General features: G+C 49.9%; 3 protein-coding genes and 2 pseudogenes across 5 annotated transcripts; 3 read left to right on the top strand and 2 right to left on the bottom strand.

Annotated features, from left to right (window-relative positions):
* The first annotated feature begins 4145 nt into the window (after window positions 1-4145).
* Window positions 4146-13155, top strand: LOC136454925 (uncharacterized; annotated as a pseudogene).
* Window positions 13156-14825: 1670 nt separating this feature from the next.
* LOC136452604 (zinc finger CCCH domain-containing protein 9-like) lies at window positions 14826-16723 on the bottom strand. 3 transcript variants are annotated; one of them, XM_066453211.1, is made up of 3 exons: window positions 16649-16723; window positions 15572-16360; window positions 14826-15474 (listed from the first exon to the last, which is right to left on the bottom strand). In XM_066453211.1, the coding sequence occupies exons 2-3, from the start codon at window positions 16316-16318 to the stop codon at window positions 15118-15120; spliced, it is 1104 nt and encodes a 367-aa protein (XP_066309308.1). In that variant the 5' UTR covers window positions 16319-16360; window positions 16649-16723; the 3' UTR covers window positions 14826-15117. The 3 variants fall into 3 exon arrangements, with proteins under 3 accessions (XP_066309308.1, XP_066309306.1, XP_066309307.1); XM_066453209.1 differs by lacking the exon at window positions 16649-16723 and having other exon boundaries at window positions 15572-16634; XM_066453210.1 differs by lacking the exon at window positions 16649-16723 and having other exon boundaries at window positions 14828-15471; window positions 15572-16634.
* A 15242-nt stretch (window positions 16724-31965) lies between these two features.
* Window positions 31966-33000, bottom strand: LOC136454924 (uncharacterized). The gene is made up of 2 exons (XM_066455164.1): window positions 32855-33000; window positions 31966-32377 (listed from the first exon to the last, which is right to left on the bottom strand). The coding sequence occupies exons 1-2, from the start codon at window positions 32998-33000 to the stop codon at window positions 31966-31968; spliced, it is 558 nt and encodes a 185-aa protein (XP_066311261.1).
* Window positions 33001-35445: 2445 nt separating this feature from the next.
* Window positions 35446-37195, top strand: LOC136454923 (protein LONG AFTER FAR-RED 3-like; annotated as a pseudogene).
* Window positions 37196-43972: 6777 nt separating this feature from the next.
* LOC136452603 (probable sodium/metabolite cotransporter BASS2, chloroplastic) lies at window positions 43973-69983 on the top strand. The gene is made up of 9 exons (XM_066453208.1): window positions 43973-44038; window positions 44148-44210; window positions 66805-66932; window positions 67825-67906; window positions 67986-68037; window positions 68134-68231; window positions 68938-69099; window positions 69631-69720; window positions 69852-69983. Exons 1-9 carry the CDS (start codon window positions 43973-43975, stop codon window positions 69927-69929), a joined length of 819 nt encoding a protein of 272 aa, XP_066309305.1. The 3' UTR covers window positions 69930-69983.
* Window positions 69984-70906: the final 923 nt, after the last annotated feature.

The raw sequence follows: 70906 nt of genomic DNA, 5'->3' as shown, positions 1-70906 counted from the left end.
GGCTAGGAGCTCTGCCTCCGGTGGACTTGCGAGCAGTCTGCTTGGTGCGTGCCATCTGCACCATTAACATGTACCCCTTGGTGAGACAATGCTATAATGGATAAGAGTTACATAACCGAGTAAGAATTTTATAAGGGGAGGATCAATGTAGTTATGTGAATGGTAATTTAACATGATGCATGCTCGTGCCGTACGTCCTTACAAACTTAGGAAAAATTTGTTTCTACGGTAGACACGGTGGCATACATACGTTCTCTCATAAATAGCGTAACTAGTCGAGCTACACATTTCGTTGTTAGTGTACCTGCATAAAATTTCATTTCAGCCCTAAACCCATAATGAAATATGCAGAATGTAATTGTAAATACTTTCATATATGTATACCCATACATATACTTCCGTATCAATCTACCCGACAAGAATTTAAACCCACAATTAAATACGCACCATATACACATGCAAGCATGTATACATAGCCGTACCAAAGCTAACTCTTCCCGACCGCACGCTCACATCTTGCGGTCATACACTCATCTTACCTTGGCGTAGAGGCATTTGATCCATACATTACCACTCAAGTGAATGGCATCCATACTATAGCACGCCGTATGGACGACGAAGTAAAAACCCCCATGTTAGTACTTAAATAGCCACCTAATAGTCCTTAATTTGGGCATAAGGAAAGTGATCATTGGCACACTTTAGATTTCAAATACCTATTAAATAACTATTAGTTGCTAGAGAAGGGTTTTTGGAAAATGAAACTTTTGTTTTAAATACACTTGTGACAATTAATGTTGAATCTTGCTCTAATGCCAGCTGTCGCAGAACCGACCAATTTATAAGAATACAAGTACAATGGCAATCCGCAAGCGGTCGCACTGTCATACTTGAACCCATATAAACCCGGTAGTCCGTCGAGTACCGCGACGGGTCTCGATAAACGATTTACCACAACCAAGATCGTACAGGATTCAACATACATGCCACATATTACATAAAGTTCACAGATACTTTTCATCATCAGAGTACGAATAAAAAGTTATTACAAACCGAGTTTGATAATTAAAGCGGAAGCAAATAAGTTCGAAGATAAAGTTCCAACGTAGTTTGATACAGTGCCAAACCAGATCTCGGTCCACAAAAACAAAGATAGGAATTACTAAGGAAGCCTGCCCAAGGCTTACTCCTCATCCACAGCGGGATAGAAGCAACTCTTGCAATAACCATGATACACAGTGTCATCTGCAACAATGGGAAAATAAACCCTGAGTACGAGAAGGTACTCAGCTAGACTTACCCGTCATGAACCAGAAATAAAATGACTCCAAGGATCATGCAAGGCTGTATAAGTGGACGTAACTTGACAACATTTTGCGTAAAAGGCAATTACCCGTTGTACAATTATGATTCCTTTATCAAGTTAATTATAACTATCCATTTCTAGATTAGCAACTATCCTATGCCAAACATGTGGTATATCATTTAGAAGCATACAATAGTAACCATAGCAGGTATTGTAATTCCATATTCATCTGAACCACCATGTTTCATAATATAGCTGCTACGATGTTGGGACTAGTCAAGTTTCTCACTATCCGGGAGAGACGGCGATTCGAATCGATTTCAACCAGCTGGGAATTTATTTCTAACACAAACCCAGGTCTACCAGCCACGATAGCCTTAGGTCACCTTTGATACAACTCAGGTACACATTTCGCGGGTCCGTACCGCGCCGCACAATCTGGAACACCAGATGCCAGGATGCTCAGGCCAAACCTGCCCTTGGGCTCAGTCTGATCGTTCCCCGGAAGGAGCGCACAACAGAATGGTTTCCGGCGTGAGTTGAATTACTCGGCTTCGCGGTCGGAACGAGTTATCCGGCCAGCTAAGTGAGAGGCATGCGTTCAATCTTGTCAGAAGCGCCAACAACGGTACGGTCCTTAATCGACACAGACGGGGATAAGTCCACACCCAAGACCTCCATGCCTTGTTGCTTCCCTATCGACTTCCCGTCCGGTCTCAATTTACTTTTACCTCATAGTTCTGTTCCACGATAGCAGATATAGCCAACCGTGCTCCGGTATCCACCTATATCTCACAGGTGACAGGACATCACCTGACTTCTACCGGTCTAAGCATGGCTAAGCATATATATTTGATCCTGGACCTATACCGGTTAAAGGGATAATATCTGGACAAGGAATGTACATGCATCAAGTGGTTTCATTCAACTCTTATAACCTAATGCATCAATCATAAATACGTAAGTAAACATTTGTAAATTACTGGGAGACTTATAATGCTCTAGGGCTTGCCTCGCAGAAAGGAAGTAGGGCGATGATCAGGGCACTCCGGAAGCTCTTCAGGGTTCTGCTCCACGCCTTCGGGAGCTGCGGCTTGCGGATCCTCCTGCGGGTTCCTTTCCTCTGCTTCTTCGAATTCCAGCAACGTGATCTCTTCCTCCGATCCTAGATGCATGAGTACGGTATAAGTATTACGAATGCATATATGTTAACAAGTGCATCACGTTGTTTGAGTAGGTGCATATCTCTTCTCGATTATTACTTAACTACTTCCACAATGCATCGACTATGCCGCAAACAGTAGCTACTTGTTTCACTCATAACTGGAGTTCTACAATTCCAAAAGCAGTGATCCTGGACTTTCTGGAAATCTTATCAAATTCTCTACGACTTTGTTATTAACCATTTTTACAGTACACATCAGTTTCAACATGCAACTCATCACACTCTAGAATCAGTCCGGAAATGATTTAACATGCAATATAAAGTAAGAATACTTCTACTTCAGGTAATCATTCAAAATTTGACAACCTAGAACCTACCAACAGTTTAATCATACCAAATACAGTTAAGATGATATAATGGTGAAGCCCAAACTATTTATTAAATTGCCTTTATTATTTTATTTAGATATCTAGGTTAAATAATAATTATATATCAGATGTGCTTAATAAATTCTCAAAAATTTACAGAGTCTTACTAATGCTATCAAAGGACTACTATAAAAATTTCATGTCATTTTACTAAGTAGAACATCCTATACAAAAATGATAAGGAAGCAAGGCTTGAAATAGCATAAATGGAAAATCCTATTGAAAAGTGTCAAGCAACAGATTTATTATTTTTCTTAACATCCATATGGTACTAGTATTACCTCCAATAAATTTCATGAATTTTGGACTCATAATTAATTTATAAAAATTCATGCAAGGATTAACTATTTATAAAAGAAAAATCTATAACTATAGATCTACACATGCACTGGTCCTCAAATGTTTACCAGAGTTCACATATGCTAAGACTAGCTTACCACAAAAATTTCATAATTTTTGGAGCACAGGAACTCTAGATATAAAATAAACAAATTTGAATGCATTCAAAAGCACATTTGAAATCCCTATTTAAATCTCCAGAAATTTCTACTATTGAAGCCAAGAACATATTTTTTTTAAATACTACACTTCCTAAGGAACACAACCATATTTATTTCACAATTTTAGGAGCTACCAAATTAAAGATACAAAAATATCAAAACACATGAAATTAGGGTTTAAATCTGAAAAGAATGAACTAGCTTTCTAATACCAGTCACTGGCAACCGGGGCCCACCGGTCAGCCGGGCCCGCTTGTCAGCGACTGAAAACAGGGGAGGCGGTTCCGTTCGACGCGGCACGGCCCTAGCTCATCGCCGGTGAACTAGCCGGCGGTAGCGACTACACCTATAGGGTCTACTCATTCACCCGCACCCGGTGGTGGCCTTCATAAGGATGGAAGGAGCACCGAAGCACTTCACCGCCGACCATGGCGGACGGCTGTGATGGCACGGCGGGGCGGGCCAACAGCAAAACACCGGTGACGACCTTGGTGCCTCGATCTAAGGCTCGGACGAGTACCAGGGTACTACGGCGGACCTAGCGCACCAGCTATCATGCGGAAAGGTAGACTACAACGGCGTGGCCATGATGACGGACCACGGCGGCGAGCTCCGGCAAAAGCGTGTGCGCTGCTGTGGCTTATCGAGCTTGAACAGCGGACACGGGAGGAGGTAGTAGGTTGCTGGGGAGCTAGTGGTGCTACTGTGGTGAAGAATGGATGGCTCGTCGCGAGCTATGCGCGGCTATGGCGACGGCGGAGCTACGGGCTCTCGGCGGCTGCTGCAGCGAGGAAGAAAGGAGGCCAGAAGCGAAATGGGAGCGTGGAAGGGGTCGGGCAGACGCTGGCGGGGTTAAGGCCGCGCCCAGGCGCGTCGTGTCCTGCGCGTACAGACCGGCGGCGACGCGCGGCCGTTTCCCGCGCCACGCGGCGGCCATGGCCTGACGGCGGTCGGCCACTGAATCAGCTGATTCAGTTCGTCAGTCGCAAACGGTGATGCCTGACAGTGCATTTTCAAGTCGACATATCTGCTAATCCGTAGCTCCTAAGCGAAAACGATCTACATGATTTTTGTAGCCCGAAGTACCAGCTACAACTTTGGTTCAAGCACCTCGTTCTAATTCGCAACAGAGATGGAGTAATATCGTGCTCAACATCGGCTGTCAGTCGGTTAGTCGATCAACCACTTAGAAAATTTGTTAAGTGTTCAAAGCTGGATTTTGCTAGTTTTTGTGGGACCCATTCAAGCATGTTAGAAGCTGAATCAGTCTATGACCCAAAAATAAAAGTTGTTCCTTATGTCAAACACACCAACTTTGCTTTAGTGAACTCCTCCATGCAAGGTCCCTAACGCCTAGTTCAACTTTAGTCAAACATGTCACTTTGAAATCATGATACATATTCAAACCATTACCAAATGACCAAACTAGCCCTAGCCCTAAATACCAAAGTTGTTCATAATGATACTCTAAGCATGTTTAAACAATTTGCAAGGTCATTTAAGCATTTCATGTAGTAGTCACTCATATAGCTATCCAGGTCAACACATGTGATATTACTTAAGTGCTTGATCATGAAAGGTGACCTTCATGAACAAGGTTCCTTTTGTTAACCTAAGTGTAGCTAAGGTGTTTTAGTGACCAACATCACCCACTTGCATCCATTTGCACATGATCATATGCATATGTTCCAAGAAACACGAGATAACAAGCAATGTTTCATATGTTTCGATCAAATGTTTCAATGGTAAATGATGATTTATGAATGCTTGATGCTCATGCTCATGTTATGCAAGTCAAGTTATGCAAGGCTAACACCCGAGGTGTTACATAACCGAGACAAGCCCCAGCGGCCCTGGCTGACCCCGCTCAAAAGCGAACAGGAACGTCTCGACCTTCTCTCGTTCGATTCTAACCCCAAGCCAAACCCACAGAATCTCCAACGAGGAGAGGCCATCGGGCCCCCTGAGCTTATCGAACGACTCAGGCATCTGCCGGGAGGCGGGTTAAGAACTTGTGGAGTGCCACCAGAGGGCTCTGCCGACCCCATTAGCAAATGATGGACCCAGATTCCACACGAATGTACCCGTTAGTGAGCTCGTTGAGCGCGACACTCGAGCCGTCGAGGCAAGTGTCGTTCACTCAGCCCCTCCGATTGCGAAAACCGAGGATGGGGTAACACGCAAACAACGGCCGACCCCTATTAGACCCTAACAAGGCTCGGGGGCTCGAGCCAAACAATACAGGGATGCAGGTTCAAAGGCCCCACCTTGCCTAGCCCATAGAGTCCCCAGTTGGGGATTTTTGTTGGAAGACAGGGCGGGGAATATGGCGATGACCTCCATGGACTTCGTCAACCTATCACCAAAACCACAGTGCCGATCTCCAGTAACCCCCGACCCCAGCACATGCAGGGGGTCGGACCTTACTTGGGGGTTGGTTAAGGTACGGCTACCTCCTTTCCTTCCTTAGATCTCCTCGCATTATAATCAGCGGCATAATTCAGGGGAACATATCGGTAAGATCGTAAAAAATCAAATCGCAAAAAATCAAACAAAACGAAATTAAGACGCAAAAGCTCGAAAGGCGTCTAGACTTGAAAAGTATCAACACTTGTCCGCATATTACATATAAGTTGTTCTCAAAATTGTTCGATTAATTACTCCCGCGGAGGGAGAACCATCTCTTTCAGACTGTCTGCTAGGTTCTTCGCAAGGGGAGCGACCATCTTCTCCATTTCCTCTAGCTCTTCATCCTCGTAGGTGGACGGAAAGCCTTCGCTCATCACCTTCAGGTTTATTTCCTTCTCGTAATGGGCGTGGGCGATGGTGAAGGCCTGGGTTATCCCGGCGTGAAAGGCACTCTCCTCAAGTTGGCCCACCCGAGCCGTGATACCTCCGACACGAGCCGCGAGCGGGCTGGTCTCCACCGGCTCCGTCACATTTAGGGCGTTAAGGACCACCTCGACCGCAGCTTGTAGAAGATCATGCTCATCGCTCTCAACCTGAAGGGCCCTTCGCGTATAGGCAGCCTCTTTCTCCAGCTTGGCGGAGACGTTCTCAGCACTCAACCTTCCTTTCACCGCGTCACCAAGCTCCACCCGGAGAGAGCGGACCACCTCGACATCCTCATCCACCTTCTGCTGGAGGGCCGCGGCCCTACTCTCGGCCTTCCGCCGGAGGTCCCGCTCCATCTCTAGCTCCTTCAGGACTTCGCCGGCCTTCTCATTGGCCGTGGCATTCCTCTGCAGCAGCTCGTCTCGCTCTTTTTAGAGTCTGGCAATCTCCTCTCCATCCAGCTTAGACCTCACCGACAGGTCCTCGAACATCCCGTGTGCCTCCTCCGCATCCTGACGCGCCTGGGCCTCCCGCTCCTGGATGGTAGCAAGCTGGGCGGCCATGTCTGCTCGCAGCCGGGCCTCCTCGGAGAGGCGATCCCACTCTGCCTTCTGCTCACGGAGGAATTGGGATTTATTCCGGCTACGAGCAACAAGAACCTGAGGAGGAAGAAGACTGACATCAGAAATGCGAAAACACAAAAACATACGTAGAAAGAAGAAAGCCCAGAAAATACCTGAGTGGTAGGGATAACGATCTCACGGAGGGCTCCTCTGGTCTGGTCCAGGGCGTTTAGCATGGTCGAGATCCCGATGTCAAGACCCTCCCGCTCCATGCTCTCGGAATGATCATCGAGCGAGAAAAGAGCCGACGTCGGGTCCTGAGCGGCCATCCACTGGAGCGGCGGCTCCCCCCGTGTAGGGGAGCGGCTTCCTCCCGACAAAGGGGCCGGTGGCGGCTCCCTCCTGACCCTGTGCGGCACCACCACCGCACTCGAGGACCCTCCGGCTGGACCCTCCTCCGTCTGGACCGCTTCGGGCGCCACGGGTGGATCCACATGGGCGCCTGGTGGCGCGGATTGCACCACGCCCTCGGGTGCCACCACGACCGCGCCCAGCTGATCCTGGCTTGGCGCAGTCACGATCCCCTTCACCGGCGGTATGCGGTCCTCGGCCGGCTGTTCTGCGCCCGCCATGGAAGAGACCGCTCGCTCAGTAACCTCCGCGGGCGTGGGAGCCACCATGGACGCCGTCGGTTCGGCCAACGCGGCCCCGACATCGGCACCACTCCTGCCCGAAACAGGGGTGACTCCAGGCGACGCCGTCTGTCCCGCTTGAAGGGCGAGACTCTTCTTGGGTGCCAGCCCCAGGGGGTGACCCATCCGCAAGAACCTACACCAAGGTAATAACCGTTAAGTCAAAATAAAAATGGAAAAAGGATGAAAACAGAGGAATCAACAGCTTACGTTGACGTCCTCGGCCGGCGGAAGCATTTCGGGGACGGATCCCTAGATCCCTGCCCTGACTTGTCCGGGCGGGACCGTTTCATGCCTGCCCCCTGCTCCAGGGCAGGGGGGTTCATCTCGTCGGGCGCGGCGCCGGAGTCGCTCCCCTCCATCGTCTTGTCGGGCGCGGCACCAAAGCCGTCCCCCTCCATCGTCTCACGGGGCGCAGCACCAGAACTGCTCCCCTCCATCGTCGCCTCGGGGACGGCGGCAGTAGGCCTGCCCTCCCCTATCCACCAGTCCTCGGCCGGCACACCGTGCGAAGCGGCGGACTCGCCGACCTCCACTAACCTCATCGATCTACTTCCCTCCGCGTGGAAAGGGAAGGGCCCCTGCACTGATGGGTGGCCACTCGTCAGCGTGTCCTCGTCCTCCAGGACGCCCCAATCCACACCGACGGCTACCTCGTCGTCGTCATCATCATCATCGTCATCGTCGTCATCCTCACTGCTCACATCCTCTCCCCGATCCCGTGCCTCCTGCTTCAGTCATTTCGCCTTTTTCATCTCTTCCCTTGCTTTCTTGTCCCGCTCGGCCGCAAGTCGATTCGCCGCCGCCACGACCTTGTCCTTCGGCAGTGGAACCGGGCTGTCCTTAAAGACCAGCACCCTCGGCTGGTCCCAATGTCATAAAGCAAGTGTTAAGAGAAAAAAGAAAAAAGAAAAAAGAAAAGAGCATGGGAGAGGAGGGCTTACGAATTCAAAGAACCCAGGCTCCGGCCGCATTGGGGGGTGTCCGGGCACCGGATACACAATGTCAAGGACTCTGCCCGCAGAATCCTTCATCGGCTCCGTCGCCTCCTTGATGCGCTGCGCCACTTCCAAGTAAGGGAGCGCCTCATCAACAAGCACCGTCCCCTCGTACGATATCCCGGGCATCATCCGATGCAGGGGAAGCACACGCGCCATCAGGGGTGCCACCCTCCTAGCATGGTAGGCACCGATGATCCCTGTCCCCTTTACACCCCGGCCCTTCAGGGCTTGGAGGGCGGAAAGAAGGTCGGTAATGTGTTTCTTGTCCTTGGACTGGACGCCCCAGCCCCACGACTCCGGAACTTCCACAATAAGACGCCCAGTATACTTCGGTAGGGTGGCACTCGCATCATCCCTAACATAAAACCACTACGAGTGCCATCCCTTGTTGGATGTCGCCAGACGCATGTATGGGTAACCCTTCGACCGGGTATGGCGTAGATGAATACTGGCACATCCCATCGGCGCGTTCACTTCTTTCCCCCCAATCTTCCTCTTCGACAGACTAATGCTAAAGAAATACCGCCACAGATCAAAATGGGGATCGATCCCCAGGAAACCCTCGCACAGGGCAACAAACGCTGCCATGTGCTGAATCCCATTGGGAGTTAGATGCTGCAGCTCTACCTCATAGTAATCTAATAGCCCCCGAAGGAATCTATGCGCGGGTACCCCGAATCCCCGCTCATGAAAGATGGCAAAAGAGACGACATACCCTTCAGGCGGCACCGGCTCACCCTCGTCGCCAGGAAGCAACCACTCCTGGACGGCGGACGGTGGGCGGAGAAGGCCACGGCGGATGAGGCCCTCCAGACGCCACGAGGTGATGCTTGATCTGCCCCACAACTCCATCAAAGCAGTAGGGGGGAAGGGCAGGCGCGAGCTTGACGGCGGCTGGAACACGAACGCAGGCCGGTCGACGGTGGCGATGCGGGCGCGAGAGGCTGGGAAGATTGGCGGCGGATGTTTCAGAACGCAAAGAAAGGGGAGCGAAATACGGAACCCTGGGGGCGAACCCCGTGGTTTTATAAGGGGCGACGGACGCGAGAAGGGCAACCGTCCGCCTCGATCTCCGGGCCTGCTACGCGCACCACCGCGTCACGTCGCGGGACACGCGCCCGCAGTCCCTATCCTCTCGCCCCAAAAATCTCGGCGGACGGTTCGCCTTCCCCAAGCGAACTCGGACTCTCTACCCACTGGGGAAACGCAAGCCACAAAGGCCTGTTCTTTTTTCTTTGGCCCACCTGGGGCCCAGAAACTCGCCGGCCGGCCCAACTAAGAAGGGAGCCACGAACGATCCGCAATCAAGGGCAGAAGCACCAGTTAGGACAGCCCCGAATCAGTTCCCAGCAAACGGGACGCCACGACCCACTTGGAAAAACATCCAGTTGATAAAAAACTAAGTCCTTCAGTCTTACCTACGAAGGGGCCGATATAAACCCCCGGGCGACTCTACTCGAATCACCCGGGGGCTCGGGGGCTACACCCATCGGGTGCGCTCGCGCGCACCCTCCGGCAAAGTAACTTCTACGAAGTCAAAAGCACCCTCCAGGCGATTCTACTCGAATCACCTAGAGGCTCAGGGGCTACTGTCAGGGACCTAATACCGGGGTACCCAGAAGGTGGAACCAATAACCACCGAACGCAAAAAACTTCTGGACGCATAAGGGCGCCGTGTCATCCCTTGTTCGAGTAAACAGGAGTTCGGTTCCACCCCGCCCGACACCTTTGGGACAGGCTCGGTCTCGCCCGAGGGCCGAGGGATAAACTCCATCTCGCCCGACGCCTTTAGGACGGGCTCGGTCTCGCCCGAGGGCCGGGGGACGGACTCCGTCTCACCCGACGCCTTTGGGACAGGCTCGGTCTCGCCCGAGGGCTGAGGGATAAGCTCCGTCTCGCCCGACGCCTTTAGGGCGGGCTCAGTCTCACCCGAGGGCTGAGGGATGGATTCCGCCTCGCCCGACCCCAGAGGGGCGGGGTTAGTCTCGTCCAAGAGATAGGGATTGGCCTCCGTTTCACCCGACGGCCAAGAACGAGTCTCGCCCTGATCGATATCTATCCCTCATGATGATGGGTACAGGGCAAGACAAGACATTCGGGTCAACCATGGCTCCAAGGACCATACCCTGCGCCCTGGTAGGAAAAGTGCTGCCAGGGAACGACAGGACTGATGCTTTAGACCCTTCCGGGCACCACAGAACCCAAAAGGCATTACAGGTGCGTGCATCTCGCCCTATAGAGTTGTAGGCGCCGCCTTCAGCTCTGGGACACGGAACCCGATGAAGATATACGACAACGGCTACACTCCAGGAAGGGATTTGCTATCTCCACGAACGGCGGGTATTCCGTCACCACGCTGTGGACCCGAGGGGGCGGCGCCCGCTTCCCGACCCCTCAGGTCCTCCCAGTCAGAAGGCCTTGGCCACGGCGCTACACCAGACCCCGACCCCGCATTCTCCCAACAAGGACTCATGGGAACCAGAGGGCGTGCGGGGCAAGGCTGGGAGAGGCTCATAAGTCAAAACCACTGTACTACAGCCCATACCCTGCGCAGGGCAGCATTCTGAGACTAACCTGACATCCTACAGAGACATCGACAACATTGTAAGCACTTATCTTCCTTCGCACTCATCAGAATAGAGGACCTGACCAGGTAGACGTGAGCTACAAGACTAAGTAGAGTACGCGTCCTGGAACCCTCACCTTTGTAAAGCCAGCCCCTTCATCTATAAAAGGGGATGCGTTTCCTCCATCAAGGAGGACAGAAAAAGGAGACCGAACAAGTGAACGCACTCATACGCACAGTCAAGCGGCTACGAAGCTCTTGACCACCTTTCGACCCTTCCATCAGAGACTTGGGACCAGTCCCTCTCTCGATAGTTTGTACCCCTTACTACAGATCGTTCACGGTGCTAATAACACAAGCAGCAGCAAACTGGACGTAGGGACGTTCCGCCCGAACCAGTATAAATCTTGTGTCCTTTAGCGCACCATCCGAGCCTAACGCGCATTACTATAAATTTACTTGCTGATGCTTGTACGAAACACCGACAACATGTATAGAGTATTAAATATAGACTAAAAATAACTAATTACATAGTTTGCGACTAATTTGTGAGACGAATCTTTTAAGCCTAATTAGCCCATGATTTGACAATGTGGTGCTACAGTAACACATGTGCTAATGACGAATTAATTAGGCTTAATAAATTCGTCTCGCGGATTACTGACGGATTCTATAATTTATTTTTCATTAGTATCCGAACACCCGATGTGATACCCTAAAACTTTACACCCTGTATTTAAATAAGGCCTTAGATTTCTAGCATGTCTCGTAGGTTTTTAACATATCTTCTAATGTCTTGCTTGAGATGTTAATCACTTTGATCTTTACGTTGCTTAAGTCCAAACCAACCTTGGCCTCGTTCGCTAGTCTGAAACTTGACTAAAACTAGCTGAAAAACACTGTTCCGGCTGAATTGTTGTGAGAGAAAAACACTGTTCTGGCTGAAAAAAGAAGCCAAACAAGCCGAATATGGGTAAGCCGAACAGGCGTTCATTTGTACTTTCCTAAAATACTAGCGAGCATTGTTTGTCTAAATGATCATATCGTTTATTAAACATCAAAATCTAACTTAATGGCTTATAGTGTTTATTAACCTTACACATAGTATCATGGTAACGTGCGGACCACACGTCGGCCCACAGCCACGGGTCCAGAAAACGTCAACAAACCTCCGAGCAAGTGTTGGATGCCCAACTCCGATCCACGCGAAAGCAATTCACATTGGGCTCAACGAGTGACCTATTGTGGCATGACCATTGTTAAAAATCTGGCCATACCTAAGGTAATAACGTGAGTCTAAGTTACGTTTTTCTTTGCCATACCCAAAACAAGTTATAAATGGCAGCCCCATCCTTCATCAGCAGAGTGGTGTTACTAGTTACTCATCAGCTCACCCACAAGGCCACAACCACCTGGCAGCCACCACTGTAGGCCTAGTTTGGGAGCTGGGGCCAGATTATCCCAGGGTGCGGACGCTCAGACAGGGATTTCAGCGGTCATTCAATCTCCCGTCCCCAGCATGCATTTGGAAAAGTGACGCAACGTTACCACCTTGCATGTCGCCGATACAGGGTATCAGGGAAAAGTGAGGCGTTCCCGATTCGGTTCACGAAGGGCATCAGGTCCTACTGGCGCCGGTGCGACAACGACCCGCGCGTGGACGGCGGCGGCGGCGCCGGCACGGCGGGCTGGTGCGCCTCGGGGACGGGGATGGCAGCGGCGGGCCCAGGCCGTGGGCCGTGAGGATCGGCGGCATGTTCCGGCCGGCGCGCCGCGTCAGGGCGCCAGCGTCGGCGCCGGCCCCGTCCCGGGCGGCGACGACCGTGGCCAAGGCGCCCATGCGCGTGCTCGGGCGGATACGGGACGCCTACGTCGACGTGATGCTGGGCGCGGCCAAGACGCGACCGGCCGTGGCGCGGGCGCTGCCCAGCGCGCCCGAGGCGCTGTGGCAGAAGCGGGTGCCCGTGCGCCGGTCCAGTAGCCAGCAGGCCCGGCAGAAGCCCGATGAGTTCGGCCAGAGGCTCTTCATGGAGATGTACAAGTCCGTGATCGCGTCCAGGAACCTCTCGGGCATGCTCCGCGCGTCGGTGGCGCGATAGCGAAACCAGATGTGCTGCTGTGGCAAGTCAGTATATATGACCAGCAACACAAGTCTTCCACATTTCTTTGCCTCTAGTTAACAGTAGGTCAGTAGTACATGGTACGTCTACGTGCACAAACATAAAGCATGGGGTGGTTCTGCTAAAGTTCTCCAATCCCAGTAATTTGTAGTGACCAATGTACGTAATGATGTAACCTCTTCAACCGCTGTTTCTTTGTGATTTGTGGTTCTCATAGATGTTCAGACTATAAAGGAGAATTATATTAAAACTTGGCATAATATATCCCTAAATTTTCCTTTGAGATAGAGGGCCCCTAGACAGCAGCGGTGGCTTGGAGCCCTAGCTGAGCGGCGGCGGTACATGTTGGGACCATCTAACTTCCCAAAGAACAAACAAATTATTGGACCATAACAGAGCTTCTTTGCTAGGAAAAGAATTATGAAGGAATAGTTATTTTACATGAAACAATCCATGTGCCACATACTATAAAAGCAAACTGAAGTAACTTTAATAAAAAGTTTATGTTAAAATAAAATGGAAAATTCTTGCAACGGTCATTAAGAATGAGAGGCTTCCTCCCAAAATGGCGTAAATGGATTGAAGTGTTTGTTTAGTGGTAAGGAATTGAAGGAAATGACTAAGCGGATTCCTACTTCCAGACAGAAACTGGTACGTGTCAGACAATCCACTTTCCCCAATACAATTTAACATACTCCCTCCATCTAAAAATAGTTGACGAACTGGTCTCAGACAATCCACTCTCCCCGATACAACTTAACATATTCCCTCCATCCCAAAAATAGTTTTTTTTTTGCGATCAATCCCAAAAATAGTTGACGTTACAGCATTCAAACATAGTCTCAAAATACTTGATCTTCTTGCTTCCCAATGCACCTTTCTCTTTGCACAGTACATCTTTCCCTTTTCATAATATAATAATACATCTCTATCTCCATTCCTCTCTGAAGACATTTTGGCCTTTTAGCTACAACATTGATACTCGTGCGCAATCCTAGGCTATGTTTAGTTCACCCCAAAATTCAAACTTTGGCACTATGCAAAAAGAAGATTTCCCGTCACATCAAACTTGTGGTACATGCATGGAGTACTAAATGTTGACGAAATCAAAAACTAATTGCACAATTTGGTTGTACTTTGCGAGATGAACATTTTGAGCCTAATTAGTCAACGATTAGACAATTATTACCAAATAAAAACAAAACGCTACAGTGAGCCTAATTTTGGCGGCGCCGATTCCGGGCGAGCAACTAAACGAGGCCCTAAAAACTTCAACTAGAGTTAGGACAGGGAACGCACGGCTGTATCACGTGGGAATTCGTAGTTCAGGCGGTTACAGCAGATTTTCGTTCTTGTGTGTCGTTCCCCTCCGCTCGCTCGTTGCTTATAACTCCGAGACGGTTATTACATGGGCTTCCATTCTCCCGCCCAGACACACACGGGCCAAGCCCACTACTATACCACTAGGCCCATGGCCATATCATGCATCCACGTGTGCCAAGCCCACTACTACACCTGTGTCTCGCTCGTAGCTAGGCTGGGGCTTGCACAGGCCCATATTGTATCATGCTTCATGCCTGTTGCATCCCAAAAATCGAATAAACAGTGCAGCTACCCGCTAAACAAATACACCCCCAAAAACAGATTACATGTCGTTTAAAAAAAGATTACATGAACAGAAGACACAATTTAAGTACCTGAGACTGAGAACCCACAGCTGACTGACAATGAAGCTATCTTGTGTATGAATATTCACATTATGCTCTTATGTATGTTACTCGTATACATGTATCTTATTTATTTACGTTGTTGTTCGTATTTTTATACATTTTTCGTGCGAATTACATACATGACTTGCCGACTTTAGATGAAACAAAAATCAACGGTTCTAGGGCGGCCAAAGGCTGGCCTTCGCCGCGCCCTGCCGCGCGCGTGTCGGCCCTAAGGGCGGGGCAGGTGGAGGCGTTCGGCGGGGGTGAGCGTGTGGCGGAAGTGGCAGCGGTGGCCGTAGGAGCAGACCTCGCCGGCGAGCACCATGCGGCAGACCTGGGTCTTGTAGCGCGGGTGGCGGATGACGGGGCGGAGCTCGGCGACGCCGTGAGCGAACTGGCACTGGTCGCCGTAGGGGCACGCCCCGGTCTCCTCCCACTTGTTGCACAGCTCCGTCTTGAACGTGCCCTGGTTGTACACCTCCAGCTCCCCATCCAGCTCCATGCCACCCGCCGCCGCCGTGTGTGGCGGCTCTTTGGGTTCCTCGCCTTTCTTGTCGCCGCCATAGCCCTTGCTGTACACGCGCTGCTGATGCCAGCATCGCATCAAGGTGCATGCAACAATGTCAGATGCCGATTAACAAGCGGGGTGCGATGAGGTTGGCGAGGCGTGAACTGGGGCTCACCGAGCTTGCGTTGGTCTGATTCGACGCGCGAGGCTTGCGGTTGTTTGAGGCCGGCGTGGCGGGGGGCTGCACCTTTTTGGGATTGTTCATCTTGAGGTAGTCGCTGGAGCGGACGGAAATGCTCTTGGGCAGCACGGCGGGCTTCTCGGGAGCGCATTCCTTGGCGGCATGCTTGTGGTCCCCGAAGCCGAGCCGGCGGACCTCGTCGGCGATGGCGGCGGCGGCGGCGGCCTGCTTGCCAATGCCGCTAAGCAGCGCGAGGCGGCGCGTGAGGTCGGCGTTGGCGACGCGGAGCTCGGCGTTCTCGCGGTGGAGCGCGGCGGCCTCGTCCACGGCGTCGGCGAGGCGGGCGAGGCAGAGCTCGTAGCGGTCGGCCACCTCCTGGTACTGCAGCGCGAGGCGGGCGAGCTGGAGCCTGTGGCCCGTGGCGACGGCGTCGGCGTCCGCGGCCGCGGCGTCGTCGCAGTCGTCGACGAGCGAGGCGGAGGAGGACGGCGAGGGCGAGACGGAGGAGGTGGTGGCGAGCGGCGACGGCGAGGAGAAGCCGAAGCTGGGGCTGAACGGCGACGAGCAGCGGAACAGCGCGTCGTCGCCGCCGCCGCCGACACCGATGCCGACGGAGGCGAGGTTATTGAGGTAGCCCGGCGGCGAGGCGAGGCGCTGGTCCCCGAAGGCGGCGAACAGCTTGAGCTCCAAGGCCGAGTGAAGGCGGCTGGCATTGCCCGGAGAGATGAGAGCTTCCTGCATGGTCAGAGGCTTCTTCTTCCAAGGCAGACAAGTAGCCTCGATCTGCGAATTGAAGAAACAGGTTGAATTGAAATGGTGTTCTTGCAGCACAAAGGCGTTCGGTTCACTGAATTCAGCAAGCTGCCAAATGCACGATCCAAGTTTTGACAGGCTCCCCTGTACTAACGTGTAACCACCACTGACCTTGGATGAACTCGAAACAACCATACGACAGAAAAGAGTGCAATCGTGATCGACAGAAAGAGTTGCGATCGGTGTTCCGTTAGCCACCAAAAATGCAACGAAGAAGCCATTAAATTGAGGTGCTGGACCACGAGCAATCAATCGTACCTCGTGGACGAAGAAGTGATGGAAGCAGAGGAGGGTATGTCGGAGAGGACGATCGAGGACTGTGGAGGGGAGGCGGGTGCTGGGAAGGAACGCGTAGCGTCAGTGCCTATATAGCTGGGGAGCATGCCAGGAGCAGAGGAGGCCGTGGGGCCCGCGAGTCGGCGAGACCGAGACAGCAGGGGGGATGGTACCGGAGCACGGTCGGGGGTCCGGTTCGTTCCTTCTCCCTATTTTCCCAGTCGGTGGTTGGCACGATGGCTCTGCTTTTGGACCTCTGTGAGCTTCGCTTGTTTTACGCCGTCAATGGAACAGTTAGCAGTACCAGTTTGGTGCCGGTGCCGCTGCCGCACGACGACTGACTGCCCGATCGGTTCGAGCTGTGATGCTTGCAAATCACGGCTCGAGTGTTCCGCACAATGTACAGACTGGACTGGAGCATGTTGTATGTGCCAGTGCTGCTGCGGTTGTGCTAATCATCAGGGTTGTGAGATTGTCTTGTCCCGTCTTGTGGAAATCGATGGCTGAGACTGTACAAACAACATGATATTTTACCGATGGCTGAGGACTCTAAAGGGATCATGTGTTCTTTTCACAGATGACCACCCGTTCACCTTATCGATCGATCCGGTTGGGGAAATGGCAGTCGTGCCAGCACGGGAGGGTGCTAACGTTAATTTCTTCGACCACACTTCATCGAGCGAGCCGATGCGGACATGTCGGGCCTGTGCCTTGGGCTTTATGTCAGGTCGGGGAGGTTGCATTTCCCGCTCCTACTCCTCCTACAGTCCCGAAACGATCTCTCTCCAGCCTCAGCACAATCTAGGAAGTGACCATTTTCTGTATACATCCAAGAAACCCGTGCATAATCCAAGAGTCCAGAACGTAGTGCGTAGCCAGAAGTACCACCGTTGTCCTCTGTTCTTGTATCGCCTGCTTTCGTTTCTACTGGTAGGTAGCTACTTCAGTTCATTACCAACCTTCGACTGAGGAAGAGTGTTCAGAAGCTACAGATGTAGATGCTTTATAAAAAAAAGGGGCAGTTAATTGAAAAGCTGTTCCATGTTGGCATGCGCTACCATTTTGGCCACGCCGGCATCTCCGACGACTAAAAAGAATAAAATATGGATATTTTTTAAGTACAATATTTGTTTTGGTTCATCCGTCTGCTCATGTCTACATGCATAATTCTTCTTGATTGAATATTGTCTGTCATGTGATAGAGGAATCACGGCAAAATAGAAAGTAGAAAATTATTGTGCTATCCATATACACATTGCATGTTTGCATACACCAGCATACATGGCAACGAGCAAAAGGAGAGAGAATTAACACAGAAAGAAAAAGAATTAAGACAAAATGAACCTCTTGCATTTCTGAGAATCTTACCAAATCTGCGTATATTTAATTACTTATTCTCTTTGCATTTACAAAAGGGACAGTTTTTTCCTCCTTTCATTTGGTTTCACGCTCATGTGTTCATCGCCCCCGCTTGCTGTTTCTTACTGAAATTGTCCTTGGGTCTGTTCATTTTGAATCCTTTCCCCATATCCCCGTTCCCCAATCCATGGTCCATCGCGACAGTAGACACCAGACACCATTTCTTGCGTGAACTATAGACAACTAAATCTTTTGTACTAAAAACACACGGATCACACGATAAGATAACAATATTGTTAAATTAAATACCGACGTTAAAGTGACATTTAATTCAAAAAGCAAAGTTAGTGAAATTAACATAGTCACGGAGAGCGTGATGTCGTAGGCTCACAAACTCTACTGTATAGACTTTTTCGTGATATGGCTAAGATAATATTTTATATCAGTAAAAAAAATTCTCCGATATCCATTTCTTTCACGCGCCAACAAATCCATGAATAAGTTTCGCTGCATCTCCATATAATCATGTACACACAGGTTCGAGTATATATGTAAATATTAGTGCCTGACACATGGATAATACTGCGTGTCTTAAAAAATCTCTCATAAAATTTTAAAACAAAGTATGTTATACTCACCGTATAAATGTGTTGCTTTATGACTATTCCACACATAGACATATATTATAGAATAAGGTATCCACTTGAGTATCTGTTCCAAGATGTTGAATTAGGTGTTGTAATTCTTAATTTCAACATATTTTTCAGGTCAAGGCAACCAATGGTGACACTTTTCTTAGTGATGCATAATTTTATGGTGTACCTCTTGACTATCTGAGTAAGGATAAGTTAGCACTGCAAAGGTTCAGAAAAGCTGCTGAGAAGATCAATGTTGAGTTTTTCTCCACTATGCATACTAAAACCTATATCCCTGTTTATCATTGTCGATGCTTTTGATGCAAAGCAATTCAACATTACCATGATCAGATATAAGTTTGAGTCTCTTGTGAGCAATCTCACAGAGGGACTCTCATCTTTTATGTGATCTGTCTCAAGGATATTGGCAGGACGATGGACCTATGTTGGAATGTTGCGCCAAAAAATATCCACGTTTTGTCCACGATTTATTTCCCATAAATACATTGCAGGTACTATGATAACACTAACTACACCAAATGAAAGATTAGAGAGAATTTGCATTGTCTCCAGAAGGATTTATTTATTAAGTTCTTTGGACTCTACAAATAGTTTTAAAATATCTGTTTACATGTCTTACCTCGTATCCTAATTCAAAATTTTGTAGTTTAATTACATTATTTAGGTGATTATATATATATAATATTCAATACAAGAATAATCTATGCATGATCTTCTTGAAAGATTTCTACAGTGTAAAGACATCTTCGTTTTTCATGCATGTCCGTTCTAACGCTATGGTAAAACAAAAGGACAATATATCAAATAAAAAATAAAAACAAAAATCATGCTCAAAGTCAAAGAGATAAATTATGGATGCTTGAACTTTGTCATCCATTATCTACCGGCGTGCCTATAAAATAGACTGAATAAACAATTAAACATAGATAGAAAACTAAATAAATGAAATGATCATTGCAAGACATCAATCATCTCATAGCTTCGGACAATATCGCAAAGCTACTAAAAACTGTAACCGTGCCCTCACCTCAAACATTGTCCAGATAAATGGATTACAATGAAAGAAATGGATATCGGAGATTTCTTACTGCCAATATAAAATATTATCTTAGCCGCATCACAGAAAGATCTATAAAGTAGAGTTCGTGAGCCTGCGACGCCGTGCACTCCGTGACTGTGTTAAATTCATAAATTTTGCTTTTTGAATTAAATGTCACTTTAATGTTGGTATTTAATTTTTACAGTATTGTTATCTTATCGTGCGATCCGTATGTTTTTAATATAAATTGTTAGTTATCCTGTAGCAACGCACGGACACGCTACATAGTCTAATATATTTGCGAAGTATTTACAAGGAAACGAAACACAACGTAGCTAGTGCTGCAGCCAAGCTGAGTCAGCCAAACGAATCGTGGCGGGTCCGGTCCATATATCCTACACACACGACAAGCACAGGACTATCCTACCTCAATCGATCGGGTACACGCACGACATAGGAGTATCTCTATCGGGTACACACAAATTGCTCCTACATGGCGTGCATCCTCGCGCGGCCAGTGACGTGGGTGACAGTGAAGGCTCATCTCTCCGTTCGCAACAACGCAGGGCAGCGGGCTTGCTCCGATGGATCGAGCTTGCTTTGCTTTCACGGGTGAGTCCCTCTCGGCGCTCGCTAACCACCTCGATCGCGGCAGCCGCAGACGCCTTAGGAAAATCAGAGTAACAAACATCGCGGCAGCCAGCGGTCACACCACACCGCGCACTGACGACGCGCATCTCCTCTCCCCCTGCTGCAATCATGTTGCTTCCTGCGTACAGCTTTAACTAACTACTACGAGTTCGCCTACCGCGGAGCCGGAGCGCGCGGCGGCACGTCCCACTCCATCGTTTCCTTTCCTCGTCTGGGCCGGAGACGGAGGCAGCCGCGACTCCGCGAGCGACAGACAGACCAAAAAAACAAGGGAAAGCTCTCTTGTGTGCGCGAGAGCCTTCCCCTGCCCGGAGTGACGGCCAAACGAATGGATGGACTTTTTCTTTTTAGGTGAGGGCGCGATTACGTACCCTGGTCTGGATCTGCTGCGGTCGCCGGTTGCCATCGGGTTTGTTATGCACTGTGTCTGGTGATGCCGACGGGTCGTGCGAATGAAGGCATGCACGCTGATGGATCCACCGAGCAGCTAGCTGCTGGGGACGGACGCACTGATGTGCCACTTGGACCAGAAATGGATGTTTATATGTTATCTTTGGATGGTTGCCGTGGCTATCCTATTGTATTGTATGTCGGGCCAGCGCGCGGACATGGGATGAAGGATGAGAAACTGACGGTTCCATCCGACACGAGAAAGATGAGGGAACTTTTTCAAAGTTGATGGCCGGGGGCGAGACCCTCGATGATTAGACTCGATGAAAAGTTATTTATGACAGAAATTTTGGCTTTTCAATATTAGGTATACATAAAAACAACATGCTATGTCAATAATACTTCATGTTAGCCTTCTTGGCGTTGTTACCAAAGTTGTGGACAGCTTCGAGGTTGCCCATAAGCCATAAACCATAGGACGCTCCTCTCATATACTAAGGGTCCGTTTGGTTGGGCTTTTGGCCCCAAAAGCCAAAAGCCCAATCAAAGGGACTGTTTTTTGAGGCTGTTTTTTTAGAAGCAGTTGCTTTTTCGTAGTACATTTTTGAAAGCTGGTTTAACCCTGCTTTTGGTTTTTGGCTTTCTGTTTTTCGAAATTGGTGGAATAAAAAGCTCTTCCATAGTTGTTTCAAAAGAGATAAAGATAGAAGCTATATTTTATACTTGTTTAACCAAACAGTTTTCAGTTTTTCTACAGCTCACAGCCCACAGCAGCTTTTCCACAGCTCACAGCCCACAGCAGCTTTTTCCCACAGCCACAGCTCAACCAAACACACCCTAAGCAACGGTTGCCACATGCTTTTTTTGTTTTGCTTAGATTATTTTGTTATTAAATGGTTCTAAATTGTATCTTCTGTGTTCTTATTAAATTCACTTGCAGAAAATAAATCACATTGTATCACGTATGGTTGATAACTAACAGAGCGGTGATGTATTTATTGTAAGGGTTTAAACATTTTAATTGGAATCTTTATGATGACTAATGTTATATATGTTCTTCATCAATTTGATCAAAAAAAAGTTCTTCATCAGTTTGACTTATATAAGATTTATTGGGTACACAGGCCGTCCGATCAAATGGAATGGAAGCACAAACCTCCGCGCCGAATTATCGATAAGTCAAGGTCAGCAACCCGTGGCCTCTCAATCCGGCCCAACCGGCACTATCGGCCTTCTATCACGCATGGGCCCTCGTCCAGTTTGATGTCATATCCGGATATCCCGGAAGTTTTGGCGACAGTCGGCAGCCTACTGGAAAGTCTTGATAGGTCCGTCGAATTTGGCAATCCCATCAAACTAGCTTCATTCCTGCGTTCATCGGACACGGCACAGGCAAGGCAATAGGCAATAGTGTGCCAAACTGCCAAGGAAAACACACATTATTATCTCAACAGATCAACGTGCATGGAAATACCGTGGCGTTGGTCCTTTGATAGTTTGATTGCACTGTAGAGTACTCAGTACGTTATATGTATACCGATCAATGAGCAATATTGTGGATGTGTTCTTCTCAAACTTATCACGCTTTCAGTCTTCTTCTGTATCCACGGTGTAGGTATCTAATAAGGTGACGTGTGAGATGGCAATCCTATCCTTGGACATTTTGTACCTGTGGATGTGAGTGTAGGTACAAAATTTCACTAACAGATGTGACTATTTGAGTATGAGTATGAATTTTTTTATCCGAGGTATAAATACAAACATGTTGCTTGACTCATTAGCGCTTAAATAGGAATTTATCTATTCTAGTTACAATATAACTTGTGGGTATGGATACATACGGGTATCATTACCTGATGGGAGGTGCAAAATGTTATCTATAGGTATATGTGTAGGTATCTGTTACTTGCTACTTCTCGCGTCCGCGGAAGATGCGCGCTATATCCTGACTATCCGGTCTGAGACTGAAACGATCTCCACTTCTCGCGTCCGCGGAAGATGGCGTGGGAGCAGCTCCTCGGTCCCCTGGAGCAAGGTCGCACCGCTCGGTGGGAGCCTACGCGCTCGCCTGCCTCCACGGACGATAGCTGAGCGCGGCGTCGGCGTGGAGTATATATGGCCAGGCGGCCCATGGGCCGGTGGCACGGCACGCGGCACGGCCTTTTGGCACGGCCCATGGGCCGCACGGCACGGCTGCCACCGTGCCCGTGCCGGCACGGCACGGAGGCCAGTGCAGTGCATGGGCCGCAGGCCTGGCCCATGACACGGCACGGGCACGGCACGGCCAGAGGGCCGGCACGGTGGCCGGCACGGCCGCCAGGCCAACGGCCTCTTTTGGCCCAGCGGCCCACGCCCACACCCCCGCCACCCCGCGCCATATATAAGCCGCGCGGCCGCAGCCGGCCCCCCCCCCAAATCCCTAACCCTAATTCTTTTGCCCCCCTCCGCCTCCGCGCAGCCGCAGCCAGCCTCGCTCTGACCTCTCGAACTCGATCCGCCGCCGGGAGTGGGAGCAGGCCTGCGTGGGAAGAGCTGAGGAAGAGCACATGGGCCTTGAGCTCGCCGGCCCTGCTCCGGTGACCTCGACACCTCACCTCGCCGGCCACTTCTTCTCCTCCCTCCGCGCAGCCGCAGGCCGCAGCTCTCCCTCCGCTCTCGCTCTCGAGTCTCGATTCGAAGTCGAGACGAACTCGATCCGATCCGATCCGCCGCCGCCGTTCGACTTGACCTCGCAGGCCCTCCTTCTCCCTCTCGTACCTCCTCCAGTCCTCCTCCTCCTCCTCCGGTGTACCATGTGAGTCGTTGAGCTGTATATTCTTCCGCCGCCACTCGCCGTGACGCCGTCGGTCTAACGGTGGGTGCTTGTCTCGTCGTTCTCTGCTTGGATGCTGGCTCCTTGGCTTCTTCTCCGGCACTGGGCTCCGGTGGCGTAGGTCAGTCAAAACCCTAACCCTAGCATGTTCATGTTCTTGTTCAGTTGTTCTTCATCTTCTTCTTCTCTGCATCTTCCTGAGTTCTTGTGTTGTGTTCTAATGCTCTTCTTCTTCTTGTGCTCATGTGCTTCGCAGGTTGGTGCCTGACGCTTTGTCCTCCTCCTCTGGAGGCTCGATGGCAAAGCCGTCCGGTTTGAAGCGCCCCTGCCCACCGTCGAGGAACGGTGCTGGAGCTGCGGCTAGGGGCCGGAACCAGCCTCCCCAACCCCAACCTCCTATGGCCTCGGTGACGATGCCAGTGCTAGCTGTACTCTTTTCCTTTCTAGGGTTTCTCACAAGGGTGAGTTTTACCTAGAAAGGTTTTTAATGAGGCAGCATTGCACAACAGCTCTTTTGACTTTTGATAATCATTTTCATTATATCTTCTGCTGTTCTGTTCTTTACTACTTTATAATTCTGTGACATGTGATCATTTGAAGTTTTGAACTTAGACTTTGGAATTTTCTGTTGATTTTGAGTGTTTTCTGTTGATGGGCCGTGGGCCGGCACGGCACGGCCAAAATGGCCGTGGCACATGGGCGGCACGGCACGGAGAAACGGCCCATGTGCCGTGTCATGGGCCGAAGGCCTGGCCCATGGCACGGTCAGGCACGGCACGGCCGGCACGGCGGCACGCCGTGGCACGGCGCAGTGCCGTGCCAGCACGGCCCGGCCGTGCCGCGTGCCGTGTCGGCACGGCACGGTGGCCAACTATAGCGTGGAGGTGGCGAGGGACGATAGCGACGGCTCGTTCAACAGAGACGGCGTCGCGGAGGCATGGTGCGACGTGTCGTGCTGGAGGAGGACCACAAGGTTCTGGCTACCAACGCGATGAAGCTGAAGGGCGGGAGTTCTCTGCGATCAGCGACGACAGGATCAATAATGGACGACATTTGCACAGGCTGCACGATAATTACATAAGGTTTGCGATGAAGCTGAAGGGCGGGAGCAATTGATTTACTGAATTTTTTAATTGATAGTTGTAGGATTAAAGAGATATTTTAACACCGTATTTTATACAATCGCTTCACGAACAAAAACTAGCAATCCAAAGTTCGTCATAGGTCATTTTTTTTTTTTGTCATGGATCCACCTGTGGCAGGCCACCTGTGCAAGGCGCCTCTCGTGCTGTGAACTGCACCTGGCGTGGTTTCCACCTTGCTGGCATGTGCATGTAAATGTGTTCGATGAAATCCTCAAAGCTAACGTACTCATGCAATTAAAAAAAAAAATTGGCGGTCAACGGCGAGGCGGTCCCATCTGAATTTATATATTGGCTCAAAACGGGCCGTTAGGTAGTTTAGCAGTGTTACAAGAAATTTTACAAGGTTCAAGCATCACCCAGGTGGTGATGACTGAAAAGGCAATCAGTTACAAAATGATGTGATCATCCTTGTCTAGCCGTTTCAAACAACTGGCACCATTGATCGGCGACGTGCCGCTTCTTCCTAGGGAACCTGCGTAGCCATTGCTCTGCCGTCGCTTTGCACGCTGCAAGAACTTGAGTGATGGTTTGCCTTTCGTTTCTGAAGACGGCAGCGTTTCTTGTTTTCCAAAGTTGCCAGCAAGACAAGGCAACTAGCGCTGAAAACCCCTCTTTCGGGACTCCTGTCGGAGGACTGAAGGTGTGGATGCTGTCCATGGCCATTCCCGCTAGTGAGTTCAAACCAATCTTTTCCCAGAAGTGCCTACCGATTGAGCAGCCACCCATGATGTGTTCCGGAGTTTCATCCTGCTCGTTGCAGACCTCGCATGTGGCATCCGGCAGCACATGTTTGCGATGTACTAGATTTTTTCGGCATTGGATCCTTCCTGTGTCAGTAGCCACATGAACATTTGAACACGTGGCGGAGCCACGTTGCGCCAGACAAATTTTGCTCTATCATGCAATTAATTTCAAGATTGTGAAATGTTTCATTTGACACTTTAGAATCCCACCAAGTATAAATTAAGACGACAGAAGCATACGTACCAAACTGTGTAAGCTTCTTTCTGGAAAAAAAACACTTTGTACAAAACGTGAATTTCAACGTCACTTTGACTGAACCAAGAAAAAAACAGGAAAAATGAAGAAAAAAAAGATGATGGGAACAGACGCTCCTAGCGGAAAAGAGGGGAAGGATGTGGGGAGTAAATAGAATTGAATAGATTTGAAAATAGTTTAGATTCCAATACAAAATCATTTATTACCTTTTCATTATTTTCTAAAAATAATCAAATCAGCCTAGTAAACTTGTAAAATGCATAATTATAAATAGCAGACTTCTTATTTTCTATTGAATTAGATTCGTTGATTTTTTTTAATATGTTCATCTAGGCCGCAAGCCACGTGTAGCCATAATTGTTGGAAAACATTCATCGTCACAGTGCAACGCACGGGCAATTCGTAACCCCATGCAACATAGGGGCATATATCTAGTTAAATATTATCTGTCGGGTTTATAACTCCGGGGTGTCTCAAGGCACCGATTAGTTAGCAGACCACGAGGCCTGCAATGCGCTAGCTGGTGAAGGCCCGAACGACCGAGGTCCAGTCAAGTCAAGCAAGCCAGGCCAGACGCAAGGGCCAGAGTCAACCACGACTTCTTCCTACAGCCCTAGCCGCACGATGTTCGCAAAGCACACGACCTCTCGCCATTACGACCATCGGAAGAGATGGGGACAGGTCGCGTCCGGCCAAGCGCTCTAGCTCTCTGACAGCCCGGTGCCCGCACTGACCCCGCAAGGACCGAGGGGACAGCCCGGTCAGACACCAACCCTGTGCCACGCCACACGGACAAGACAACACCTCCTCAAAGCGATGGTAACGGGTACGAAGACCACCGTCCAGACATGGCCCGATGATATGGATATATGGTCCCATCCACTATGGGATGGGATCCACGACGAAGACCACAACATCGAAGCCATCTAGACTGGCAGTGAGCCCCGACCTCGACAACTGGGGTCATGTTCCTCAGCTCCTCAAGACAAGACGGTCATCGGCAACCCGGGGCGGACACCAACTCCCGTACGACGCCCCGGGAGACAAGACGATGATGACGAATACCACAATGGAGACCATGCCGCACAGGATGGCTAGCGAACCATCACCATGCCCACAGTACCGCCACGGCCAGCACAGTAACACTACGTCACACCCTGTCGTAGCATGGCCACAAGACCATGACGATAGCCATGACAGGACGAGCACCAGAAAACGACATATCTTGCAAGCCAAGTTAGGTAGGACCTCCCTCAGGCTCATGATCCTTCGGTTGGGAGAGCCTCCTCTTTATATGAGCTCTGGCCCCGAACTCTATATAAGGACCGCTAGAGCAACACGATTCACATCCTCTACCATTACATTCATTCACCATTGTAGAAGGGTTCCTGGAGCTTCTCTTCGAGCAGCCCTTCACCTAGCATAGGACCTTCCACCATTCTTGTACCGCCCATTGTAAGAACTTCAGAGCATTCAAGCGAGTAACACGCACTCGATCATCTCTGAGACTGGACATAGGGCTCCAGCCTGAACTAGTATAAATCCTCGTATTTATTGGATGCTACTATCGTCATCCTAGAGCAGCGCGGCAATCATATAAGTTTACTAGTCCGGTTTACAAAACACCGACATTATCCATTAGCCAATTCATCACGAACAAGTATTTAGGGCCTGTTTGGTTTGCACCTCCTAAAGTTTAGTCACCTAAACCAGCTCCAAAAACTTTAGTCACTCCCTGTTTGGTTTGGTGGACCAAAAGAGACTAAAAGAGGCCTTTTAGTCGCTTTTATTTAGTCAGGGTGTTTGGCTCCAAAGTGATTAAAAGGTGAGGTTTAGTCCCATTTAGAAATATTTGAGTGACTAGTTGGCTAAAACCCATTTAGTCACATTTAGTGAAAGTGTTTGTGTAAAAAGTGACCAAATAGGACTAAATTTAGGAGATCAAGAGTGAACCAAACACCTCCTTATTTACCATAAGAGCATCTACAAGAGTACCTAATATTTTGTTCCTAAAACATAGAGTTTTATAACTCCGAAAAGGGTATTAGGAGAAATAAAGTTGCCTATCTCATAGAGTTTCCAATAATCTCCTACAACTAAAAAGAACAAAAGTAAGACAATTTTTTATGCGACTTTTTTTGGGGTCGCCCTTCCCTCCCTTGCAGTACCGCGGCTCAGATAGTTAGGTACGCCTCACGCAAATAAAGCTCGCGCAAACGCTCTGCCCGTCCCGTGCGAAATAGAAGGAAGGTCAATCACCAGCGAATAGAAGGAAGGTAATCACCGAGAACGTTAACGTCCACCCCGACGCTCTGCCCGCCAGTGCAATCCGCACTTCTCCCTCGCCGCCACGCCCGGACGCCGCCTCCTCTGCCTCCCCGTCACATCCGCGCCGTGCTCGCCCATGCCACCGCCTCCTCGCGATCTCCCCACTCGTGCGGACGTAGGTTCGATTCCCCTCCCCCTCCACCAGGAGTGCAGGGCAGCCCACCACGCTAGCCAAGTTGGTCACCAGGCCAGTGCTGGCCTCGCCACCAGTGTGGGATCGGGCGAGTCGGAGTCGTGGATCCTGGCCTTGGTGTGGCCCACGCAACTAAGGTAGTTTAGTTAGTTAGTTTGGGATTGGGCGAGCCAGAGCTCGTGGATCCTGATGGGGCGAGTTCAGGGTCGCAGACCCAGGTGTTTTTGGAGCACAGTCGGAGCGTAGCCGGGTGGGGCAAGTTTGGGTCGTAGACCTAGGTGTTTTTTGGAGCGTAGCCGGATGGGGTGAGTTCGGGGTCGTAGACCTAGGTGTTTTTTGGAGCGCAGTCAGAGCATAGCCGGATGGAGTGAGTTCGTGGTCGCAGACCTGGGCGTTTTGTGTCTTGAGCCCCGAGCCCTGTCGAGCCTTAGTAGGGTCAGTGTGAGTTTTGTGTGCGTTACCCCGTCCTCGGTTCCTCACAACCAGAGGGGCTGAGTTTTGTCGCTTGTCCCGATCGCTCGAGCTCGAGTGACGCGCTTGGTGAGTTCGCTAACAAGTATGATCAAGTGGAATCTAGGTCCATCATTCGTGATGGGGTTGGCATAGCCCTCTTGTGACTTTCCACTACTCCTTTACCTACAACCCAGCAGATACCTGGGTCGTTCCGGAGACCGACCCGGGTGGCCTAACGGCCTCCCCTCGATGGAGTTCTATGGGCTTGGCAAGAGGTTTAGGATCGAACGAGAAGGTTGAGATGACCCTATCTGCCAGACTAGGCGAGGGCCACACGAGGCTCATCTACGTTTTTCTCCCCTAGCTCTATTGGTTGCTCATGTCGAATGAGGCAACCGCCGCTTCGTGACACAACACGGAGTGTTGTGATGCATTTCACTGCACATGCAATGCTTAGTTTTCGAGCCCCTGGGCGGTTCAGTACCTGAATCGTTCAGGAGGCACGGGCGTATGGAATGAATGCGTGTATGGATGTATGAAATGATTATAAAGAAATAGAGGGGGTTGGTAGTGTTTACCTTGATGACTTGAGTGAGGGGGTTTGGAGAGCTTCAGTCAGAAACGTCTGACCGGGACCATGCTCGTCGTTCGTGATGGAGTCGGCATGGCCTACATGGGGCGTCCCTTCGCTTCCTACCTGTCTCTCAGTGTGTTTTTCTGAGTTGTTCGATCGACTTAGGAAGCCCACTGGTCTCTCCCGGTGGAGATCCTGTTTTGGGTTTTTTCAAGTCTCGCCTAGGGATACGGAGAGTTGCCTGCGTGTGGTGATGTTTTGGTTTTCACGCCCGGTCGTGCGATAGTGGTGGGCATACCCAGGCCACGTTTCATCTCACCAGGCGGCGTTCCGTCTGACCCGGTGTTGTTCCGTCGGCCAGCGTGCGTCCCATCGGTCAGGGTGTGTCCTATCATTTTCCATCTGCACTGAATGGGGGAAGGGGAGAGTTTTTTGCTCTGATCTTTTGCCCCTCTTTGGCTGCCGTGTTTCTTCCTTAAATAGGGGGGAGGGAGAGGGCTCTCCGTCGTAGTCCTTTGCCTATTCTCCAACTATTGTCTCTCCTCCTTCTTTCTCACCGAGAGTGCCTGTATGCCATGGCGGTTCCTAAGTGAGAGAGGGGGTGAGCGAGGGGAGGACTTATAGACCCTTTTGTGAATCCGGAGCGCGATGTCGAGCTGGAGGCTAACTGGGGCGGTGCTGGATTCATCTGCGAGGCCTTCTTCAGGATGGAGCCGTGTGTGGACTTTCTTCGGTGGATCTTCACCGAGCAAGCCTTATCAGAGGGGAAGTTGCTCAAGATCATGCCGATGGAGGGTTTCGTGCCTGCAACTGCTCAGGTTGGTCAGTTCATAAAGTTTGATGAGATCTCTTCCAGCCATGGCGACCATACCTCGGTAGCAGCGTCCCTGACTAGGAGCTGCCTCGACTGCATGAGAAGGTCAGGAGCTCCATGCTCTTCTGCTGAGCATCTACGGGTGCGACCGTTGCGCTCACCGGAGTCAAGGGAGCAGAACCGGGTGGGTCCCTTGAGGTACCCGTTGCGCTCGCTGAATTCGAGGGAGTGGAACTAGGCGGGTCCCTTAAGGTACCCGTTGCGCTCGCTGAAGTCGAGGGAGCAAAACCCGGTGGGGCCACGACGGAGGTGGTTATGTCTGACAGCATGTGCTGTGGTTTCTCCTTCGGCATTCAGGCGATGTCGTCGAGCGGCCGTAGTAGTATTTGGAGTAGCAGTAGAAAATGTAATAGTTGAGTTCATGGGTGAGTCCCCGTGTGAATAGTTTTTTGTATCAATGAATACATCAGTACTATTTTTTGATAGAATCACTATCCGTTCCTTATTTTTATCCTAGCATATCTTTTGTTTTTTTGTCCTTTCTTTTTCGTACCCGCCCATTAGTTCCGTAGGCTGCAGCTTTTTTAAGAGCCTAGGCATGGCCCGCGGGGCTCGGCTGCTCGTAACTGTAGGTCATGGCGGGGTGCGTTCGGTTAGGAGTAAGAACAAAAGTTACGTAGGGCAATGAAAGGAAAAGGAATACGCTTCCGTTCGGGGACAAAGTTGTTTACCATGTGACAGTAAAAAAGAGAGTAAAAATGAGAGGTGGTATTCAATTTTGTACCCTTATGGAGCCCCCGAGTGACCCGGGCTGAAAGTGTTCGGGCTGGGATGCTTTTATAGGGCAAGTGTTGACTGGAAAGTGGTTAGACCAAATTTAGGAGAAAAAACGACGTAGTTGTTCAATGTTCCAAGTGTTGGTGAGAATGTTGCCGTTGTTGTCCTCCAGTCGGTAGGTGCCTGGTCGGATTACTTCAGTCATCGTATAGGGCCCTTCCCATGGTGGAGAGAGCTTGTGTTTTTCCTTCGTTGATTGGGTCGTCCGGAGTACGAGATCGCTGACTTCGAGTATCCTCCCTCTGATCTTCCTTTCGTGGTACCTGCGGAGGGTTTGTTGGTAGCGAGCGGAGCGGATGACGGTCGTCTCGCAGGCCTCTTCGAGCAGGTCGACTATGTCTTGTTGAGCCTCTATGGCTCGGTCGTGGTCGAAAGCTTCACTCTTGGGGCGCCATGGTCGAGGTCGGAGGGCAGCACTGCCTCAGCTCCGTAGGCCAGGAAGAAAGGTGTGAACCCTGTCGATCGGTTTGGGTCATTCTTAGGCTTTAGAGGATCACTGGGACCTCTGCAACCCATCGCCCGGCGTACTTGTTGAGTCGGTCGAAGATGCGTGACTTAAGTCCTTGGAGGACCATGCCGTTGGCACGTTCGACCTGACCGTTAGTTCATGGATGTCCGACCGAGGCCCAGTCAATCCTGATGTCGTATCCATCACTAAAGTCTAGGAATTTCTTTCCGGTAAAGTTAGTCCCATGGTCAGTGATGATACAGTTAGGAACGTCGAACCAGTAGATGATGTCGAGGAAGAATTTAACTGCCTCCTCCGAGCGGATGTTGGTAATGGGCTTGGCCTCTATCCACTTGGTGAACTTGTCGACTGCTACAAGTAGGTGAGTGAAGCCACCTAGGCCCTTTTTGAGGGCCCCCACCATGTCGAGGCCCCAGACCACGAATGGCCAGGTGATGGGGATGGTTCGGAGCTCCTGTGCCGGCAAATGGGTTTGCCGAGCATAGAACTGGCATCCTTCACACCTACGGACGACCTCCTCAGCATCTTGTAGCGCGGTGGGCCAGTAAAAATCTTGGCAAAAGGCTTTTCCGACCAGCGACCTTGGGGCTGCGTGATGTCCACAAATCTCGGCATGGACCTCGAGGAGAAGCTGCTTCCCCTAGCTGGTGTGGACGCACTTCATGAGCACTCCTGATGGACTCCATTTGTAGAGCTCATCATCGAGCACGACAAAGGTCTTGGCACGTCGAGCGATCCATCGGGCTTCAGTCCTTTCGAGCGGGAGAACCTCCTCGAGGAGGTAGGCGAGTAGCGGTGCTCGCCAGTCGGTTTGATCAAGTGCCAATACGGTGACATTTGCGGGTGACGTCGTCATGGAGGTACTAGGATCAGAGCCCCTGAGCGCCGGCTTGGCGTTGGGGTCGAAGCCCCCGGGTGCTGGCTTGGCGTTGGGGTCAAAGCTCCCGAGCGTCGGCTCGGCATCGGGGTGTGTCTGGATCGGACCTTCCAGGATGCGGGTGAACAGCTCGTGGACGTCGTTGATGAAGACCCCGCTTGGGGATGGATCCCTCCTGGTAGCCAATTTCGCAAGAAAATTGGCGGCATCGTTGTCCCTTCGAGGGACGTGATGTAGCTCGATCCCCTAGAATTTGTCCTCGAGCTTGCGTACCTCTTGGCAGTATGCTACCATGAGGGGGCTTTCACAGGAGGACTCCTTCATGACCTAATCAACGACTAGCTCTGAATCGCCACGAATGTAGAGTCGCGTAGCACCGAGCTCGATGGTGATGCATAGTCTGTTGATGAGGGCCTCGTACTCTGTGGCGTTGTTTGAGGCTGAAAAGTGGAGGCGGATGGTGTAGCGGAGTCTACTCCCGTCCAAGGAGATCAGAACCACTCCAGCCCCCGAGCTGGGTGCTATTACGGACCTATCGAAGTACATTGTCCAATATTCGTGGGTGACGTCTGGGGTCAGTAGCTGTACCTCTGTCCATTCGGCGATAAAATCCATGAGAGCCTAAGATTTAATGGTGGTACGGGGGATGTACCTCATGTCGTGGCCCATGAGTTCGAGTGCCCACTTAGACATTTGTTCCGCGGCGTTGCGGTTGCGGATGATGTTCCTGAGTGGATATGAAGTGACGACCACGACTTCGTGGTCGGTGAAGTAGTGCAGGAGCTTTTGGGTCACCATCAGCACGGCGTATAGGAGTTTCTACACCTAGGGGTTCCGGACCTTGGGGTCGGTGAGTATTTCACCAACGAAGTATATGAGCCGTTGGACCTTAAGTTGGTGTCCCGACTCCTCCCTTTCGACGACCAGCGCGATGTTTACCACATGGTTGCTGGCCGTGATGTAGAGGAGAAGGGGTTCTCCTCGTTCGGGAGCGACGAGGATCGGGGCTGACGTCAGGGACGCTTTGAGGCTCTCCAGGGCCTGCTGGGCATGCGTGTCCACGTGATCAGCCATGGCGACCAACGCGGAGTTGGCCAGTTGGCGGTGGTCCTTTTTGTTCTTTTTCCCCCTCTGTGTGGAGGGGCCCTCGTCCTGATCCTGGCGCTTGGCCTTACCTTTGCCCCGGCCTCTGTTGGAGCGCGGTGGGAGCGGCGTTTGATGGAGGTTTTGGATAAAGGTCCGCGGTCGCGGGCCATCAGGGCTGGGACTCCGGTCGCTGCTGCGTATGTCTCGGTTCGGCCCGAGCCACGCACAGATAGGCGGTCGGTATGGAGCGGTCATCAAGTCAAGATGAGGTGCCAATGTGGCCCTCTGTGCCGCGTTTGGCGGTCATCGTGGTGATCGGGTGGAGCGACCCATCTGTTGCGTCCCCATTCCCCTAGTGGGGAGTGAGGTCGCGAGTTGGTGTCGCGATACGAAGCTTTCCGCTTGTTGCATGGTGCTGGTCTCCACTAGTGCCTGGAGGTTCCGGTGGATCACTTGTTCATGAGGGTCGTTTGGCTCGGACAGGACGCATAGAAGCATTGCCGCCGTGGCAATGTTCTGACTAGCCTGATTGAACTGTGAGGGATCGTTCCCCTTGTCCATGGTGTTGCGCTGGACCTAACAGGCGTGACCTCGGGCGCCGCTCACTGGTCTATGCGCACGGGGCATAGTGTGGTGCGCCGAGCGCGCTGGCGCAGTCGGTGGCTAATGCAGCCACTGTTGTCGTAGTGCCTCATCATGCTTCCGTGTGAGCTCGGGGGTCTTCGCATGAGATTCTAGTGAGGTGTGAGTCTGTGAGGACTCTGCTTCTGCCGGTGGGTGTCCCGGAGTGTTCGCCATAGCGTACTCCTGGGACGGATGGTGGCTAGGCGCCATGTTGCCGATGCTAGAGCCGTCACTCTCGCCATCGTCATCCATGATGTCAAGGAAACAGGTGGGAGCATAGCTCGCCATTCCCACAAATTTGGATGCGAGAGTTAGCGGCGCTGGCATCCTTCGAAGCCCCTGGGCGTATGCGTCCATGAAAGACGCAAGGCCATAGGGGAACCGGTCGTATGGTGGTCGCGTCAGGGACAACGGGGTTCCTTCGGGTAATTGGCGGAAGATAGAGAATAGTAAGTAAATAACAGCATGTACGTTACTCACAGCGGGGTTTGAGCAGAGAGTTTGCTCAGAATGAAGCGCAGATGCCACGTCGTCGAAGTCGTGCATCCCAGAGTCGATGGAGGGCGCCCCTCTAATGGGTGCCAGGACGTGAGCCTCCTCGCGGAGGTGTAGTACGCTGAGCTGGTCGGCGACGAAGTCTAGGCTTTCGAAGAGGAAGGCCTAGGATGGCTCGAAGACGGGTGGAACCCGCATCCCAACCGATGGGGGAGCATGAAACTCGAGCGAGCCGAAGCGAACCGTATCGCCTGAGCCCACCATGGCAAGGGTGGCGTAAAAGTGGGCCATCCGATGACCAAAAAGTGTTGAACGTACAACGTCTTCCCCACGGACGACGCCAACTGTCGGTGCCAAAAGTGACCAACAATTAAATATTTGTAGTTTTGCCACACGTTGTGATCGGAGGTGGCCTAGCACTCAATGACACAGGGTTTATACTAGTTCAGGCAACGTGCCCTATGTCCAGTTTGAGTCGGTCGGTGACTTTATTCCTGAGCCCAGGTGCTCGAAGTTTGCAGTGGGGTTACAAATGAGGAGAAAGATGGGGTGCGCGAGTGGTCTGGTCGGCTCTGGTCGAAAGGGCCGAGAGCGATGGGAGCTCCTCTATGAGCTAAGTGTTCAAGCGTGTGCTTGAGGTCCGAACCTGGCGGTTCTGTGGTTGTGAGCTAGTGAACTTGATCGATCTAGATTAGCTTGTATGAACTTGAATCAACTGAGTCTCTTGGGAGAGAGCGCATCCCCTTTTATAGATGAAGCGGATGACCTTACAAGTGAGAGGGAGAGAGTTCATATGCTTCTAAGTCTTGTTGCCCACGTCGGTGGGTACAGGAGGATGGTAGGTGCCCACAACACTGTTGGATGTCGGTTGTATGTGGGAGGTTACGTCGTCTTGTTTTGGGTATGACAGATGTCGGCACCTGCATATACTGTTGATGCCTAGTGGCATGTGAGGAGTTTTACCACGTTCACTCGGTACGGTAAATCCCGACGCCCACAACACTGTCGATGCCCAGAGGCGTGTGGGGGCCTTACCGTATGGGAGTTAACGGCGCCCACAATACTGTAGAGGAAAATGTCGGCGCCTACAATACTGTTTGTGTCAGGACGGTTACAAAGTACTGTTCCTGTAGGTGTATAGGGTACGGTCCCTGGTATCGTGGTTTGACTTGAGCGCCTTGCCTTGCTTTCTCCATTCGTTCCCTAGTCCCTTCCTGGTGGGCGTCCCCGGTCGGTTTGTCCCAGTCGGCTCTGGTTGCGCTAGTCGGAGAAAAGTAGTGAGCAGAGTCTTTGCATACCCCGGTCGGACATGTGGAGTCAGAGTCGGAGGTAGTGCTTTGCCAGGCCTTCCGGTCGGAGAGACCATCCGGAGGCGGCTAGAGACCGAAGTGAGCACTCGGGTCGGAGAGCTGGGCCGGAGTCGACAAGCGGACGCTGTTCCTCCTCGGCCAGACCTTTCGGTCGGTGACTGGACCGCCCTTCTGGCCTGTTGTTTAGACTCTTGGACCGGCCCATGAGTTGTGCGTTGTCTGTTTGGGCCAAGCCTTTGCGGGGAAGCCGGTCCACGAGGGACCCTGGGTTTATGAACCCAACAAGTGTACAATCTAAAAGAAGGAAAGGGAAATAGAGGAGTGGCATCTCAGTGAATAACTTCAACAATTGAAGTTAATGTCTCACTGGAAGAACTATTTCTTGATCTGGGCAACAAATTATCTACAAGACTTTTTTTTTATTTTGTTCTACAAAATATGAAATTGACTTAACTCTAAATTTCATTTTATTAGTTCACAATGCTTAGAGTTTTGTCAAGAAATCATTTAGTCTGTTGACTCCATAAGATATTTTTCATTCTAGTTTTTTGACATGATATTCCACGAAACAATATCAGAGTTCTTATTTGTATTTGCAGTGCCCATACATGCAATTGGGGACAAAGCTAATGACATGCTACTGGATATGGTTAATAGGGTTGTTGATTTAAATGGAGTGAAGGGCTGAAGATTCCAGGTATGTTCTGATAGCTATTTCAGAATTGTTTCTTTCCCTCGCACTCTGCTTAGTATTTATTTATTTATTTATTTTGGAACGAACTCGCTCTGTTTAGTATAATCTTAATTGAATATTTGCATATATAATCAGATTGAGCATGCCCAACATCTGGCTCCATTGCTACTATATATATTGGTATCACGCTTTACAAAGTAGATTGTGCATTGAAAGCTTCAGCTTCTGAATTCCTTTTAAAAGTCCACTTCTAAAATATCTGTTTATTGTTGACAGCTAGATCATCTATTAGACGACGCCAACTCTGCTAGAAACAAGATTGGGGTGGAACGGGCTCAGCGAAGCTCCTACACATTCCAATCACTGTTAGATGGCGGTGCGTTGCTAGCTTTTGGTTCTGACTGGCCTGTATGTAATTCTGCAGACATTTCAGTAACTTAACTCTATTTTTCAGTTACTATATAGTCAGCTACTAGGTATACTGTTACTGTCTTTCAGGTTTTAGACATCAACCACATACAAGTTATCTGAACCGCCATGTTCCGTAAGCCTCCTGGATGGGAGGTCCCCTGGATCCCTGCGGAATGCTTGACCCCTGATGAATCACTGAAAGCGTAAGTCTCTTTCGATCCAGTCATTGTGATGCCAAGCTCTGCAGATTGATGGTTTTCCCCGCTAATGAGTTGGTCTCTCACTCTGACGAACACATAGGCATACAATGTATGCTGCCTACGCCTGCTTCTTGGATTATGCCGTGGGCAGCCTTGAATCATGGTCTTACTGAATATGTATGTATGCTGTTAGTGAATAGCTTCTCTAATTGAATCATTGTCTTACTGAGTTTGTGAAAATATGTATGTGTGCTGTTAGTGCCATCTCATAATTTTTCTCCTTCCAAGAGTCTCGCTAAGTGACCCGTCTGTCTCTGAAATTACAGTGCTGGCTTTCAACTGAAGACTGTATATACACAGATATTGTTCCTTGCAATCTTTGAAAGAGGATGAAATTCTGGCTATATATGCACCCAAAGGTCTGTCCATAAAGGGTTGTGCAGTACACTCTTAATGTTTCCTCCTATTATGTGTAATAACCATATCTCTTTTTATGGGATTTTTTGCGCCAGAATAACACAGGAAAAGTTACTCTGTCAAGTATTTGGCATCCAGCTTCACAGAGCATGATGATATCATGTGGGATCCATTTCAGAGTTCAGGTGATCTTAGAACCATCCTTGATTTCTCAAACATATAAATTGTTGAATAATAATGTTTTAAGAACTTGCTAGACCTTGATTTAGTCATTTTTCTGTGTGGTAGTTTAGATTAGCTTTCACTTGCTGTAATTGATCCTTTCAAAAGCTGTAAATTTCTTGTTAGGTGAGCAAAGCATACTTTGTCAATGATTTCTTTTTTGCCTTTGAAAAAGGTCAGCATTCTGAAAGAAAGTCAGACCTTGTGTAGTTTCAGTTCAAGAATTTCCATCTTCAATATAGCTAAATAATATTATATTATTGTGTTTGATATTACCACACTGTAACTATTGTGCATGGAAAAAACACTGGCTAAGCTCGTTGATAAGTAACGTATGAGAAGAGGTTTACGCTATTTTTGACTAGCTATCAATATAGGGATTAGCACTACCTATTAAATCACTCTATTCTTAAATACGAGTAGTAGCTTGTCAGTTTGAGTCTCTATTTGCAGGTGACATTACTACATTAGCAGCATATGTATTTGGTTCTAATCAGTTCTACAGTAGGCGACCTCCGTCACCACCATGCATGGCCGTCCTAGTGTTGCAAACGCGACTAGGAAACCTAGGGGTCTTCTTCGGGCGCGGCTACATGCAGCGCATGTCCTTCGACGAGGCGGAGCTCGCCGTGGGGTTTTAGGGTCTCTACAGGCTTGTGATGACCGGAACGGAGCTTGCCATGGTGGTGCTCCGGCCATGGTGAGCCTTCGGGGCGGTTCACTGGCACCGGCGTTCCAGAGCATTGTGGGCTCGACAAGGTCGTGCTTGTGCTTGTGCTCGTGCGAGTGCGAGTGCGCGTGTGTGCGTGTTATGTACCGTGCCAAAGAAAAAGGCGGGGCCTTGGGCCTCTTAGGTGGAGAGACCACGACGGCGGCCATGGCGAGCACATACCGGCGAGCGAGGCAAGCGTGGGGGCTCACTATGGGCTTGAGGTATCTAGAATGGCGGTGTAGTGGCGAGGTGTGGCTGTGTGTTATCTTATCGTACGATCCGTGTGTTTTTAGTACAGAAGTTTTTCTGTCCCGTAGCAACGCACGAGCACGCTACCTATCCCATGATTTTTTTTGCGGCACTTTTTTTCGCGTGACATACTACACCGCTTGCGCGAAACCCTTCGCGCCGCCGCCTCCTTCCATGGTGCTGAGCAAGGAGCAACAACACACAATGAAAAACAGGTGGTGGTGGACTCCATGGTACTCAGCAAGGAGCAACAACACACGATTGCCGAGCAACAGCACACGACAAGCAGCACCGAACAGCAGGTGGTGCTGGATGCGGAGCTCCAGCTCTGGAACCACACCTTCGGCTACGTCAAGTCCATGGCGCTCAAGGCTGCGCTGGACCTCGGCATACTGGACGCCATCCACCAGTACGGCAGCTCCGCCATATGGTCCCATAGATAGTCACCAGGGTCACACTCCACCCGTCAAAGACACCGTGCCTGCGGGCCGCGGCGCATGATGCGCGTGCTCACCCCGGCTGCTGCGACGACGGCGAACTCATCTACGGCCTCACGCCCACGATGACGGCACGGCGGCTGCTGCTCACCCCGGCTGACGCGCACGACGACGGCGGCGGCGGTGGCGGCTACTGCTGCTCACCCCGGCTGACGCGCATGACGACAGCGGCAGCGGCGGCTGCTGCGACGACGAACTCGTCTACGGCCTCACGCCGGCGTCCCGTCTCCTGGTGCGCTCGTCGGAGCAGCAGAACGTGAGCCCTTTCACGCCGGCGTCCTGTCTCTTCGTGTCGTGCTTCCTTGACCTCCGCGTACGTCGGCGGCGGCGGCCCGCGGCCAAGATCATCTCCCTGGATGTCGACCTTTGGCGCGAAGGACGCCAGTCGCGGCAATCTCCCGTGCGCGAAGGAAGAAAACCGCCCGAGGAAACTACGATACGCGTGATGGGAGTCCACGTTCACAAAAAGATTGGGATGTAAAATTTGGAGTCGTTGAAGATGGTTTTTCTTTCTTTCTATTCTTTCTAAAAATTTAAGATTGAGCGAGTGTTTTGGTGCTCTTTATCTAAAACAGGCCCCTACTTATTTATTTGGATCGCCACATATTTTAATAGTACTTATTTTTTACCGTTTTCTTTAGCAACACTACCTGAAACAGGTCTTCCAAATCCATCCTAACAGAGAAATGACCTCTTCCTTCGAATAGCCACTGAAAAACTCGGTCATCTCAAGCGCTCGCGGGGGAGGGCCGCCACTGCAGTGTTCACCACCGGGGAAGGGTCGGTCCAAGGCAGGCGAATGGGTACGTCGGCGTTGGCCCCATATCGCGAGGGCCGACGGGGTTGGACAGGGAGGCGACGTCCATCTCGTGCGGGTCGGCGGGGTCGGGCAGGTGGAGGCGGTGCCGACGTGGAGAGAGGGTGACGACGGCACGGAGAGGAGAGGGAGAAGGCAACGGACGGCTTGGTGCCGCCGAATCCGGGCCGGACAGGAAGCAGGTGGCGCCGGCGTAGACAGGGCATGGAGGAGGAGGCGTGGGCACAGAAAGAGGCGGTTTGCGGCCGGACACGGCCTCGTCGGAGGGACCGGCGAGGCGCCTTCTCGAGGCAACGGACCAACGCTGGGAGAGCATGTGCAGACGAGCACGAGGAGGAAACCACCGAAGAAAATTTTGGATAGCCATCTGTTGGCTCAACAACAGTCTGCCAATCAACTGCCATCCCTAATGGCACATAGTATTTGAGAGTAAACGTTGAGTGGAACAAGAACAATGTTGTTGTGGTGGAGGCATCCGAGCACGGCCATGTGGTGCTCATCAAAGTCCGTGGACGAGGCATGGAGAACTGGAGATTATTTGGCCTTAAACCTGGTAGTTGCTCCAAAGGAAAATGAACACCTTTAACAGTTCCAAGACATAGTATAAACTGGTGTGGAAAGGAAAAAAATAATAATGCTTGTGCAACTGCAGGTAATATGTCAAAACAAGACATGCATTGATTAAATGAAAATATGTGATTATGCGAAACCTAGTATCTTCACATATAGACGAATTTATCTTGAACAAGAAGATACTTAAACCGAGATCAATCAGGAAATGCATCTTCTCATCAAGCGATCCAGGCTAAGTACTCAAAAAGTTCTTTTGTTTCCAAGTCAAACAAAACATATCACAAATATTATTTTAAATTGTTCTCTCATAAACTTGTCAAGGAATAGCCTGAAGGCGCCATGCTTCCTTCCCCTGCATACAGTTCCACTGAACTGTCAGCAAAAACAAAAGCTCTCATAAGCAGAACCGCTAGGCCATGATGAGAAGTAGGAACCTAGAGAGTAGTATACATTAACCTCAATAAATGCCATTAACAATCTCTGCCTAAGATATTTTTGGAAAACTGACTTCTAGATAATGAAAGTATCCATGATTGACAATTTGGTGATGCCTACATGAAAAGGAGAAATCAGCTAATCATCAAACACAATCTTAGATAGCCAAAATATTTTCTACTTTCAATGTCAAAATTACAATAATTGTAAAGGAACAATTGTCATCTTTCAATAGATTCCATGCATGAATAAAAAAAATGCAAAAATGATATTAATTTATTATAGAATTTCTTTTTTTTTGGGGGGGGGGGGGGGGGGGGGGGGCAGACCCAGTGCACGTAGCTCCCGCTTGCGCAGGGTCCGACCACTTGGGTCTTTTGTACGCAGTCTTTCCTTCCATTTCTGCAAGAGGCTTTTCCAGGACTTGAACCCGTGACCTCATGGTCACAAGGCAACAGCTTTACCACTGCGCCAAGGCTCCCCTTCTATTATAGAATTTCTTTGAGAGCTTAAAAGTCTTGATGGATATTCCACATTCACGCTAATTACTCTAGGAGGAAGACAGTATTAAAAAAACAAAGAACCAGAAGTATTGTAAGCTCAGGGAACTCTCAAGTCTTTAGACCGCTGCTGTCTGAAGCCTGCACAAGATATTCTGAGAATGGTTGTCGATAGCTAATATATTCAGAACCATTTCATCTCTATGGGAGAAATTGGGAGTGAGAAAAGTGTTAATTTAGTCAGTGTAGGCTGACTCCGAAGACTCAGAGTAATCATTGCTCTGAAACTTTGGCCTAGTTTCTTGTCAGAAATAAAATTTCTTGCAATATAAATCAAATTTGATGTGTTAAAAGCTTACAATATCCGAGTACATGCAGAGCACCAGGATTCTTGTCACACAATTTTATCTTTTGCATACAACAGACACTTGTTTAGCTTTTAATCATACACTGTTGCTCTGGTAGTATTATTGGCTTTGGAGATTCAGTAAAAATGGATGCGATTTTGCATGGCGAGCTTCTAACATGATACTACTTTCTGATGAAGTCTAGGTGCTGAACTGAAAAAAGTGTACAGACTGTGGAGATATATTAGATTCAGTACCATCTACCTCAGTTTTTAGATATTTTTGGTATGATCTGAGCAAAGGCTTCCCAAGCTTGACAGAGCAGGCAAAAGGGGTCTAGAAGAAGGATGGATTGCACACATTTACTTTTTTCATCTAAAATGTACTGGGTAATACTTGCATCTACTGATAGTGATTATGTAAAGAACTAAAGTATTAATTAAACTGCTGCCACAAGAATTCATCAAATACACTCACAGCCTCTCCAGATGCGTAAGATGTCCAATTCAGGAGGGATTGGCTTCTTTATCATTAAATTGCACACCAGTATGTTCTGTTTGACGTTGCCTCTTATAATTTACTGGATTGATATTCTCCAAGTACTCATTATGTGTATGTCCTGTGTCATCATGTAAACCAGTATGTTGAATATCTATAGCATATAATAGTACTGTAGTAACATTATTTATAATCAGACCATGTTGCTTTGCTAATCGCTTCGATCAGGGTGTTCTTTTTGGTTACCATCAGCTTTTGCACGGTTTTCGGCTTACTAATTTGAACTGGTTCTGCTGCGTTTTTGGATATAAAGTACATTGTATATAGTGGTTTGCTGAAACTTTCTCGAATTTTCTCTGAACATTATCTGTCTTATAACAGTTTTCGGCCTGTGACCGCAAGGTCCTGGGTTCGAGTCGCGATCTCCTCGCATTACACAGGCGAGGGTAAGGCTTGCCACTGACAACCTTCCCCAGACCCCGCACAGAGCGGGAGCTCTCTGCACTGGGTACGCCCTTTTTATTATGTCTTATAAATTGCCCTGCTGGTCAAAAGTTACTGCTCTGTCACTATAAGTTAGTCCAAAAGACGAACTCGTCAATGGAGTACCTTTTGTCTGCTCTAGTCATCTGATCGGATGGACATAATTGTATGCTTCTGAACATAGTTGTGCCTTTGACGCCTGTGCTCAATTTTGTAAAACTAACACTTAGCTAAAGGCAGATTAACATATTTGTTGCTTATTAACTTTTGGGATTCCTTAACTAAATTTATGCACCTCAAGGTGCAAGATGGTAAAGCAAGTTTGTAGCAAACCTGTTACAGCTATCATGTTCTACCCTTTTGGCTTGTCAAAGTCATATTTTCCTCTTCAGTACCATAATATTCTTGTTATTCTTTGATTTCCTTCCATCTGTTATACTGTAACATTTCCATTATTGAGTTTTTCATTCGTCAGCCACTATAGTTATTTTTGTTTTTGAGATCATGTTAACACCAAATACATCCTTCTTTCTTTTGGCTAAAAAATATCCTTTTGCAATTCTTAATTCTGTCAGTCTCTTGCTTTACTTAGACTTGTGGGTGATGACACCTCACACCTCAAAGACTGTAAACTTGCTGAAATAATTCTTCATCATGTGAACTAGCTAAACTGCTCTTTTGATAGTCTCGTTATTTTGCACCCTCAACTAGGTTATTGATAATTGTTGTTATGCATTCCTAAAGTTGAATTGTACAATTTCTTATCTCAGGAGCCGACAAATTCTGTGCAAAGCTGAAGCTAACGTATCTAGTAATCTTCCGGATAGCTTGCCTACTGGAGTAAGCCAGTATGAAAAAATTGTTGAGCTGCTCACCACTCTTTTTCCTGTCTGGGTATGTAGTACAAGAGCATCTGAAGGTTTTCTTTTCTTTTGCCTACTAGTGTACATTTATGCATGGTGGATATGACACAAGTTTTTGTAAATCTACTAATACCCCAGATCACCTATGGTAGGTTATACTAGGTACTATCATTGGCATCTACAAACCATCTATGGTAATAGTTCTACCACTTTCAATTGCCATTACTATCTGTGGAACAAACAGTTAACACCTTACCATTTTGTTGGGGTTTCATTGGACAACCTGCAGGTTACCTGGTTGGAGACCGACCTTTTCACTATGGGCTTAGGGTTCCTAATGCAGTCGATGGGACTAACATTGACATTTGAAGATTTTAGGAGATGCATGAGGAATCCATGGACAGTATGTTTCTGCACCTAGACACCTGTATTAATCTATAAGTATCCAACATCCAGTTAATCTATAAGTTATTATGTATGTTCTGCACTTCTGCTGAATTGCTTCTTCGCAGGTTGGTGTGGGGTTTCTTGCGCAGTATTTGATCAGACCTTTGCTTGGATTTTCTATTGCATTGGTAACTCTCCTGTAGACACAAAAATATGTATAATGGTTGTTTATATTTCGAATGCTTTGTTGTAAACTGTATGACACTTCAATGAATTGTAGGTTATTGAATTTTTTTTATGGTAAACAATATATTCTGTGCATTGTTTTTTGAATCATGATTGCGTTGTATTGTTAGTTAAATGTTGGTTATGGTATAAAGTTTGATCAATGAGTGTACAGTTGGCCAACTGAAGTTGATCACTCCTTATAATGTGTTTTATTTCCCTTAACTTTATACTTAGATGAGCACATTTGTTGCTGGATTGAGGTTTACATCTGTCAACAATAAGTGTACAATGCTATGATCATGTTTCATCTAGGAGAAAGGTATCTGGCGATACTTGTTTTTCCATTTTAACTAATCACAATTTTTTGTACCTTTGTTTTGAGATGCTGCTATGAGGGGTTTTCTTTCTCTGCTATACAAGCTTATTCGAGAATTTTACATAAACTTAGCAAAGATTAAATGAAAAGATTGAAGAGACCTGGCAAGAAACTTACCTACCAGCAGATTTGCCAGATATGAATGCCACCTGTATTTTTCTCTCTCTCGAATATGCAGGACAGCTGTGTATCATTGCATTAAGAAGAACCCAGTTTCTTTACTTCTTCGTTTTTTGCCTTTAATCTTCTATATTTTCTTCTTTGTAAGGTGGTCATACTGTCTTATTTGATCTGGGCATATTCTAATGTAACAAAGTTAGCCATGTCTTCCACCACTTACAGTAACATCTGTTTAGCTCTTCATCGTTTATATTTGTCGGGGACTAATACTAGGGTACCCGAAGATGAGGAGCTACGATTGATTCATCCGATCAGTCAAGAGCGCGACTACACCTTTTGCTGGGCTCCGCCTCGTCCGGCCCTCTAGGGCCAGCTCCACCTCAGCTGACTCCCAAAGGCGGACTCCGTCTCGTCCGACCCCCGAAGGTTGGCTCCGTCTCATCCGACCCCCGAGGATCAGCTCTACCTCGGTTGACTCCCAAAGACGGACTCCGTCTCGTCCGACCCCGAAGGTTGGTTCTGCTTCGCCCGACGTCCGAGGGTCGGCTCTGCTTCGACTGACTCCCGAGGGTCGGCTCTGCCTCGGCCGACGTCTGAGAGCTAGACCCGCCTCGCCCGATCCCTCGAACACGGTTCCTAACAGAAGTTCTCGTCGCCGCCAACCACTACGGGCCACAAAGTACCACTCAAGGTCAAACCTCTGGCATCGTGCAGGGAGCGGTCACATCTCTGCATGACCCGTCCCCGCGACAAGTCATTCCAGGGAACTCACATCGCCCACAGTGACGGACGCATGGTCACTGTGCTGCCAACTCCTTGCCTGACCACCGTCCAACGTCAGTCAACCGGCGTCAGTTGACTAGCACTGTACCGTAAGCCCCCTTATGGTTTTCTGTCAGAGGACCCTCTGACCATTCCGTCCGCTCGGATGGGAGGGAAGACAAGAATGGCGCACGACGCCTGCACGTAAGCTGCAGCGGCCAACAGGACCCCGGTACGACGCCGCTGCCATCACGATCTATAGGGTCAGCGGGACCCACGCAAAGAGGAGGGCGGCATACCTCCGGGAGCCTGATTTCTCTTTCTTTTTTCCTCCTCCCTTCGGTGGTAAAAATCCCCCGCTTCCCCTTGACCTATAAAAGGGAAAGCAGGGTGTCCTACTAAGGGGATCGATTCATCGAAAAAACACACCACATCACACCAGAGACTTGGGAGCTACCTCCCTCTCTCGTCAGTTTGTAACCCCCTACTACAAACTCAGTGCTAGTAACACGAGCAACTCGAAACTAGACGTAGGGACATTAAGCCCAAACCAGTATAATCCTTGTATCCTCTTAGCACACCATTTGGGTCAGACGCGTAATATACAAATCTACTAGCCGGTGTCTACTCCAAAATACCGACAGTTGGCGCGCCAGGTAGGGGCTTTTGCGCGTTTCGACATCAACACCAGGCCTCAGATGGCTAATCGCAACATCAGCTGGGTTCCGGGCGCGCGCGTGCGTTTCGGGAACCTGGACTTTGTCATTACGACAGAGGGAGAGTTGATGCGGTCTTCCACTGCCACACACCCCCTCGTCTTCACGGGCCTCCACGCGATCGCCAAGGCGCCCGAGGAGCTGCAGCTACCTATAATGAACGTTCGCGCCCCCGGAAGCAACTAGCCCCTCAGCCTCGACTACGGAAGGTCGCGCACCGTGGGTTCGGTGCACGAGCGTCTCGAGCTCCACCGCGACGCGCGTGGCTCCCTCGACGCTCGCAGACACGAAGCGCCCTCAGAACAACCCGACGAGGATGTACCGGTCCATCAGGCCCAACAGGGTGATGGACCGCACACCACGGTTCCGGTGCATGAGCGTCTCGGCCTCCACCGCGACGCCCGTGACACCCTCGATGCCTGCAGGTATGCATGCGGCAATGCGAAGGAGGGGGCTAGCCACGGCTACCATCCACGCCATGGCGGACGCTATGACAGCGGTGAGGACCGAAGCCGGAGCCCTGACTTGATGGGACCTTAGGCCTTTAACCGACACGCCCTCAAGGGTAAGGAAAAGCGGGGTGAGGACGCCGACGAAGGCACCTCCAAGCCTCCCAACAAAAGGAAGAACAAGCGGCGGCGCGGGAGCTCGCTAGCGACCAACGCCGATCGCACGGGGGACCGGAAGCCCGTGGAGGGCACCCCGAGCCACTTCGAGAAGCTGCTTGAAGGGCCATGCCCGAACCATGCCTTCCCCATCAAGCACCTGTACAAGGACCGCATTCTCTTGAAGTGGTTCTTATCCGAAAGCTCTAACAAGGGGTAGCATAGGATGGAGCCCAGCTAGACGAAGCGCGCGACGTTGCCCTCCTTCGCTCGGCCAAGTATGCAAGGACCGCCACAAGCTCTCCCCGCCGTAGGAAGGACTACGTGTCGTCACAGAGATGCTCCGGCCAAGCGCCTACAAGCTCAAAACCATCAACGGCAAGGTCTTCGTCAAACACCGAGACATTGAGCAGCTATGTCACTTTTACCCTTAATGAACGCATATTTTCTCTTTCTATTAGTTTCATTGTCGAACTCCCCAATCTTTTGTGACACCTGGCCTCAGCAAACGGCGGGGGGACGGGTCTCACTCGGGGACTAATGAGGACATATCTATCCGGTAGATAATCTCTACGACCGACCCTTTCTCACGATCAAGACCCAAAAGGTGGAGTTTGCGGAAATAGACCCCGAGTAAAACTGGTCGGACTGTGAGAAACCTATGCCCCAGCGGCTACGGCGCCTTGGCAACCAGCATAATCAGAGTTTTTTCGCACACCGGGCTTTTTTGGCCTTAGCCATGGAAAGGGCCGGTACGCTTTAAAAATCTATCCACCTGGCAAACATTCTCAGTGCCCGACCCCCGTTCGTGTTAAAACCTTGGAGCTAGTTTACGGGAACAGGCTCTGAGTATAGCTGGTCGAGCTTTGGGAAACCTACGCCTCAGCGGCTACGGTGTCTCTGCTCACCAGCGTGATCAGAACTGGCTCACCCGCATCCCAAGCTTTTATGGCCTTAACGACAAAAGGGGTCGGAATGCACTAACCCTTTTTATACAAAAAGGGGAGAAGAACTAAAAAGTTGTTTGCTATAACGAAATTTAAGAGCTTGTTCATTTATTACAAGTTCCCCGCCTCGTTTATCTACCTAAATTAAATTTTCATGCGGGATGTTCTCCGTAGGAAAACTTTGTCCTAGTAGGTGACACAAGTCAATTGGATGGCTTGACCGATGCCGTGAAATGGGTAGGGAGCAGCAGGATGCCCCATGCGGGTCGTGCCGACCCCGTCACGAACAACGGACCCGGATCCCGCTCAATCATATCTGGTAAGAACATCCCGAACCCATCACTCTTGTCATCAAGGTAAAACCTATGCCCAGGTCGATCAAACGGCTCCATGAAGCTACCGGAAGACAAGCGCATGCCTATCCAAATCTTCCCCGCGGAGGATCCGCTGAGCGATGGTTCGCCTTCAAAGACTATGGGCCGCCACAGGTAAGTGGGATACAGAGCTAAAAATGCTCCTACGGCCCATTAACGCCTAGGAGTTTGAAAGCTGGCCCACCAGTGGGTTCACGGCCGCTCCAAGGCACCCTAGAGTGAGGGGAGGTTAAGGATGGGCCTGCTAGCGGTCAATACTCAAAGCGCGAGGAGCGCCTTAGGCGTCCCGACCCTTGTTTCGAGTCTTGAATGATGCAGGGTCCATGGGTTTTCCCCGAAGAAAGGCATTAAGCCCTCGGACTGGTCGAACAGATCCGGGAACTATATGGACCGGCCACCAAGAATCTAGAGTCAGTCGCTAGCTGACCTTGAACTAGGCCCCTACGAAGGGATGCCAGGGCTCCACTCGAACAAGCCCATTAACAACTCAACGAGCACCGTGCTTCGTCCAACGAGGAAAGCATGGCATGGCTCAGCCCCTTTATTCTAGCTAATGGACGCAAAGGGACAACGATCGCAAGACGAACCGACCCCCTGGCCAGACCCCTGCTACGCGCGGGGGCTCAGGGGCTCAGCATCGCAAAGCGACCGAATACGCGGTCGTAGACAGACGACGAGTCACCTCCGGCTGCAGAAACCGAGGGTGGGGTAGCGCATGAAACACGGCCGACCCCTACCGAGCCTCACAAGGCTCAGGTACTCGGGCCACCCGACCCCAAATCGGTAGACCGAGGCCGCCTCACATCAAACAAGAGCTAGGGGAGAAAAACAAGGATAAGCCTCAGCGGCCTTCGCTCGACCCGCCTAGAAGCGAACAGGGTCATCCCAACTTTCTCGTTCGATCCTAGCTCCCAGCCGAGCCCATAGAATCCCCATTGAGGGGGCATCTATTGGAAGGTGGGTTAGGGGGCAGTGGAACATCACATGAAGGCTCCGCTGGGCCAATTGCGAATGGCGGACCCGGATTCCACTCGAACATACCCGTTAGAGAGCTCACCGAGTGCATCACTCGAGCCATCGAGACAAGTAACGTTAGCTCAACCCCCATGGTTACGGAAACCACCGAAGGGGCAACAATCACAAAGTCATGCCGACCCTTGATTGAACCCCCGCTACGTGAGGGGGCTCGACAAAAGTTGGACTCACAAGGAGACCGAACTCACGGTCATAGAATGATAGCTCGAAATCCTAGGGAGGGATGCGTACGAAAACAAGAGACGATTTCTCCTACTAATCTAGCTATTCCCACAACGATCTTTAGTGGCACCTGACCCCAGCAACGGCAAGGGTTCGGATCTCACTCGGGGGCTAATAAGGGTATAAATACACCCTTTCTAAAAACAGTCGCCAGGCCCAACCTCTTCCTCACGATAAATCTACTAGCAAGGTCTGCAGAAACAAGCGATTGAGCATCGCTGGTTGGACTCCGAGAAACCTACGCCCTTGTGGCCACGGCACTCTTACTCATCAGCACGATCAAAGTTTCCCTCCTACACCTCGGGCCCTGTGGTTTTTAGCAAATGGAAGGGTCAGGACACACAAACCCCTTTCCACACATAAAAAGGGAGGAAAAATATAGACAAACAAAACAAAATGATAAGTTTGTGCGATAGTGCAAAAGCGTCGGAGTTTGTCTGCTTGTTACATGAACGATTACTCGACCTATCTGACTATCTAACCCCTCTGGGGAAGAACTGTGTCTTCCATTTTGTCCACCAGGTCCCATGAAAGAGGAGCCACCGCCACCTCTATCTCATCCAGCTCGGTGTCAGTGTAGCCAGGCGTGAAGCCGAGGCTCATCGTCTCTAGGTCGATGCAGTCCCCATAATGAGAACGAGCAATCGCTAAGGATTGATGGACCCTGGTGTGAAGGGCGTCCCTCTCGAGCTGGTGCACCCGTGCCATGATCTCAATGGCACATGCCGCAAGTGAACTGGTGCCCTCCGACCACACCACCTCCAGGTCATCACAGACCACTCTGAGGACGGCGCTCAGGATACCAAGCTTGTCGCTCTCCGCCTAAAGGTTCCTCCTCGCCTTGGCGAGCTCTGTGGCCAGCCCGGCAGAGACACCCTCGGCCTCTAGCCTCTGAGTTGTTGCGGTTCCGAGCTCAGCCTGGAGGGGGCTGATCCTTTGCTGCGCCTCGTTGCGCTCTCGGATGACCCAGTTGTGCTCCTCGCGGGCCGCGCCACACTCCAAGCGGAGCCTCCCTGTGGTTTGGAGTAGCTCATCTTGCTCCTTGCAAAGCCGAGCGACCGCCTCGGCATCCAGACTCGCCCTCCGCTCTGGTGGTCTCCTCATCATCTTGCCACGCCCTCGTCGGTAGGGCCTCGAACGCCCTCTCGGTCTCCTCATGCCAACGGGCCTCGGCCTCCCACAGTCATAGACTGTTAGCCTCCTCAGCAAGGGGAGTTAGCTCGACCACCCTCTGTTGGGCGGCAACGAGCTGGGTGGTCACATCCCCATGTAGCCGCGCCTCTTCAACAAGGCGGTCCTAGTTTTCCTTCTGCTCATGAAGGAACTGGGATTTCTCCCGGCTACGAGCGATAAGAGACTAAAAAAAGATGATGGTAAGAACACAAAAATACATGAAGAAAGAAGGCGAGTGGAAAGCAAGATCAAATGAATACCTAGCCAGTGGGAGTGACGACTTCGCACAGGGCGCCCCTGCATTGGTTCAAAGCTTCCAGCACAGCCGCAATCCCCTCATCGAGACTCTCCCGCTCCATGCTCTCAACGGCATCGTCGAGGGTGAAGAGTATCGACGTCGGGTCCTGTGCTTTCGTCCATCAGAACAGGGGCTCGTCCCACGTGGGCGAGTGTCTGCCCCCCGAGATCAGGGCCAGGGACGATTCCCTACCGGTCCTCTCTGCCACCACCACGATGTTCGAGGACCCTTGGCCGCGTCCCCCTCCGTCTGGCCCACGTCGGATGCCGTCACTTGGGCTATCGGTGGCATGGGTCACACCGCTACCTCAGGCACCGCCACGGCTGCATCCGGCTGTGTCCCGCCTATCACAGCCGCTGCCACCTCCACCTACCTCGGTGGGGCCTTGACCGGTGATGTCGCACTAGCCACGGTCGACGCCACAAGCGCTGCCGGTAGCTCCATTTGCCCCGTCATCGGCAGCGGTATCACCTCTGTCACTAGCTGCTCAGCGATCTCTGAGGGCGTCCCTCGAGCCCTAGCGCCCGCTTGTCCTGCCGAGGGCATGGGCGCCATCGCAGGTGGCGCGTGACCGACTAGCGAGGCAGTCGCACTAGCATCGCTCCCGCCTGAAATGGGCACGGCACCAACCGGCGGCTGCCGCCCCATTGGAAGGGCGACGCCCTTCTCTAGCGCTAGCGCCAAAGGATTATGCCACTTCATGACGCTGCGAAGAAATAAAAGCATAAGTCACAATGAAAATAGAGAAGAACAGAGAAAAACAAAGGAGCTGGTGACTTACATTGGCGTTGTTGGACGACGGATATGTTTAGGGGGCAAACCCCTAGACCCCTACTCCACCATGTTGGGGCGGGGCCATTTCGAGCCTGCCCCCTGCTCCTGGGCAGAGGGGCTCGCTCCCCTTGAGTCTTGGGGCGCGATGGTAGAGCCACCCGCCTCCGCCGACACCTCGAGCATGGTGGCAGATCCGCTCGCCCCCTATTGGTTCCTGGGGCAGGCCAACAGTTCAGGCCATCTCCACTGGCCCTGCAGACATGCCCTCCCCTCCATGAAATAGGAAGGGCCCCGACTCCTACAAAGACAAGCGGATACCCATCAGCACATCCTCGCTCTCTAGGTCATCCACTCAATGTCATTGACTACCTCATCATCATCTTCCTCATCGTCATTGTCATCGCTGTCAGTGTCCTCCCTCGCTCCCGCGCCCGCTATTTCTATTGCCTTTTCTTCCTCTCGTCCTTTTTCGCCTTCCTCTACCGCTCAGCCTCGGCGTGATTCGCCGCCCTCATGGATGGATCCTTCGGCAGCGGAGCCGGGAGATTCATAAGGATGAGGTCCCTCGACTGGTCCCCCTATCTCAATGTTAGTGTCAAGGGGTCAGGAGATCAATTGAAGAGGAGGCATGAGGAAAGGAAACTTACAAAGACGTTGTAGCCTGATTCCGGTTGCATCGAAGGGTGCCCCGGCACTAGGTACATGAAATCAAGAGGGACGCCTACATCATCCCGAGAAGGCTCCATCGCCTCCTTGATGCGCTGCGCAACTTTGGAGGAGGAGAGCGCTCCCTCGGCCAGCACCGTCCCGATGAATGATGCCTCAGGCGCCATCACACACAGTGGAAGCGTGGGCCTCATCAGCGGCGCCACCCTCCTCACATGGTAGGCCCCGATGATGCCTGACCCCTTCAGGCCCCTCCTTCAGAATGCGGATGGCAGCGAGGTGATCCTGGATCTTCTTTTTGTCCTTCTTCGGGACACCCCACTTGCACGAATCCGGGGCCTCTTCGATTAAGCGCCCAGAGAACTCCGGTAGGGGGGCGGCAATGTCGTTTTTTAGATAGAGCCAATGCAGATGCTGCCCTTTGTTGGAGGTCGACAGCTGCATCGATGGGTACTCACCAACCTGGTTTTTCCGAAGGTGGATGCCGGCGCATCCCATCGGCGCATTCAGCTCTTGCTTCTTCTCCCTCTTCTTCTGAAGGATAACGGCGAAGAAATGCCGCCATAGATCAAAGTGGGGACTAATCCCTAGGAATCCCTCACATAGGGCGACGAATGCTGCCATGTGCTAGATTCCGTTGGGATTGAGGTGATGCAGCTCAATCTTGTAGTAGCACAGTAGCCCCCGAAGAAATCCATGAGCAGGGGTAGCGAACCCGCGCTCATAGAAGTGCGCGAATGACACCACATTGCTAGTGGGCGGCAATGACATGTCCTCCTCACTGAGTAGCAGCCACTCATCCGTGGTCCACACGCAGAGAAGACCATGACGGACGAGGCCCTCCATACGCTGGGACGTAATGTCAGAGCAGCACCATGGATCCATTGGAAGATAGGGGTGAGTGAACGCAAGCTCGACGATGGCTGGATGCGAATGTAGGAAACCTAGGCGATTGGCGGCGGAGGTTGTAGATGCGAAGGCAAGAAGGTAAGGTATGAAACCCTAGGGGCGAACCCTTTGGTTTTATAGGGGCGATGGATGCGAGGAAACTAACTATCCGCCTAGATCTCCACGCCCACCATGATCTGCTATAACGTCACGCCACGGGATATGCACACGCAATCCCTATCATTTCCATCGGGAGATGTGTCAGATGTTTTGCCTCCCCGAGCAGGCCACGACTCATTATGAGTAAGAGGAATACGGATCAAAAACACCTCTACAACCTGTCTAGGCCTAGGGGTTTGACGGTTGGCCCATCGACGGGTTTGATAGCCGCTCTAGGCACCCATACGATAAGGGATGGAAAAGGATGAGCCCCGCAAGCAGCCAGTACCTAGGTGAATGGGCTCCACGGACACTCGGTCCATGATCGAGTCTCAGCCAGGCTGACCCTAGCCGGATCCCCATGAATGGAATACCGGGACCCCATCGAACTATCCAGCTAACGAATCACCAAAACTCACGGCCATGTCCACGAAGGGTCCGACCTTGGCAAGAAGGAATCACCGTTCCCAGAACACACCGTGGGCGACAAAAGAAGGCCAGGGCCCCTAGAACCCTCCCTTTCAAAAAACCTCCGAAGGACTATTCTACTCCTCCACAGGCTCAGAGGCTACACCCACCGGGTGCGCTCGCGTGCACCCACTGGCAAGTAAAAAACCCCAGGTGATTCTACCCGAATCGCCCGCGGGCTCGAGGGCTACTATCGGGGACTAATACTAGGGTACCCGAAGAGGAAGAGCTATGATTCATTCATCCGAGCAGTCAAGAGCGTGACTACACATTTTGCTGGGCTCCACCTCGTCCGACCCCCTAGGGAAAGCTCCACCTCAGCTGACTTCCAAAGGCAAACTCCATCTCGTCCGACCCCTGAAGGTTGGCTCCACCTCGTCTGACCCCCAAGGGTCAGCTCTACCTCGGCTAACTCCCAAAGGCGGACTCCGTCTTGTTCGCCCCCCGAAGGTTGGCTCCACCTCGCCCGACGTCCGAGGGCCGGCTCCGCTTCAACTGACTCCCAAGGTGTTGATAGAATATCATCGGCAGTCCTCTGAGGGGTATCCCATGAAGGTAGATTGATCAGCAGAGGAGCGTGAAATCAAGAATAAGAAGGCAACAGAGACACACGAGTTAGGCAGGTTTAGGCTATTAGTATGACATAATACCCTACTCATGTGGTATGTTGGTTTGTATTAGCTATCGTCTAATATTGCTTGTGTTTGGAGGGGGTCCCTGCCCGTCTTATATAGTTCGGGGAGTAGGGTTACAAGTTGGTTAGATCTGAGAGATAACCGAAAAGTAATAACTGATTACAGGAATCTTGGGATCATACATATCCTAACAGATCTTGTAGTATCTTTGGGATATCTTCCAGATGTCTTGCGGAAGGCGCCGACCAGAGTCATGCCCCGCAAGGCTTCGTCTTGTGGGCTGGGCCGCCCTTGAGGGAGCAGCCCATGTGGTCTGTCATGGGTATCCGGGGTCATACACCCCACAGCTAGTTCCCGAGCACCTTGTACCCATTGTGCAACGCCGTCTTGAGCTTGTCCGAGCAGGTGCGAACAAAGCCGAGTAGTCAAACTCATGGTCTGACCACCGTGATGAGTTGTCGAGCAGTTATGAGCAGTTGCCAAGTAGCGTATACTATTTTCGAGCAGCACGAACCGTAGGCGAGCAGCATAACCCAAGCATAGCTTTCCATAAGGGTGTAAGGAGCTCAAGTTCAGAACCAAAAATTTCTTCATAGTGGATGAAGTGTGCCCATGTAGAGTCCGTCCACGAGAAAAGGAGATAATCTTCCTCAGCTTCGAGAGGCACGGAGTCTTCCAGAATAAAGCAAGTATATTCACCGCGAGGTGAAGTGTGCCCACTTAGTCCCCGAGCCTGACAGTAGATGATGTAGTCATATGGTACCAGGGTCCAAAGTAGAAGAATAGCAAAAGATCAGTCGAGCAGGCAGCCAATCCGCATGTCGTGTACGGAGATATCTGAAAAACTCCACCATGGAGAAAAAACCAAAGTAATGGCTGTACAGTAACTGTTACTGAGCCTCAATAAATGGCGGAGAAGGCGGTGATTATTCGGCAAGTAATAACCAACAGTGGCGATAAATGAGCTACATGGGCTGCAGTTATGCAAAAGCCCAGGCTGTGGCCCATTAATTTGCGTTGGAGAAATCAGAGGGGTGCAAATTGCGGGCACAGTTTCCCAAAAACCCTCGAATGCGAGAGGGTGGGGAAAGTGCTTTATAACTGCGCCGCCGCATCCCGCGTTCATACCTTTGCCACTCTGCCATTCCGTCTTCATCCTCAATTCTCGCGTTTCTAGATTCACTTCCACATTTGCTTCCATTGCCAAACCCTAATCACATCGGACAGATGGCGCCAAAGAAAGGAGCTGCCAAATCGAAGAAAACAAGCCCCAAGAAGGCGAGCGCCGACGCCCGACGGGACAAAGAGTGGGTGCTATCGCGAACGGGAGAGGCAGAGCTTAATAGATTGGTGGAGGCTGGCATTCTTCTTGGCAGTGCTATCGCCGGATGGCGGCCAGCCCTCGGTGAGTCCTTCCCAACACCTCATACCGATGAAGTGGTGGTATTCGAGGAATATTTTAGGCATGGGTTGGGATTTCCTGTTCATCCATTCCTGAGGGATCTGTTGGAGCTTTGGGTAGTTAGTCTATGCAACCTCCATCCCAATACCATTATGCACATCTCAATCTTCATCCATTTCTATGAGGCATATCTCATAATCCTCCCCCATTTCAACCTCTTCCATTACCTGTTCTGGCTAAAAAAGAGAGGCGGCGATGGTTCCAAAGTGGTCGGCGGGGTGTACCTTCAGCTGTGCGATGGGATGGCAGGCGAGTACCTTACTGTGCCGCTGAACACATCATTGAAGGGGTGGAATGCCAGGTGGTTCTACATAAAACAGAGCCACCCAGCCGTCCGCTGCGACACTGACCACATCCTAGAGAGTCGGAGGAGCTGGTTAGAGACGCCAAACAGTGCTGACATGGAGCAAGTGAGGGAGCTTCTTGCCTTAATAAGGGGCATAAGAACTAATGGTGGATTGGTAGCGGCAAGCTTTATAGTATGCCGTGTGCAACCCTGTAAAGAGAGGGCACATCTAGCCTTCGAGTTCAAGGGGGAAACCGACGGTACCTAGGAGAGGTCGGAGATGTTGTCGAGGAACATTTGTGAAGAGCGGGCTGTAGAGCAATTCGCTCTATTTTCCTCTTTCAACATGTCAGGGTATACGAGGCCCTTCAACTGCAAAAATCTGCCTCCTCAGATAAATATCTCAGTTGTGTATTCCTGATGCTTTTTATCCTTCTTCATTGCCGAGCAGTAGACTGATTTACCTATGCGAAGATCCATTCACAGGATAGGGTGGTGTACTTTTCAAGTGTGCCGAAGGGCAATTGGCCACCAGCTGTGGATGCACGACCACCAACTCAACCTGAAGAAAGTGCCATCAGTGTCTCGTCGGACTCCGGAGGCACGGATGTTGGTCGGACGGAGAGTTCTCCCCGGTGTCGGAGAAAGCCCAGGGGAAGAGGGCAGTGATAGATGAGCCAACCTAGAAGAGGAGGAAGACGATGGGCTCTGCTTCCATCAAACCAGGCGGCATCTCGCTTGGCGATGATTAGACCAGTCGAACGCGAAGGACCACTGTGTTCGACTGGTCAGATGACGATGAAGTTTCGATGGATCCTCCACAGAGCACGAAAGAGCCTCCGCGCAGCACTCCCACGGGGAATCAATCAAGGGGAGGCGAAGAAGTCCCTGAGCCATAGATGAGGGAAGTCCCCGAGCAGCGGGCGAGGGAAGTTCCCGCATAGTAGACGACGAGAGTCCCTACGGGGCAAACATCGGGAGTCCCCGAGCAACAAGCAGAGGGAAAACTGGAGCAGTAGGCGAAGAGGGCCCCAGAGCGTCAGGCAGAACAAAGGTCGACTGTGGAGGAGCCAAGACCTCCTCCGCAGAGTATGGGAGTTGATCCCATGGCTACGCCTAGGGGCTCAGGCAGGCACCACCGGTTCAAGAAATTGAACCAGTAGACCAAACCGTAAGTATCGTTGCCTTGGAGTTAATTTGATGTAGGTTCTTAACTTTTGTGACGACTGATGAGCTGACTTGATGCAGAGCAAGGCGTACAATAGATCTAGTCCTACCCATCCAGACTAACGAGCAGCCGAAGGCTGGCTCCGGGATAGAGGGAATGCCGGTGGACCCCATCCTAGAGTCTCTGGGTGCTCGTTAGCACGCGGTGGAGCCAATTACCGCCGTTGGCGGACTTAGCGGCGGCGAACAACTGCCGTCAATGGCAAACGAGTCGGTGACTATACCCTCGGCGACGGGAGGCGCTGTCGCGTCCTCTGGAGTAGAAACTGTAGTTACTAGCATCACGCCAAAATCTGGAGCGGAGAATCTTGTAGTGCCAAAGGAGCAAACGACAGTCCCCGAGTTGTTGGAGGGCATAGTCGGACCCACTATCCGACCACTGAGCCCCCAGGTGGTCACTCTGGCTGCAACAGAGGAGGACGAGGTGGAGGAGATCGAGCGTGAGGAACCTCGACCCCAAGCTGTCTGAATCCTCAAAAAGCACGGCGATGACATAGTAATTATCGAAGAAGAGGACACCACCAGGGAATTCAGGAGACTGGAAACCGCCCTTGCCGGGGTGACGAAGCAAATCAAGGTTAGTACTGCGTCTGAAATGCTCCTCTTTGACTTTTGTAACTAGATTTTGACATTGTCACTATGCATTTGCAGGAGATAACGTGGACTACCGAGCAGCGTCGCCAGCTGATAAAGAGGATGGAGCCCCTCGCCGAGGAGAATGAAAAACTCAAAGATGCAGTGAACATCTCAGAGAGAAACATCTAGAGGGCCCGGCATGAATGAGACCTTGTAGAGTCCAACACGCGGGACCTGGAATACCAGAAGGGGGTCCTATCCGAGCGGCTGGCGGCTGCGTCCGAGCAACCGCGGAGCCAGTCCGAGCAGCTGGCTGCTATCTTCGGACAACTAAGGAGTGCCTCCAAGCAGTTGGAACAGAAATCCGAAGAGCTCAGAAGTGTATCCGAGCAGAAAGCAGGTAGAGTATATCGGCGAATGCACTTGGTATTGCTGAACAACCATATTTTTGGTGCTAACTATTGCGCTTGTAGAGCAAGATGCGGAGCTCGGCCAACTACGCTAGGCCATTGAACTACTTTGATAGGAACATTGTAACGCTTGCAAACTACCATCATAAAGCCAAGGCACAGTTTGATGTGCTGGTGTAGGAGGCCAGGACCCAAAGGGATAACTTCGATGCTATAGTCGCCGCAATTAAACCGGTGCTTGACTGTGTCGACCTGGAACCAGGTATTCAACTCGACGGTAGGCAGCAATGTTCGGACACCATCATCCAGAGGTGCAAGGCAGCATGGGAGAACTTCAAGATCTTCAACCACGACGCCATTGTGTCCATCGCTACTCACGCCCTTGCAGTGGTTCGGTCCCATTACCCAACCATCGACCTTCGGGCGATAGGGGGTGGGTTCATCGAAGGACTAAGCAATGCAGAGACACAGCAGTTGGAGGATCAGGTGGAGGACACAGCAAAAAAGCTAGCTGGCGATATAGACCTGTTCGGTGAGACGGACGGTGATGGTGGAGCTCGATGATCTGTTCAGAGATTGTCATCTGTAATATCTTAACAGTGTAGTTAGAACGCGCAAAAGCGCAAAAAACAATTACGCATGTGAGGAAAGTTACAAGGTGCATGTGTATGCAATTTGCTTGTAGTTTCAGCGAAAGAAAATCCTCATAGTGTTGACCATGATGTATTTATATGGAGTATAAGTAGAGTCCGAGCAATTAGTTCGATACTGACCCCTATGGCCTTAGCTAGCCCATAGTCCATAACGTCGAGCGCGGAGCCCGTGCACATGTAGGAGGAACAGGCGTGACCAAGGAACCGCAGCCGACCACCCATAACGCAGAGCGTAGAGCCCATAGCACATGTAGGGAGATATCAAAGACTAGGTCTTCTCCATAGAGAACAGAGCAAAACATGTGCTGCTCGGCGATTGTTGAAATAACTTGGAGATATAGGTAGTACAAGCGGCGTCCGAGCAATTAGTTCTGTGCCAAACTCTCGGCTTTGGCTAGCCCAAAGTCCATAACGTCGAGCGCAGAGCCCGTGGACATGTAGGATGAACAGGCATGACCAAGGAACCACAACCGACCACCCATAACACAGAGCGCGGAGCCCATGGCACATGTAGGGAGAGATTGGAAACTGGGTCTTCTCCGAAGAGAACAGAAAAGAAAGTTTGTTGCTCGCTATGCGGCGAAATATCTTGGAGATTTGGAGCAAAGTGTTTGGTGATTTGGAGAAGACTTATTTGGTGATTTTTGGTGAAAATGTGTTGGCGTTTTGGAGAAATCGTTCGGTGACATTGGAGAGAACCGTTCGGCGATAACGTTAGAGATTTGGAGAAATGTGGTCGGCGCAGTTATGTCTATTTCGTATTGGAGATCATTATGGAGTAGCATAGAGCTCGGCAACCATAAGTGGGGGTTAAACCACAATGCAGAAAAAGTGGAGACAGGTTATGGAGACCAAAACTTTATTCAACGTAAAGTGGAGAGTACATATCTGGAGCGTTTCAAGGATAGAAACATATAAGGTGCTCGATGTGCCACGAGTTGAGAACATCAATTCTGTCTAAGTCACATAGGCAATAAGACCCTGGTCGGGTGACCTCTTTGATGACGTAAGGCCCTTCCCAAGGGGAAGAGAGCTTGTGCATCCCTTCGGTTTTTTTGTTTTCTGTGGAGAACGAGGTCGCCGACAGCAAATGAATGACCTTTGATGTTGTGGTTGTAGTACCTCCACAAGCCTTCTAGATATTTGGCTGTACGGACATAGGTGATTAGACGTTCCTCCTCGGCCCTGTCGACGTCCTCTGTCCGAATAGCTATGGCCTGCTCTTCATCAAAGTTTTCCACCCTAGGTGCTCGAAAGGCAATGTCTGTTGGTAGGATGGCTTCTGAGCCGTAGACAAAGAAGTATGGAGACACACCGGTGCTACACTAGCTTGAGTATGCAGTACCCAGACTACAGCTGGTAGCTCCTTGAGCCATCTGCCTAGGTGCTTTTCTTCTTTCTTATATAGTCTCTTTTTGAGGGCATCAAGGATCATGCTGTTCGCCTATTCGACCTGTCCGTTGGCTCTAGGATGAGCAATGGAGACGTATTTGACAGAGATGCAATGGTCTTCGTAGAAGTCCCAAAAGTGATGGCCAGTAAATGTAGTTCCGAGGTCGGTGATGATGCTATTCGGGAGACCGAATCTATGGATGATGTCTTCGAAGAGCTCGACTGCTTTCTTTGCAGGCCGGAAAGTGTATCTAGAGAACGTATCAGAGCTTATCCTTTGTGGGTGTAATGAACAGAATGCCCACACCAGCACCGTTGATGTTAAGGGTGCCGTCGAAGTACATCACCCAGTGCTCGGGGCAAGTGGCGGCGATGGGCTCTTGGATCTCGGTCCACTCAGCGACAAAATCAGCGAGCGCCTGAGACTTTATCGTAGGTCTGCTTCTGAATTCAATGGAGTAAGTGCTGAGCTTGACAACCCACTTGATGATACGGCCGTTGGCCTCTTTGTTATAGAGGATGTCCCCCAGAGGGAACTCAGAGACCACGGTGACCTTGTAATACTCGAAGTAGTGGCGGAGCTTACGCGATGTAATCAAGATGGCGTATAGCAGCTTTTGGACCTGAGGATAACGAGTTTTGGGCTCATTAAGGACCTCGCTGATGAAGTATACCAGACATTGCACCTTATAGGTGTGCCCGGCCTCCTCGCGTTCGACCATGATGGCTATGCTAATGACGCGGGAAGTAGTGGCGATGTAGATCTGGAGAGTTTTGTCTAGCCGTGGCGCCGTCATGATCGAAGGCTTTGTTAGGAACACCTTGAGCTGCTCGAAAGCTGTTTCTGCCTCTTCCGACTAGTAAAAGCGCTCAGAGGCCTTGAGGAGTTTGAAGAATGGTAGCCCTTTTTCACCGAGGCGCGATATGAAGCGGCTTAAAGCAGCCATGTAGCCTATAAGTTTCTATATATCCTTGACGTATGTTGGCCATTTCATGTTGGCGATGGCGAAGACCTTGTCAGGGTTGGGTTCAATGCCACGAGCGCTGACAATGTAGCCCAGCAGTATACCGGATGGAACTCCAAAGATGCACTTTGAAGGGTTCAACTTCCATCGGTACTTTTTCAGGTTGGCGAACATTTCTTCGAGGTCGGCAATAAGATTGTCGGTGATCCTAGACTTGACGACCACATAGTTGATGTAAACCTCGACGTTGCGGCTGATCTATTGATCGAGGCACATCTGAATGACCCTTTGATTGGTCACCCCGACATTCTTAAGTCCGAAGGACATGGTGGTGTAGCAGTATGCACCAAAGGGCGTGATGAACGACGTCTTGATCTGGTCTTCTTCCTTGAGGGAGATCTGGTGATAGCCGGAGTAATAGTCAAGGAAGGAGAGCAGTTCGTAGCCGGCGGTGGAGTTTACAACCTCATCTATTCGAGGTAAACCGAAGGAGTCTTTAGGGCAGTGTTTGTTAAGATCAGTGTAATCAACGCACATTCTCCATTCATTATTCTTTTTTTGAACGAGAATAGGGTTTGCTAACCACACAGGATGATACACTTCTTTTATAAATCCGGTAGCTAAGAGCCATTTTATTTCTACCCTAATAGCCTCCTTCTTGTCTGGCGCGAATCGGCAGAGTTTCTGCTTAATCGGTTTGGCGGTCGACGAGACATTTAAGGAGTGCTTGATCTTCTCCCGTGGTACCCCCGGCATGTCTGCAGGTTTCCAAGCAAACACGCTGGCATTGGCACGTAGGAAGGAGACGAGCGTGCCTTCCTATTTGGGGTCAAGGTGAGCCCCAATCTTCATAGTCTTGGAAGGGTCATCGAGGCCGAGGCTGACCTCCTTTACTTCCTTGGACTTGGCGGAGGCACGGGGAGGCTCCAGCTCTAGGATCTCCATGTCATTGGTGGGCAACGTCTTGGCTTCGGTAACCATGCTGGCCATCTGGATGGAGAGGTTGGTGGCTTCGGCGAGAGCGAGACTCTCTGTCTTGCAGGCATAGGCGATGGAGAGGTTGGCCCGCAGGGCCAGAACTCCTATAGGCAAAGGCATCTTCAGCACCAGATAAGCATAGTGTGGTACAGCCATGAACTTGGTTAGAGCTGGCCGACCAAGTATGGCGTGGTAATAGGTGTTGAAGTCGGTGACATAGAAGTTGATGTGTTCGACGCGGTAGTTGCTTGCTGTGTCAAACTATACTGGTAGGGTGATCTCCCCAAGTGGTTTGGAGGCCCTGCCAGGTACCACACCCCAAAAGGAGGAGTGGGAGGGTGTGAGATCTGATAATCCAAGGCCTAGCTCCTTTAGGGCTCCGGCGAAGAGGAGATTCAGGGCGCTCCCACCGTCCACAAGCACCTTTCTGAAAAGCACCTTCTGGATGGTTGCGTTGAGGACGAGGGGGAAACGCCCTGTGTAGGGGATGTCCGCCCACTGGTTGGCCCTACTGAAGGTGATGGGTACCCCGGACCATGGGCGATAACTAGGGTTGGCGGTGTCGTCTTCCATGGTGACGGAGAGCACCTGCCGTGCGGCGAGCTTTCGTTCTCTTCTATTTTCGGTGGTGGCGAGGCTCCCCAAAGATGGTGGCGACCACCTTGTTGTGGTCCTAGAAGGCATTGTTGTTACCCGCAGGTGGTCGGCGGTCTCTGGCTCCGTCGTTAGCGTTGTCTTCTAGCTTTTTGTCCTAAAATTCCTTAGCCAAGCCGAGGTAGTTCTTCATCTTGTGTTTAGCGTTCTTGTGAAGAGGGCACGGGCCATCGAGGATCTTTTGGTACTGCTCGTCATAGTTGTGCTTGGCGCGAGGTTGATTGACGGCGGCGACGATGTGGTCTGGCCGGCAGTGACAATTTTGGCCAGGCTTGGGTCCTTCTGTTCGATCACGGCCGCTATCACGATGGTAACTACAGTCGTCCAAGCGATGGTCGTTGTGGCATCGGTCGTCAGGGCAGTCATCATAGCGGTGAGGTTGGCGATGGGTGCTCGCATCCTCGTTGAAGTGCACCTCGGCTTCCTCGGCGTCCGCGTACTGGTTGGCAGTAGTGATCATCTCGCCAATGCCTATGGGTGGTTTGCGGTTGAACTTGGAGCGAAGCTCGCGATGGTGGAGTCCTCGGGTGAAGGCGGTGATGACCTCAGCTTCCGTGATGTTGGGAATAGAATTCCTCATCTCAGAAAAGCGTCGAATGTAGTTACGGAGGAGCTCGGACGGCTTCTGGTTGATGTGGTTGAGATCATGCTTGGTGCCTGGCCGAGTACACGTAGCCAATAATTGTCGGTGAAGACTTTTTTAGCTCTTCCCAGGATCCGATGGAGTCCGTGGCAAGGCTAGTAAACCAGCTCATGGCGGGTGGCGTGAGCATGACGGGAAGATAGTTCGCCATGACACTGGTGTCTCCTCCGGCGGCGCGGACAGCGGTGGCGTAAGCCTGTAGCCACTGTGTTGGATTCATCCTTCCCTCGTAGGGCTCGACCCTAGTAATTTTGAAACCATGGGGCCATTGGAGTGTTTGGAGTGCCCTCGTAAACGCTGGAGGCCCTTCGGGGTTGTGGTCGATGTCGGCTGCAATGTTGCCAGCGTTGATCTGCTCGAGAGCTGAGTCTAGGTTTCTGTACTCCTGCTCGTACTCCTGGCGGCAGCGCACTTTGTCTTCATGGCGATCGAAGTGACGTTGCTCGATACGCCGTCGTGCATCCCAGAGGTTGCTGAGGTGCACTCGAGCGTCCTGTTCGACCTCCTGGTCGTGTTGGCGATGGTGTTTCGCGTGATGGCCCTGGCTCCCCCTGTAGAGGCAGTGACTGGTCAGCGAAACGACTTTGACTGGGGCGGCGATTGGATCTCGGCGTAGCCGACCGGCGAATCATGCTCGTGGAGCACGAAGGTCTCTGATCCTTGCGAATCTCATTAACCTGACAGTGTGTCGCTTTAAGCATGGTGGCGACCTTGGCGAGCTCAGGCGTCTGTGGGAGGCGGGCGAGCTCGTTGGCGGCCACTGCCAGATTGGCGCTTGAAGTCTTGAAGACGTCATGGGCATCAACACGGAGAAACTCTTCATCGAGGTCACAGTGGAGTGGAAGTGGCCTTCCTTATGAGTCAAGCCGATTATTTCGAGCAGCCTCGGCCCGTGCAATAGCTGCCTCATTTTCTCGGCGCTGCGCGCGGTTGACGTTTCGGTTCTCACGAGCGACGCGTTCCTCCTCGATTTCACCATTCCGAGGAGGGTTGTCGACGATGACGTTGAAGATCGTGCCACCCTGGAAGGGTGAAAAAAGGAGCTGCTCGGTGAAGGTATCGGCGAGGGTCTCCATAGAGCCTCGAGACTCGGAGCCTGGGTTTTCCTCCAGGATGGTCTGGAGGGACGCTCTAGGGCACCAGCCTATGTGTAGCATGTTGACGGCTGGCGGAGGCTGAACGACGAGCTGGTCGGTGAGTGGATGGGCATCTCCCACCTGGTCGGCGAATTTCCCCCTCAGGGCATCTTGGTAAGTAACGGCAATGTTGGTGAGCCTGAAGGGTAGAGCCGCAACTCCTGGAGTTTTCCGAGCAGCCTCCGATAGATCTGGATCAGAGGGTGGTCGGTGCTGAACCAAAATATCTAGGACCGATTCGGCGACGGAGAGGCAATCGGCGAGCTTCAGACCAACCCGATCGATGGATTCAATCAGATCGTCATTGTTGATCTGCCTCCTCTGGTAGCGAGGAAGCGGGTGGTGGGTCATTGATGAAGGTGATCTCGAAAGTGGTTCCAAGATCGGATCTGCAGTTGCAGGCACGGGGGTGGTCGGTGCAGAAATGATCTACTCCAGCTCGAGGAGCTCTCCGACTCCGTCAGCGTTGATGACCCACGAGATGGATCCGACCGTGAAGATCTTGCTAGGCTACGGAAGGGACGAAGAGCCTGCGGAAAAAGCCATCTTGTTCGATAAGGAAACAGCACGCACAGCCCCTACCTGGCGCGCCAACTGTCGATAGAATATCATCGATAGTCCTCCGAGGGGTATCCCACAAAGGTAGATTGATCGGTAGAGGAGCGTGAGATCAAGAACAAGAAGGCAACAGAGACACACTAGTTAGACAGGTTCAGGCCATCAATATGACGTAATACCCTACTCCTATGGTCTGTTGGTTTATATTAGCTATCGTCTGATATTGCGTGTGTTTGGAGGGGGTCCCTGCCCGTCTTATATAGTCCGGGGAGCAGGGTTACAAGTCGGTTAGATCTGAGAGATAACCGGAAAGTAATAACTGATTACAGGAATCTTGGGATCATACATATCCTAACAGATCTCATAGTATCTTTGAGATATCTTTCAGATGTCTTGCGGAAGGTGCCGACCAGAGTCGTGCCCCGCAAGGCTTCGTCTTGTGGGCTAGGCCACCCCTGAGGGTGCAGCCCATGTGGTCTGCCGTGGGTATCCAAGGTCATACCCCCACACGAGGGTAGGCTCCGCCTCGGCCGATGTCTAAGGGCCGGCCCCACCTCGCCTAATCCCTCGAACACGGTTCCTAACAGAAGTTCACATCGCCGCCAACCACTACGGGCTAGAAAGTACCACTCAAGGTCAAACCTCTGGCATCGTGCAGGGAGCGGTCACATCTCAGCATGACCCGTCCCCCGCGACATGTCATTTCGGGGAACTCACACCGCCCACAGTGACGGGCGCATGGTCACTGTGCTGCCAAGTCCTTGCCTGACCACTGTACCGCTAGCCTCCCGTATGGTTTTCTGTCAGAGGACCCTCTGACCATTCCGTCCGTTCGGATGGGACGGAAGACAAGAATGGCGCACGACGCCTGCACGTAAGCTGCAGCGGCCAACAGGACCCCGGTACGATGCCGCTGCCATCACGATCTACAGGGTTAGCGGGACCCACGCAAAGAGGAGGGCGGCGCACCCCCGGGAGCCTGATTTTCTCTTTCCTTTTTCCTCCTCCCTTCAGTGGTAAAAATCCCTTGCTTCCCCTTGACCTATAAAAGGGAAAGCAGGGCGTCCTACTGAAGGGATCGATTCATCGAAAAAACACACCACATCACACCAGAGACTTCGGAGATACCTCCCTCTTTTGCCAGTTTGTAACCCCTACTACAAACTCAGTGCTAGTAACACGAGCAGCTCGAAACTGGACGTAGGGACATTCAGCCCGAACCAGTATAATCCTTGTGTCCTCTTAGCACACCATCCGGGTCAGACGCATAATATACAAATTTACTAGCCGGTATCTACTCGAAACACCGACAACATTTCACTAGAGTATCTCTACCAGACATTTCATTTTAATGCCTGCATTTATAAGCACATAATTTGGGTGCTTTATTTTGCAGGCCTTGAAGCTTTCAGCTCCTCTTGCAACTGGTCTTATCTTGGTCTCATGTTGCCCTGGTGGACAAGCGTCAAATGTTGCAACTTATATATCCAAGGGAATTGTTGCGCTTTCAGTTCTTATGACCACGTAAGCTTGATGTTTTGCTTGCAAAAGAAAGGAATTTGTTTGGTACTTATGTTAATCTCTTTGACATCCATACACCTGCATCTTTCCTGAGCTTCTTTATCCATTACTAAAGCTGTAGATACTTAGCATCCGCATGCATGTATCCTTTTTTTAAGAATATACACTGCATATTTTTGCATTAAGAATAATAATAACTTTTAAGAGTTCAAAATTGAGCCACCAGGGTCACTCGCACACATTTGCAATATTGACATCACGCACACAGTTACTCGTACACACTTGCTCATGCTATGGGATTATACACATCTGTCCTGACACCGTTTCATTTTCTGTTGCACTTATCATTTTATTATTGTGCTATCTGTTTCCAGGTGGAGCGTTTAATTGCTAAAGGTTTATACTATCACAATCACAATATTGATTTGGACAGTGCATTCCTGTTGCCAGTTTCTATTGCTAGCTTTATGTTGTCGAGTTGATCTTATGCCAGATCCCTCTGTAACATCAGTCCCGCGAATTAATGCCAACAATGCTCTGCTGTTGTCTGAATCAAAATTTGGATTTAGTTGAGGATTCCATGGTGAAATTTTGGAGTGAAAAAAAAACTTTTGGAATTAACATAGGCAATGTCAAGTTTAACTAGCTTCTAGTCATAAATCACTTACGAGGTTTATACCCTCTGTAGTATCATAGCAGAAGATGTTTGTGTAATCTTTTTCTGTAGAATTTGATTAGCAGGTCATTGACTGTTGCATGTAGTATTTCTGATTTCACTTTATTGTTCTGTTATGCTACTTAGTTTTTGATTTAGAGAGATTCTTTCGATGCTATTTATGCTTCCTTCAGCCTACTTCTCTATTGCATTCTAACATTCCCCCCGTGCATGTTATAGTTGCTCAACTATTGGTGCTATAGTGATGACACCCCTCCTGACTAAACTCCTTGCTGGTCAACTAGTTCCTGTTGATGCAGCAGTAAGGACACTACAATCCTGTTCCAATTTGTTTCCTTAATTATGTCTGCCTGAGTTAAAAGGATATTTTGTTTACGCAGGGATTGGCCATCAGTACTTTCCAGGTTGTTTTGGTGCCGACTGTTGTTGGCGGTGCTTAAAAAGCTTAATGGGAGATTAATTTACTGACTTTTAGTGTCTTAGAAATATTTTATGACAGCTGGTGTGACTATTTCTTTCACTATTCAGTATTGGCCCATGAATATTTTCCTAAGTTGACTGAGCGCATTATCACTGTAACGCCCCTGATCGGTGTCCTCCTCACCACTTTGCTTTGCGCGAGCCCTGTAAGTCTTATAAAGAACTTTCCTGAGTAAGATTCAAGCCTTTGTATAACTGTTAGTAATTCAAAATCATTTTTTTATATATTTCATGAAAACCAAAATCCACTTTTGTTGAGTTAAAGAAAACACAATAACCCATTCTAACCTGAACAAGCATGTGATGATTCTAAGCATGGTCAGGTGTCCTTATCTTTTCTTAAATAGTAATGAGTATAAGTATATCCCATTCCCTTATACTCCCTGCGTTCAAATTGTAAGTCGTTTTAGTTTTGTCCTAAGTCAAACTTGTCTAGCTTTGACCAAGTTAAAAAAAAGACGTACTCAGTGCAGAGAGCTTCTGCTCTGTACGGGACCTTCCGGTCACAGGCGGTAAGACTCTACCGCTTGCACCAGGCCTGCCCTTCCTAGCTTTGACCAAGTTGATAGAAAAAATATATTAACATCTACAATATCAATAAATGTACTATCAAAATACATGTCATGTTGTATATAATGAATCTTGTTTGATGTTGCAGATGTTTGTGCATTTTACTATAAACTTGGTCAAAGCTAAAGAAGTTTTACTTAGGACAAAGCTAGCATGACTTACAATTTGGAGCTAATGGAGTATATTAGTAAATAGTTGCTCCTCATAATGATATTTTGAATAGTATGAATGGGATACTATTTTTTTTTCTCTAGTTTTGATTCAAAACTGAACTTTTGCAAGATTGGACAAGTCGCAGAAGTGTTGAAAACTCAAGGTGGTCAACTTATTATCCCTGTCGCTCTGCTTCATGTTGCTGCATTTGCTCTTGGGTACTGGTTATTGAGATCATCTACCTTTGGCGAATCAACCTCTAGGACCATCTCAATTGAATGTGGGATGCAGGTAAAGATATGTTGATATGCTCAGGTTTAATCTGTTCTCATCTAGGCATAGAAAATTGTAGCACCGTTCAAAGCTAGATGGTTCTTATTCGTTGTTTGGGATGTTATTGGATAGTTATGGACAAGTAAAGAATCAATTTGATCAATTATTTGTATAAATTACTCTGCTGGTATGGTTTGTTATGTATTATGTAGGTTGCTTAAACACCAATATTCGTAACATTATTTTGCTGCCTAATCGCTCAAACATGTTATCTATCAATTGGTTGATGATGTGTAGACGGCCCCTTGATGAATATGTTTAGTTTTCCACTATTGATATAAAATGAAATGAGATTGACTTTTGCAATTCATACTCTGTTCTATCGAATGAAGTTGTTAGACACTGAAACCTCGGTGATTGTATTAGCAGTTTGGTTCACAAACCATCAAAACATCATTAGCTGGATGACTACCCTTCAGTTACCCTTGCCTAGAGCAATGTGCATTTTCATACGTTTAGTGCTTCTCAATCTCACTTTTTTTCTGGCAGAGTTCTGCACTTGGATTTTTACTTGCTCAAAAGCATTTCACAAATCCACTCGTTGCTGTTCCTTCAGCTGTCAGCGTTGTGTGCATGGCTGTTGTAAGTTTTCTAGTTCCCCTCTCTAATCCCTGCACTCATTCATTTGCATTCACCACTAATTTTTTGTTTGGGCGGCGTAAATAAAATATATTTGTCAAAGGTCTTCTATTTTACTTTTTCCATGACAGCTTGGAGGGAGTGCTCTTGCAGTTTACTGGAGAAACAAAGGGCTTCCAGCGAATGACAAAGATGATTTCAAGGAGTAAAGAAACTCAACACATGAGCTCCTAGCTATTAGAGTGCAGTTAGATCAGAAGGATATTCATGTTCCAATACTTTAGGCATAGATAGGAAGGCCTATTCTACTGTTGATTATCATTAGGGGTTCCGCTTTGCCTATGTTTGGTGTGTACTATAGTATTTCATACTATCTTCGTTCATGAATAAATCACGTTCATGAATAAATCAATTTCTAGAGTTATCCTAAGTCAAACTTTTTTTTTATGTTTAACCAAATTTATTAAAAAAGTATAAATATTTGTGATACCAAATAAAATAGATTATGAAAATAATAGTATGATGTATCTTATGATGCTAATTTGGTGTAACAAGTCTTGGCGCTCTTTTCTATAAATTTAGTTAAACTTAAAAAGTTTTTGAAAATAAGCTGCTTCCGTGCAGAGCAGTCAAAAAAAAAAGTTTTGTGACCCTCTGGTGGTCCTCTGTTTACGATGCAAGGGTGAGTAAATAATATTTTGAAGAGACTGATCTGTTTGTTTAGAGTTGTCGTAAGTCAATTGTTAGAGTTCTCGTAAGGCCTTGTTTAGTTAGCGAATTTTTTTGGGAAATGGTACTGTAGCACTTTCGTTGTTATTTAGCAATTAGTGTCCAATCATAGTCTAATTAGGCTTAAAAGATTCGTCTCGTGAATTTTGTCTAAACTGTGTAATTAGTTTTATTTTTTATTTATATTTAATGCTTCATGCATGTGTCCAAAGATTCGATGTGACGGGGAATCTTGAAAAATTTGGCAAAATGAAATGGAACTAAACGGTACCTAACTCAAACTATTCAAAATTTAACCAAATTTATAGAATATTAAATTATATTTATTATTGTTTGTATGGGTTTTATTTTAGACTACTCCCTTTGTTCTAAATAAAATAACTTTTTAGAGCAGTCACAGCATTGTAAAAAAAAACTCTTCTTTTAAGAAGAGAGAAGGAGCCTCGTTTTTGCACGT

This window comes from Miscanthus floridulus, chromosome 5 (genome assembly GCF_019320115.1).
Source record: "Miscanthus floridulus cultivar M001 chromosome 5, ASM1932011v1, whole genome shotgun sequence".
Lineage (NCBI taxonomy): Eukaryota > Viridiplantae > Streptophyta > Magnoliopsida > Poales > Poaceae > Miscanthus > Miscanthus floridulus.
This window is presented reverse-complemented; position numbering and strand designations above follow the sequence as displayed.

Bases quoted from the DNA above. Each gene is read 5' to 3' on its own strand.
- LOC136454924 (XM_066455164.1), bottom strand. From the start codon at position 33,000: ATGGTGACCCAAAAGCTCCTGCACTACTTCACCGACCACGAAGTCGTG. The intron at 32,378-32,854 runs GTACATCCCCCG...ATTGGCTACCAG, and splicing joins CTCATGGGCCACGACATGAG to GAGGGATCCATCCCCAAGCG.
- LOC136452604 (XM_066453209.1), bottom strand. From the start codon at position 16,525: ATGGTTGTTTCGAGTTCATCCAAGGTCAGTGGTGGTTACACGTTAGTA. The intron at 15,475-15,571 runs GTGAGCCCCAGT...TGCTGGCATCAG, and splicing joins ATCAGACCAACGCAAGCTCG to CAGCGCGTGTACAGCAAGGG.
- LOC136452603 (XM_066453208.1), top strand. From the start codon at position 43,973: ATGCAGTCGATGGGACTAACATTGACATTTGAAGATTTTAGGAGATGC. The intron at 67,907-67,985 runs GTAAGGACACTA...TTGTTTACGCAG, and splicing joins TAGTTCCTGTTGATGCAGCA to GGATTGGCCATCAGTACTTT. The intron at 68,038-68,133 runs GTGCTTAAAAAG...TTCACTATTCAG, and splicing joins GGTGCCGACTGTTGTTGGCG to TATTGGCCCATGAATATTTT.